General features: G+C 32.7%; 6 protein-coding genes across 10 annotated transcripts; 4 read left to right on the top strand and 2 right to left on the bottom strand.

Moving 5' to 3' along the window:
- The first annotated feature begins 3,695 nt into the window (after positions 1-3,695).
- Positions 3,696-4,320, top strand: LOC108472375 (pollen-specific leucine-rich repeat extensin-like protein 4). The gene is made up of 2 exons (XM_017773858.1): positions 3,696-3,912; positions 3,980-4,320. The coding sequence occupies exons 1-2, from the start codon at positions 3,696-3,698 to the stop codon at positions 4,318-4,320; spliced, it is 558 nt and encodes a 185-aa protein (XP_017629347.1).
- Positions 4,321-13,612: 9,292 nt separating this feature from the next.
- Positions 13,613-15,497, top strand: LOC108472757 (uncharacterized). The gene is made up of 2 exons (XM_053021716.1): positions 13,613-14,992; positions 15,128-15,497. Exons 1-2 carry the CDS (start codon positions 14,215-14,217, stop codon positions 15,211-15,213), a joined length of 864 nt encoding a protein of 287 aa, XP_052877676.1. The 5' UTR covers positions 13,613-14,214; the 3' UTR covers positions 15,214-15,497.
- A 530-nt stretch (positions 15,498-16,027) lies between these two features.
- On the bottom strand, positions 16,028-21,280 carry LOC108470791 (pectin acetylesterase 6-like). Of its 3 annotated transcripts, XM_017772261.2 has the most exons (14): positions 20,906-21,280; positions 20,051-20,298; positions 19,815-19,897; positions 19,487-19,616; positions 19,317-19,390; positions 18,804-18,890; positions 18,598-18,722; positions 18,439-18,499; positions 18,091-18,144; positions 17,907-17,984; positions 17,569-17,674; positions 17,311-17,456; positions 17,073-17,176; positions 16,028-16,602 (listed from the first exon to the last, which is right to left on the bottom strand). In XM_017772261.2, the coding sequence occupies exons 2-14, from the start codon at positions 20,247-20,249 to the stop codon at positions 16,467-16,469; spliced, it is 1,383 nt and encodes a 460-aa protein (XP_017627750.1). In that variant the 5' UTR covers positions 20,250-20,298; positions 20,906-21,280; the 3' UTR covers positions 16,028-16,466. The 3 variants fall into 3 exon arrangements, with proteins under 3 accessions (XP_017627750.1, XP_052877674.1, XP_017627752.1); XM_053021714.1 differs by lacking the exons at positions 19,815-19,897; positions 20,906-21,280 and having other exon boundaries at positions 20,051-20,113; XM_017772263.2 differs by lacking the exon at positions 16,028-16,602 and having other exon boundaries at positions 16,859-17,176; positions 20,051-21,275.
- Positions 21,281-21,492: 212 nt separating this feature from the next.
- On the bottom strand, positions 21,493-26,981 carry LOC108474102 (protein ABC transporter 1, mitochondrial). 2 transcript variants are annotated; one of them, XM_017776008.2, is made up of 8 exons: positions 26,211-26,981; positions 25,871-26,096; positions 25,479-25,631; positions 24,170-24,328; positions 23,260-23,419; positions 22,888-22,997; positions 22,422-22,538; positions 21,493-22,106 (listed from the first exon to the last, which is right to left on the bottom strand). In XM_017776008.2, the coding sequence occupies exons 1-8, from the start codon at positions 26,747-26,749 to the stop codon at positions 21,714-21,716; spliced, it is 1,857 nt and encodes a 618-aa protein (XP_017631497.2). In that variant the 5' UTR covers positions 26,750-26,981; the 3' UTR covers positions 21,493-21,713. The 2 variants fall into 2 exon arrangements, with proteins under 2 accessions (XP_017631497.2, XP_017631498.1); XM_017776009.2 differs by lacking the exon at positions 24,170-24,328.
- A 12,270-nt stretch (positions 26,982-39,251) lies between these two features.
- LOC108473755 (protein phosphatase 2C 32-like) lies at positions 39,252-44,849 on the top strand. Of its 2 annotated transcripts, XM_017775494.2 has the most exons (4): positions 39,252-42,368; positions 42,965-43,078; positions 44,159-44,423; positions 44,607-44,849. In XM_017775494.2, exons 1-4 carry the CDS (start codon positions 40,164-40,166, stop codon positions 44,720-44,722), a joined length of 2,700 nt encoding a protein of 899 aa, XP_017630983.1. In that variant the 5' UTR covers positions 39,252-40,163; the 3' UTR covers positions 44,723-44,849. The 2 variants fall into 2 exon arrangements, with proteins under 2 accessions (XP_017630983.1, XP_052877730.1); XM_053021770.1 differs by lacking the exon at positions 44,607-44,849 and having other exon boundaries at positions 39,308-42,368; positions 44,163-44,366.
- Positions 44,850-45,610: 761 nt separating this feature from the next.
- LOC108472373 (germin-like protein subfamily 2 member 4) lies at positions 45,611-55,364 on the top strand. Its single transcript, XM_053021226.1, has 3 exons — positions 45,611-45,759; positions 54,311-54,573; positions 54,675-55,364. Exons 1-3 carry the CDS (start codon positions 45,611-45,613, stop codon positions 55,238-55,240), a joined length of 978 nt encoding a protein of 325 aa, XP_052877186.1. The 3' UTR covers positions 55,241-55,364.
- Positions 55,365-60,948: the final 5,584 nt, after the last annotated feature.

A 60,948-nucleotide genomic window follows, 5' to 3' on the forward strand; every position in this document is an offset into this window, starting at 1 on the left:
ACAATTATCACCCATAATATAAATATTATTTTATCAAATTTCCATAATTAAATGTTTAAATAAAATCACTATTTATTTATCATTAATTCATGCATCAAATATTACCCATACGCTCAACATTATAATAAGTTTTTATTGGAAATTAAAACAGCCTCCAAAAAAGGTGAATGGGGTTTGAGACATTTTCATATTAGTTTTTAACCTTTTGTTTTGGCATATAATTTAATTTTAATTTGTTTTAAATATTTTCAATTAAGTGTCTTCTTAATTTATCTTTTAATTATTGTAACCAATTTCAACTCATTACAAGGATTATAATTAGTATAAAAATGTACTTATAATATATTTTATTTTTCATTGGAATACATTTTAAGCTTATAATTGGTATCAAAATTTATTTATACTAATTTTTAAACTAATTAATCTAAAAACATATTAATAAAATTTTAAATTTTATATAGATTTTATAATAAATTATTTATACAATTATTCAAAATTTAAACAATATCTATACAATTTTAGAATTTTTATGGCGTACAATATAAGTATTTTTACGCTACTAAAATATAGTATTTAAAAGTTCATAATTGAAAATATTTTATACATTATTTAAAATATATTATTTGTAAAATGTATAATTTTTAAATTTATTTTACTAATAAATTTAATATTTTTAATTAATATATATAGTTGATCCGTATTGCATAGAATAAAAAAACTAGTTATATATATAAAATATCATTTAACAATAGACTAAACCTTAAGAATTAAAATTTTGAAGTTTGAGATTCACTCGAGATTAATTGCTTAAAATGTTTTGCTAACAAGTAATTAAAATCAGAAGACTAATTAAACAACAATAGTATATAATTTGGAACATGTTTTGTAATAAAAATAAGGGAAATATTGAAAATTGTTTCAATTAATATGACATAGCTCTAAGAGGAAGATGATTTACAAAATGAAAGCGTCACTAAAAGACATTGGAGCTTATGCCCCCAAACATTATCCAATGCTTGAGTGAAAAAAAGAAGGAATTGGAATAATTATGGTAGAATGAAAGCGAGGGTTGGCCCTCATCCTAGAGTGGATATCTTGAAGTTCTTGCGGGTGTCTTAATTACATGAGAGAGTGTGATGATGTGTAGGTGTAATTGTTTCCTATAGCTGATTGGTTGAGTTCGATGTCCTTGCTAAATAGAGGTTGTCCATTCGTAGTATTGATGGGATTTACTCAAATTGCTCTTTATGACACATGTTCCTCTTTTGCTTTAGGAAATCATTTATATGGTTTATCCTTTAGTTTTTTTGTTTTTTTTTTTTTGGTATGTTTCCCTAAATTTGAAAATAGTTATAAAGTTACTAGAAGGAGAATTGTTATGTCTCATCATACTCTACTTCATTAAAATGAGTAGCATGACAAATGTTCACCCTATCACGAGCTTTTACTTGTAAAGCCTATCAACTTGCCATCGTATAAATTAAAAGTTAAGTGAAGAGACACATTATATAAAAAAACATGTGCTAACATCTAAAAGTAAAACGCATATCCAAAAATACTTGTATATAATTCTCATTTACTAGAAAAGTGACTATCGACGCTACTAGTGTGAACTTCACCACCTCTCCCTCAAGCACACCAATACAACAGTTTATCAAAAGTAGATTCCAAGAATGGAATAAAAAAATAGAATTGTAGGATTCACATCCACTCACTCAAGGAGAAAAAGAGAGGAATTTCTTGGGCAAATTACCAATAAAAACTTCTTTTTTTTAATTTATCGAAATGGGCCAGGTCAGAAATTATTTATCGGAATGGGCCAGTTTTTACAAAACGCGTCCACGTCAGTGCGTTGTCAGGGGAAAAAGCAGGAAAACGCTTCCTTGAGGGCGCGCTTTCTGTCCACGTAGGCAAAGGGTTTCCTTGAGGAAGCGTTTTCCCCGTGTTTGAACAGTAGCAACTGCTACTTTTTCGACCATTGGTAACCCCCCCCCCCCCAACGGTCCAAAAAAAAAACTATAAAACCCCCCAACCCTTTCATTTTTTTCACACTTAAATCCTTTCAATCTTCAATCTTTCAATATTCTCTCAAATTTCTCTCAAATCTCTCAAATTTCTCTTAAATTCCTCTCAAAACTCTCGTTAATTTTTTCAAAAAATCTCTAATTTTATTTTTCTAAATTTATTTTTAAAATAAAAAAATTTGATTATGTTTGCAATGGTAGGAGAATTAATTCGCCGATGATAAACACATATCTGTCGAACAAATGTAAATGGTAAGTGTTAAATTTAATATTTAAATATTATTTAAGATTTCATCATTTATGCAAATTTAAATAATTTTATTTTATTATTTCTTATAAAAGTCGTAGATCGGATATTGCAATGCTATATCCGTAACATGACCTGGTCCTCCATCACCGTTGATAGAGGATTACCTACGGAAGCGGGTTTTGGCACGTGGCGATGATAGGTAGGGGTGCAAGTTGGACCCAAACTTATTAGTGCGTTGATAGAAAGGTGGAGACCCGAGACGCACACATTTCATCTTCCATGTGGAGAGTGCACTATCACTTTGGAAGATGTGCATTTGCAATTAGGACTGCTAGTGGATGGGGACGCAGTCACTGGGTCCATTCATTCTACTGATTGGGGAGCGGTATGCTACGAGCTTTTGGGTGCTATTCCAGATAATATTAACGGAGGTCGGATTGAGATGGGCTAGTTACGAGACATATTTTCGGAGTCGGATGATGATTCTACCGAACTAGAAAAAATTCGATATGCTCGAGCATACATTCTTCAGATAATTGGAGGTTATTTGATGCCAGAATTGTCACGAAACCTTGTACATTTGAGATGGCTGCTGAAACTCGTTGATTTTAGAGCAACTGGTGAATTTAGTTGGGGGTCTGCCGTGTTGGCAACACTGTACCGGGAGATGTGCGGGGCTACGCGATCGAATAAAGTGAAAATCGGAGGTTGCCTATCACTATTGCAATCATGGGCATGGTTTCGCTTTCCATTTTTACGCCCTCGAGTGGACCACCTATATACATTCGCACTCATAACGAGGTAAATTTTATATTAGATTTTACAATTATTACGTAGATTTAAAATATAATCGTATGCTAAAAATTTATTTAATTAGGTGAAACCATTCGGCAAGTTATGCTCGATTACCTACCTGTCTTGAAGATATACGGCTTCTATTAGAGCAACGGTCGGAAGCACAAGTAACTATTAAAAATATATATACATACATAATAAAATAGTGGATTCGTATTTAGTATTTAGTATTTTTTATTTAACTAATATTTCCATCATTTTTATATAGTTTCAATGGACACCATACGAGGATCTGGCAATTCGGGCAGTAATTCCAAATGAATACTTGCAAAATCCGAACGTTTGACACGTGAAAGTCCCATTGGTCAACTTTGCTATTGTAGAGATGCACCAACCAGGCAGAGTATTACGGCAATGTGGATTCCGACAACTGATTCCTGTAGCACCTGAGGTGTTGGATGATCATCACAAAATCGACTTACGGCAATTGCATACGGATTGACCGAGATTCTGGTCACACTATATCCAAATGTGGGAAGATCGGTATGATTATATACCTACTCGGGAATCGATCATCGTTCCAGAGTTGGCGTGCGTGCAGGAATACATGCCATGGTTTAGGATCCATGGCAAGCCATTTACTGTCAGAAGAGGAGAGGCAGCGACAATTGCGTGTCCAAAGGGAACGACGTGGCCCTTTAAATCCTAGAAGAAGGGACGACGACGCAGGCACATCAACAGCGCCCACACAATCACCCGGCCCAGGAACAGGACCTACACAGTCACTGGGCCCAACAGTTCAACCTTCGACACCCACAGCACAGCCTCTTCAGATGATGCCAGGTACGTATCCTAGCCCTTTTTATGTATCCTAGCCCTTATATGTTTCCTTTTTCTAGTCCTATGGCAGGTTGGAATGCATGGCCCGGTTCATCTCCATTTCCGATTACTTCGAGTGGACCGCTGATCTATAGGCAGCCGTCGCACGAGAGACCGCAGGAGAGGCCGTCGGGGAGCTCTTCTTTTTTCCAATCCCCATCACCTTATGGGTTTCAAACACCTCCGCCATTAATGATGCAAACACCTCCACAGCCACTATTCTATCAAGGCGGGTCATCCTCCCAACACCCACAACCAGAATCCTTGCTGGAGCAAGCACAACCCCCGCCGAAAGTTGGACAAAGGAGGAATCCAACGCGTAACCGTCGACGACCTTCATGTGGCACTGAATCCGACCAGCACGGACATTGATTTTTATTTTAATATATTTGTACAAACATTTTGAATCTTTTATATTATTTCTTGTAATTAGATAAAGGTTGTTTTAAATAAAGTAATTGTAATTTACTTTTATATTTTTAATAAAATGGAAATTATTTTAAATAAGGCAACATTTTGAATATTTTTATATTATTTCATGTAATTAGATAAAAGGTTGTTTTAAATAAAGTAATTATAATTTACTTTTATATTTTTAATAAAATGTAAATTATTTTAAATAAGGCAACATTTTGAATATTTTATATTATTTCATGTGATAATATAAAAGGTTGTTTTAAATAAAGTAATTATAATTTACTTTTATATTTTTAATAAAATGAAAATTATTTTAAATAAAGCAATATTTTGAATATTTTTATATTATTTCATGTAATAAAATAGAAATAATACAACATATTGACAATTACAACAACTATCAACTATTGCGATTTGGACATGATCTACTTGTATGGCCTGGGTTCCTACACCATCCACATAACTTCTGTTGATTGGTTGTTTCTCGGATATCCATATTGTTGCATATTCTAGTTGAGCAAGGTCGACCCTTTGGTTTACGCCGCAACTCTTTATCCGGTAACAGCTTAAACGGAGCAAGCGATACAGAAGCCACTTACGCTCATCTGGGACTGGTGGGAATATGTGTCTCTACAGGTTGTAAATGTATTCCAATTTGTACACGTCATCGACATAGCTCATGGGATCCAGACGAAGATTTTGACAAGCTGCAATTACATGAGCGCATGGATAACGAAGTGCGTCAAACCTCCCACAATCGCAAGTCTTATTTCTTAAGTGTACACGATATTGCCCGCCAGTAATACCTTGGTGCGATTTGTCAAACTCTGTCACACGAAACCATAAGTTGTCTCGATCATGACACACTGTGTGCATAGTATTCACCCGTACCTTTGCCTTATTAATTTCTTGCAATACCTTTGCGCACCATACATGGCCTCCCTGCATTTGGCCTGCATAACTCGCTTCTCGTTTCAAAAATAGTGCCGCTAAACGAAAATATGTCTCTCACACAACTGATGTTATCGGTAAATGACGTGTTCCTTTCAAAATAGAATTTATACATTCGGCCAGGTTTGATGTCATGTGACCATATCGTAAGCCGCCGTCGTATGCTTATGTCCATTGTTCGAAAGGTATATTACATAGGTAGTCACGGCCCTCTTCGTTAACTGAATGGAAAACTGCCAACATCTCATGAAAACAGTCCTTACTTATCTCATACCCTGCCAATATAAGTTGATAACGAAAATTACATACCACTTTTCCATTTAAAATAAATTCAATATTCCAAACGAAATTATATTAATAGAGATAAAGTTAAATACCCATGTTGTCCACTTGCCATCGTTCACCTTTAGATGGATATTGCCTGTAGTAGTTGGAAGCAATGTGCCTTAAGCAATACCGATGGTGTGTGCAATGCCATAGGCTTCCCTGTCGCTCAATTGCAGCTAGTATCTCGGTGCCTAAATCCGATATAACGCATATATCAGGTTAGGGGCAAACATGCATCCTTAACCTAGAAAGAAAGAAATTCAGTCATCAGCTGACTCCCCTGGTGTTATTGCAAAAGCAATTGGAAGGATTCTTCCACTACCATCCTGTGCAACTGCTAGCAATAGCCGATGGGTATATCTACCGTACATAAAGGTACCGTCAATTTGTACCAATGGCTTACAATATACAAATATGTCTCGGCATTGCTTAAAGCTCAATAAGAGACGCTTAAATATTTGGCATCCACGGAGCAATCAGTCGTTGTAGTATGCAGGTTCTGTTTGAAGGTCTGTTATGCAACCTGGGACGTATCTCCCTAGCACTTGACACCACTGCCATATTTCATTATATGAAGCGTCTCATCTACTATGCATCTTCTCTAAAGCCTTCTGCTTAGCTATCCAAGCCTTGCAGTAAGAGGGCGTGTACCCCATTTGGTTACGAATATTGGCAATCAAGACTGGCACTGAAGTCTTAAGATCTGCCTTCACCGTGGGTATTATTAAGCTAGCTAACATAGCTGAATCCATCTTGGGATGATCTTGTGAAATACCTGTCAACGAAGTACGTTAAATAATGTAACATTACATAATAACAGTATTATTCAAAAACCTTAAATACTGTACCTACAGCACATGTATATGGACCTTTATACTTTTTTATCTCTCACAACCCTGTCCTTTTCCTCAACGAAGCGTAGATTTTCCATGAACAACTTTCATCTTGCACTGCACACTTCACCTCAAACTTATCGGATTTAAATTTAACCACGTGGTAGTTAACACTGTTATTGATGCTATGTTGTTTCAATGCACCAAGAAAACTATCCTTATTGGAAAACTCCTTACCAACTTTAAATTCACTCGAATCCAATAACGAACTTGTATGATCACGCGTTCTGTGTAGTAGATCTGGAAACTCCAATGCATCATTTGCAGATAGATCAACATTATGCATGTGGGCTGGAGGCGAGTATGCCCTGAATCGTGGATCTTCTTCTTCATCTGAACCCCCTTCAACATCTTCAGGTTTAGTTAGAATAGGCTCCGGTTCAGAAAATAATCCAACTTTTGTATCATCGCGGTCGGGCTCTCGAGGTGGATCCACATCGGACTCATCATCTAACCCACCATCATCTGCGACGTATGAGGTCCCCTCACCGGTGGACGTCATGGGGAGTACATCATCCCTTCTTCTGGGCGTTTCATAACGTCCCTAATTGGATGTAGATTGCCAAGCACTATAAGTTGATGTCGTTCCCCAGTACCTATTTCCAGCATCAAATATCGACCCACCTAGGTGCATGTCCCATCCACTAACAGAGTGTCGTGCAGGGGTTGTGTATTCCATACCGCTACCAAAAACCGGCGGTTCCGTGTTATGTAACCCACTAACGGAGTGTCGGGCAGGGGTCGTGTATTCCTCTTGAACAGCAGCCGCAAATATATCATTTGGCGATGCAAATTGTACATATAACTCAATATATGGTGCTCCACTAGCAAGATGAGTCTGCACCATTGCCTCCAAGCTACGAGCACCTTTGATGTCGAACGAGTCATATGTTATTGGATCAATAGAAGCACAAAATCGATACCTAATAGACAACACTTTCATTGGCGTCGTTCCGAATATTTTACGCCTAATCCTTTTACGAAGTTCTGTCAAATCTATGTTCTGGTTAACAACCTGTAACGGCCTAATTTTCAGTGGTGTCGGAAATGGTGATTTGAGATCACTAAATTCGACAAATAAGATTGAACAAGATAGTAATTTAATATTTATGAGTCAAGTAAGAATTTAGAAGAATTTGTGAAATGGTGAAATTAGTGAATTAAAAGAATTTATTAGGTCAAACGGGTCAAAAATGAGGTATCGAGACCTCAAAGTTGAAAATCGAGCTATAAATATTTTTATAAATATTTATGGAGTGTCATTGAGTTAGTATTAAAGTTTAGTTAGAAAATTTTAACGTTTGGATGGCTAATTAATTAAAAAGGATTAAATTGAAAATAGCACAAAATTTGTTAAATTGTGAGTAAATAGCTTAAGTATTTAAAAGATGGATTTAAAGAGCAATTAGACCCAAAGGTTAATGGCTTGACGGTTTGGGTATGAAATAAGCAAGAAAACAATGTGAACAAGGGCAAAATTGGAAATAGATAAAAGTTAATAGTTAAATAATGATGTAATTGAAAAATCTAGACATTTCTTCATATTTTCTCAGCCAAAACGCCATAGAAGGTCTGGAGAAAGCTGGTTTTCATATTTTTACATCATGTGAGTCTAATTCTTGCTTTTTCTTGATAATTTTATGTTTTATGACTTTTACAATTAGGTCCACTTGTAGAATTCATTAGTTTTTGATTTTATGGGTGAAATTGGAAGTTACCCTGGATGGATAAGGAATTTTATGATGAATTATTATGAAATTTAAGTTCTAATTTCATATTAAGGTGGTTTTATTAAGTGATTTTGATAGGAAATGATATTTAGGACCTAATTGTGAAAAAGTTATGAATTGAAGGTTTCTGTTGAAATTCAGAATATAAAAGGTTTTGAAATAGTTTATAATGATAAAATAAAGTGTTAATTGAGAAAAATTAGTTCAATTGATGGGTGAATTGAGTAGGGACTAAATTGTGAAAATTGTAAATTTTGGGGTAAAAGTGCAATTTCGAAATTTGAACAGCATAAATTGTGAAGTGAAATAGAAATCAAATAAATGCTAATGAATAGAAATATTTTATATTATAGATCAAGAATCCAAAGAAGAACGAGGAAAAGAAAAAGTTGCGGAATAGTCCCTAAATTTCAATATCTTCTACAAATTAGCCGGGTAAGTTCATATGGTTGAATTTAGATGTTTTTTTGTGAATGATTGAAGTTTATAATGTGTTATTATATACGAATTTGTTGTGGGATTGTGTAGATTTTGTTAATGAAAGAATAAATGTGGAAATGCAAATTAGGAAAAACGCAGGATTGAGTACGTTCGTATCGTGACGTGTGATGAATTGACGGATAAGACCATGGTTGTTCCATGGCAAAGTGTGAAATGTAGGTATGGTATCATCCATACTGAGTTGTGAAATGTAGGTATGGTATTATCCATCTTGAAATGTGAAATGTAGGTATGGTATTATCAAATCCATCTTGAGTTAAGAAATGTAGGTATGGCATTTCCCATACCGAGTTGAAAAATGTAGGTATGGTATTTCAATGAGGAAAACCATACTGAGTTGTGAATCGTGGCATTGAGCAACGACGTACTCAATTTCGTAAGCCGTTTCCTAATTTGATTATAAGAAATAAAAGAGAAGTGATCCAAATGGAAGAGATTGAGTAGTTATTCTTGTTGAGCTCAACTATGTGAATTATTATAACAATGGTTGTGAATCGCAGGAAACTTTAGTAAGTGTTTTGGTATTGTTTGGAAATATTATGTTTGGTAAGCATTACTTTTAACCTATGAACTTACTAAGCTTCAATAAGCTTACTTGTGTGTGTTTAATATTTTTATGTAGATTGACTTGAAGTGAAGTGGGTAGATCGGATCAACACAATAAAGCACACTATCCAGATCAATTCGGTAGCTTTTGTTTTATGTTTGAAGATTTATATGGCATGTATAGAGTTTAAATGAAATGAAGTAAAGATGTTATAAACTAGTTAACAACATTTTGTACTAAAATAGTTTTGGTTAGTAGCAGTAGTATGAGTTTGAAAATTCACCATAAATCATAAAAATATAATTATAGGTTGAATAAAATATGAAATTAAATCTTATTGAATCTAGTTTCACATAGAAGAAACGGTGTAAGCAAAAGGCTTTCATATCAGGAGATATTTGAATTTTTGTGAGACAAGGTCAGAGTGATTTTGAACTCCCCTGTTCTGATTTGTAAAAATCATTAAAAATTATAAAAAATTAATTAGGAGTCATACTATATATGTATAGATTCCTTATTGAGTCTATTTTTAATAGAAATAAACGTCTTGGTTATTTGAATTCTGTACATGGAGAAATTTGGTTCGTAGTGAACAGGGGTCAGAGCAGCCGAACCCTGAAACAGGGAGACTTCAACTAATAAACTGTACTAATTGGCCCAACCAAAATTCTAGAAAAAATTAGTAAGTAGATATATGAGCCTAGATTTGGGGAAATTTTACGGATTTAGATTTCGAGTTTTGTAACTCGAGATATGATTTTTTTTGCATCTGTAACGCAGTTGGACAGCTTGTCTGGAAAGTGTGATATAAATTGTTTGAATTTGTTTAAGTGCTCAAATAAGTTTAGTAATGCCTCGTGCTCGACTCCGGCGACGGTCTCGGGTAAAGGGGGCGTTACACAACCAGTCGTATTGTATTCTCCGAAAAAAACAACACCGTTCTCGGTGTGACGAACCTCACCATCATAGTAAATAACAGCACTAATGCGTTCACTCATCTTTATTTTTTATCCTTCTTAGCCTCTCTATTTTTTTTTTTTTTGTTGTAAGTTATGCAACCTGAGAACAAAATTTGGCTCATTTATAGCCCAAGTTATTTCAGAAACCACTGTAGCAAAAGAGCGTCCACTTGGGAGCTTCTTTCAGTACTTTTGCTGAAAATGCATCCTGCTTGAAGTGTTTTTGACACTATTTATGCAGACACGTCTTTTCAAAATTATTTTTTTAGAGACCACTGTAGCAAAAGAGCATCCACGTGGGAACTTCTTCCAGTAATTTTGCTGAAAATGCATCCTGCTTGAAGCGTTTTTACCACTATTTGCGCAGACACGTCTTCTCAAAATTATTTTTTCAGAGACCACTGTAGCAAAAGAGCATCCACGTGGAAGCTTCTTTCAATATTTTTGCTGACAATGCATCCTGCTTGAAGCGTTTTTTACACTATTTGCATAGACACGTCTTCTCAAAATTATTTTTCCAGATACTACTGTAGCAAAAGAGCGTCCATGTGGGAACTTCTTTCAGTACTTTTGCTGACAATGCATCCTGCTTGAAGCATTTTTGACACTATTTGCGCAGACACGTCTTCTCAAATTTATTTTTTCAGAGACTACTGTAGCAAAAGAGCGTCCACGTAGAAACTTTTTTAGATTAACAAATAATTTAATTAAGTTACCCTAAACCCCAAACCCTAATTTTTTTTTCTTAAATATCCTAAAACCTTAAACCCTAAAATCCTAATCTAATTTTTTTAAAATTTATAACTAATTTACTCAAGTAACCCTAAACTCTAATTTATTTGATTTTTCCTTAAAAACTATAAACATTAAACCATAATCTAATTTTTAAAATTAGTAATTAATTTAATTAACAAACACTAAACCCTAATTTGTTTAATTTTTCCTTAAAACCTTAAAATTTAAAAATTTAAAATTCCTAAAACCCTAACCTTAATTGCAGAAAACCCTAATAAAAACACGGGAAAAACGCTTCCTCAAGGAAGCGCTTTTCACGTGATGACAGCGCCCTCAAAGAAGCGTTTTACGTCACGGTAAAGCGCCTTGAGGAAGCTTCTACTTTTTTCCCTGACAACGCGCTGACGTGGACCCATTTTGTAAAAACTGGCCCATTCCGATAAATAATTTCCGACCTGGCTCATTTCGATAAATTTAAAAAAAAGAGGCTTTTATTGATAATTTACCCAAATTCTTTGGTTAAATCGGGACCTAAATACAAAAAAACGGGGTCCACTCCAGCCTGAGGCTTGATCCTATCCACGCAAAATCTGACGACTGCTCCCTTCCCTTCATGTCTCTCAATCATCTGGTCAACCACGTCAACTCTATCTGCCTAAATAATAAAAATAATTTTCTACTTAACACGTGTAAGCATCACAGTCACTATTAGCCGGTCCTTTCACCCTTGCCATCATCAACTAAGCTGCCTTCAAATTTAAACTAAACCAAATAAAATATAAATAAAGAGACTCGTCAAAGGATCAACGGTCGGTGAGCCGCTGTGTTTACTAAACCTATGAAGTCCCTTCCACGAAACTAAAATGGTTGGCTAAAAGAAATAATTGAAAATAATGATGTGTAGGCGAGAGCACGTGTCAAGAACTGGAGCTGCATGGGAAGCCATTGGATGCTTGGAGCATGGCCCAATGGTATATTTGTCGTTTTGAAGATAGCAACGACATAAAACGCGGACAGCTGGCTCTTTAAACGTGGTTACACATATCGCCTTCAGTTCAAAACATCGTTGTATCAAAATCGAACACAAAACATCGTGGGCCTAATGCTGCCAAACCAGCTACCCCACAACTATGCTTGTCCATTACTCAAGTTACCCCTATCGTTTGTTCCTTGTTTACAAGCTGTCGCAGCCCATCTTTGAGGGCAATCTTGGTTTTTGCCTTTCTACTATACTAAAATCACTTTACAATTGTGAATCTGTTTGAATTAACCCAATTTTTTAAACATAAATTTTGACATAAAAAAATGTTAATCTCAGCTTACTGCTCGCGTTTGAACTATAAGACAAGGTTAGTAACGACTTTTGAAAATCACAAACGCGGAGAACACACGGTAAATTCAGTGTCAGCATCCATTTACCATTAAATTCGTAAATAATGTAATTTAAGTAAGTTTAACCCTGGCTGGCGTAATTCTATCCCCCAATTAGTATCGCAAGTTAGTTTGAAAAACTTGTCACTACTGCTTACAATTCAAAGAGGAGGAGAGGATCCCACCCATAGCCATATAGCCCCAACAGTCCTTTAATGTTGTGCTGTTTGTTTTTATTTTATTTTTAATTTAATTCTCTTTTCAAAAATTTATAAATGAAAAATAATTATATGAAATAATGACGTTATCACATTTTAATAATTTAATATTTCATCAGTAATTTTATTTTAAATTTTAAGATTTTTATTGAATTTAATTGTTTTTTCAAATTTTCATACATTATAAAATCATCATTTGTTCACGTTGGCATGATGTAATCATAATTTTGTTAACGAAGTTTTTCCTAAAAAAATAAACCTAGTTGACAAAAAAGGAAATTTTCTGAACCGAGAAAAAAGGGAAGTGAACTTGACCTATAAAGGAATGCATGTTGATTTTATTATCTTTTACGTGAAAAATCTCATATATATATATATATATATATATATATATCAGTTTTGATGGACAATGTTACATGATAAGATTAGGATAAGATTAGATACAAATATTATGGTTGTCAGACTGTTTGGAATACGATAACTGAAATATACGATAGAGATTGTAAGTGTGGATTAGATTACCTTCTGTTTTTTTTTTTTAAAAAGATTTTACATGATCGGTGATAAATATTGATTTGAATTTCATAAAATACAAATAAATTTAATCCTCGACATTAGGTTGGTTCTTAACATTTTAGGACTTTAGACTAAATAATAAAATGGATCTCTCTCAAAAATATATAAAATATAATACAATAAAAATAGAATTTTTTAGTCATAATAAATAAAGTATTTATGGTGAAAAATTAAAAATCTTAAGCATTTAATTAATTTATTTTAGTCTAATTTTTTCATATTAAAATTGAAAAATATTTTTTTATCTATTTAACCTTGAGCCTTGGATAGTTACATTCTCAAACGTTATTATATATATAAGTTGGTAAGATATTTTGTGATTAAAATATTTCAAGAAATAGCAGTAGCGAACAAGGGAGCTATGAATGGAGAGACATTACATATCTGTTTTTGGTACTTCATCTTCATAAATCAGAGAGCTACAGAGGTGATCTATAAATGTAAAAATAGATTTAGAAACTGGGTGGGAAATCGTGGGGGGTGGTCACAAACTCACAATCTTTGTTGACACCGGGAGTGGGTGTTGTGACCCAGCAACGGATTAATGAGAGTGGCCATGCTGTTGACTGAGGCGACGTGTCCTAAACTCAGTGGTGTGGGGTCCCTTCTCTTAAGTCATTTGTTCCAGTTTTGCCAAGTGGGTTATGTTAATCATTTTTTAATTATTCATAAAGATCACGCTGAAATCCGAAACTTCTTAAATGAAATCCCGATTTTGAATATCGAAATTACAACCTCACCCTTTCGTTTAGGTGAAAGGAAAGGAATGGGATGGAGGGGCGAGGACTGAAATGGAAACAGACAAAGATTAAAATGCCTGAAAGTATGCTATAAATATGGTATTAGGAGATTTGATTCGAGTTTACCCTTTTAGCTTATGAGGAATGATTGATTAACTAAATCTCAAACACCAAATAAGTTTGCAGTTGCCGCCGCTCTTCTGCTCTCACTTTTTATCTTTTATCACTCCACTCACTCTTTCTCTGTTTCTTTTTGTTCTTTGTGTTTTTGAGTTACGAAAAAAGCACAAGTAGAAAAAGGATGGCATCTGATGAAAGTATGACGGTTGTTTCCTCTATGCCGGAAGATGAGTTGGATGATATTGATGTTGGGTTTGATCATGATCATCACCCTCATCCACATAACTTGTCTAGGCTATCCATGTGCACTAGTTCCATGTACGAGGATGAGGATGATGATGACCGTATGGGGATGTATATGTCGAGATTGTCCATGGAAAGCTTTGATGCGGATATTGAGGAAGAGTTCTTCAGCAAAGAATTGCTTGAACTCTCGTCTGACTCTGACAAAGAACCTGGTTGTTATTCTCTTCCGGCCTCGCCACCCCGTCGGAATCCGACTAGGGGGCTGTCTCACCAGCTTATGGGAGTGGTCAAAGATTATGCCAGTGAAAATGAAGCTCTAAAGGGGGGTTATGGAAGGCCAAAAGGGAGCAAGAATTTGAGGAAGAGGAGGGTTATAAGAGAAAGATGGGCAGGCAAGGAGAGTAAAAATAGTGGCAAAAAGAAAGATATGGATTTCATGGTGGGTTATAGTTATTACAGTGGAAGTTTTAGCGGGGAGAGTGAAGCGGGTAGTGCGGGTGTGGTGGTGATTACTAGGCCAAAAGGAGGCAAGAGGTCGCTGTGTATGGACCTGGAGGAAGTGAAGGCGTGTAGGGACCTGGGTTTTGAGTTAGAACATGAGCTTATGTTGGAGATGCCCAGTGCCAGTCGTGTTTCACTCTCAGGTTCCACTCTTGATACTACCAGTAGCGGTGGCAATTCTCCCATAGCCAACTGGCGTATCTCTAGCCCTGGTTAGTCAAAACCATGCCCACTCTCTCCCAATTACCTTTAATTTAAACCCTTCTTGTCGGAGTTTGCTTAATTAGTATTAACCATCAGCATTTTCAATACATCTAATGGGATGTTTGCTTGCTCCGTAATTTTAGGTGACGACCCCAGGGATGTCAAGGCTCGGCTGAAGGTGTGGGCACAAGCAGTGGCGCTTGCATCCTCATCCAGGCATTGCGGTTGACAAACTATCATCCACTACTATTTTTGGTTCCCAGTTTTATTTCTTTTTCATTTCATCGAAATCCTTACGTCGGGAAGGATTTAGTACATTTTCTTCTTCAATTTGTTTCCTAGAAAAGAAGTTTTCCAGAGATTTATTCGAACTTTTATTTTTTTTTTTTTTTTATCTGTTGGGCATCTTTTTTAAATTACTAATGTACAGCTTTCCGCTTGTAAATATAACTCGGTCGAATATGGAGTCAAAATGCCAAATAGCAGGTTTAAACTACACTTTGGCTTGGTGAATGATCTCTTTGCTAATCTGTTTTCTTACTATTTGTCTTCAGTCTTTGATTTGAGTGGGAGAATTTTGGATGAAGATTTGTCTCACAGTTTGCTCCCAAAAAGTAGAACTTAGAATTTTGCTTTGCAGTAAAGAATTTGATCAATTACCCTCCGTTTAACAAAAAAATTCAACAATGTCCCCACTCAAGACCCTAAACATAGACAAATCGCCCAAAATGATGATTTGCTTAACCTTTTTACGTAATCAAAGCAATAAAGTAAGACCTTGGGTCTTAATAATCAGCCTCTTTTATAATTAAGAAAGCAAGTGCGCATAACTTTTTACTGCACAAAAATATTGCAGAAACTATCTTACAGCTTTTCATCAGCTTGGTTAAAATCAATGCTTTCCAAATTTCAACTACATCTCCTACACAATGCACATATGTTGATAACTCTTCTTCCAATATGCTTAAATAAAACCATCAAATTGGATCGGAGATAGTATATCAAAACAGAGTGACACTCACTGGAAAGAACTAATAACTTCCTTCATGGAAAAGTAACTACCATGAAATATCATTGATGACATCACCTACCAAACCTTTAACATGGATTAGGCAAATCTCACACTATATATTCAGGCAAGCTGTTTAAACATCCTGCCTACTTATATTCACTTATCCAAGTATCTCTAATGCTACAAATTTCAAAATAAAGCTAAAAGCACCTAGAAAAACAATGTGGAATTGATGTGAATCCAAAATTGTATAATACGACAGAATACAGCAAATAAAGAACCAGCACACCAAGAAACATCCCCCTCTTCACTTTCGTGCAAATCATTCCAGGGCATTAACTATGGCAATCACAGAAGGGTTGAAAAGAAAGGCAGTGGCTACTAAAGAAGCGCTTTAAGTGAATGATTTAAAATGCAAGAAAATGAACCCACCTTATCTGGCTAGGATTTGGACTTTAATGTTATAATTGTTAGTCTCTGTCCAAACTGAAACCCCATGATGCATTTGGAACACATATTAAGGTGATCAAGAAAGCATTAAGCAGATTTAGGGGAGTAAATGTCAATCTTGTCGACTCTGAGATTGTTATGGTTGAAGTAACATCACTGCATAGGAAGATATTAATTTCAGTCTCACAGTCGACGTGGAGTGATGAAATCCAGAAAGGGTGCATTAGGCATACTTAAAATGCCAAGAGACAATAAGAGATGACATATGCACTTGACCACAAGGGGGTGTAAGAGTTTGAACTACTATGATTCCTAGGGAAACAATTTCATCCTAGATTTATTTGAAAGGTTGTACAATATTATATTTTTCTGCTCAGTTTGAGTGCAAAGATATAAAGAGTCTTTGGAGACATTATATTGCTTAAAGGATAGATTTTGAAATAAAATAAATAAAAAGGAGAGGATATTGCTAATCATAGTGATATGCATACCCTAGAAATCTCATAGTTTATCAGTTTATTGTCAAAATGAATGAATGTTACAGTTTCCACAAATGGCTATTGGGAAAAGAATGAAGTGAGAGCCAATAGGCCTTTACATGCAATCAACGAGAAGTTCTCACTCACTTGAAGATAAGATTGTGACAAGTATTGTCACAGGGGTATGGACAGTCAATAGCTTTAGTAGCTGTTCGATCAAAGAACCAGTCTCCAACAGATGCTGCAATTGCCTGCATGTTGATAACAAAATAAAATTTGCAAATATAGTTTGACCCTTACATCCAGGCGGAGAATATATTTGCAACATTACGTTCAAGCATTTAAGAGAGTTCAAAATTAAGTTTTATGAAAAGATGAGATATACCTTGTTTCCAATACGAGGGGAATCATTTGCATACCATGTGTCCTGTCTCTCTGACTGGCAGTGAGCAAAACAAGAATTTATGAATAAACCATTTTGGTTGGACATTGAGAAACTATTTATGGCACTGAGCATTTGATTCCTGAAGTCTGCTTTCAATGGGAGAATGAAGAATAGAGCTGTTATGGGCAATTCATCTATATTTGACTTGTCACTAACACATTTGAGTCAAAGCATAACAGAAACAAACTTGAAAATCACCTTGCAGAAACAGCATTTGTGATGAGTTACAATGAGAATGATCCATTTTGCAGTCACGCCAGAAGCCGTGAGGATCAGCAGATGATGGAATTAAACTCTCTTGGACCTGAAAACAGAAATAAGAGAAAATTATTGTCATACATTAGTCAATGCAGGACACTAACCAGACAATCCCAAAGTTTTGTTTTTGACAACTGTGTTCAACAGGTCTTAAAGTTAGCATATGACTTCTTGCCTTCAATATGTTTCTGGATGAACATATGGATTCTCATTTGTGGAAAAACAAAAGAAGAGGAGAGAAAAGAAGAAACAGAAAGCTGCAAAAAAAGGAAAATTACCTGCCATGCATCATAGGCTGCATTGAGAAGGAACAGAGGGGTCTGGATATTTGCAATCAAGTTTTGAGGGAAGAAGCACTGCAAATGAAAGCTAGGATTTTGAGCTTTCTAATGATGAGTTGCATCTACTCAGTTAATCTGATCTAGTACATGAGCCCCAATAAAGAAAGCCGAGAAGTTTTACCGAAGTTGGATCCATTTGGCTGGTACAAGTATTTGGAAGATTCTTTTGCACACCCTAAAATTTCATGTAAATTTTTATTTTAGCCAGCAGAAAGCAATGAGAAAAAGTTTCATGACCAAGCGTTGATTACTCGTAAGTCATAACAGCACTAGCTATTTTTTTCTCGAGGACCAAATATATATCTCGAAAAAAAACTAGAACCACAAAATATCAGTAATAGCTCAGGAACCTCAGAATTATACTGAAGTTTGTTTGACCTTCTAAGATTTAGACATGAAACCTTATGTTCTCCTTATTAATTGAGTGTCAACCAAATACAGAAATCCAAGAGAGGTGAAAAAGTAGTACCTGTAAGGTAACCATACCCCTATACATATCCCTTAAGGTATGTCCACCAGCCATATTGGTTCTGCATAAATAATGAAAACCATGGATTAAGACGATTTTAATAAATAGGCAAAAGGCTACCATATCCAAAAAGGAGCAGAATGAAGTATAGTTCATTACGCATCAAGGAACAAGCCTGCATCACTTAGACATTTTACTTTTGTAGTGCTCAGAAACAAATCCTTAAATTCATCACAATGAAGAATGGAAGCTAGACCTCCAGCTGAGCATCCAGAAAGAAGAGCCTGAAACACAATCAAATCTAACCTATATTAGATATCCAAGCCAGATTGGGAACTGAATAAAAAGCATGCTAGATGCTCAACCTGCTCGGCATTCCGCATTCCCTTGGCCATTAATTCCTCCATAGCAGTAGACCAGATCCTTTGTCCTCTAAAATAAAGTTGGTTAGCCTGGATGCAAAATCACAGAATACCATGAATGCTTCACCAAATTAAGATAGTAACAACTAACAAGTTTTATAGAATATACCCTATAGAAGGAAAAACGATCTGTTCTTAAAATGAGAACTTAAAAAGAACTTAACATATTATTCTTACAACCAACCCCCAGCCCAAGAAAACATTCCCAGTTTGTCTATTTAGAGTTGGCTTGCAATAACCACATAAAACTTTCCTAACACTCAGAAATAGTTGAAGAGACGAAAGGGATAAGGGCAAAAACAATAGTAATTTTGGGGCTAAGAATATGAAATAAGCATTGAGTAAATCAAATTGATCACTAATTTTCACTGACTAGGGTATTTGTGTCACCGGCAACTTAATGATAGTTGAGGGAAATGCTGCAAGAGGTTAGTACATAATACTACTCTTGCTTACCTCATTCTGGCCCTCCCCAGAAAAAGATGCCCCATCACAGTAACGTAGCTTCACTCTGTTCCAGTTATAGAAATCTGCACAACGCGAGAGGCCCCATTCAAAATTTTTATGAAGAAATGCTGCATAAATACTTGTCCAAAAAGTAAAAATGGGCTATCAATTCTACAAACCAGGGTTTTCTTCAGCTTTATTGCTCAATATTCCAGTAAAATTTAGTCGCTTCTCCATAAATTTTGATGAACCACGTCGAGTAGTTTTGCGGAAGACACAACTTCGAATGGTATTACACCATCCACCTCCCTAAAACAAACATAAATTCCAGTTAAGTCACTAAAATTAGCTACAAAGGAAATCAAACTACTAAGAGTAGTCAATGAAACCACTAAAAGGTCCTTTCCAGACATAGGAAAGGTCAAATGACTTTAGAATCTAAGACCAAAAAAAGGATGAAAATCAATCTTTATTAGATAATGTGGTGTTGAAGTATGTTGGCCAAACCTCCAATTGGATGAGCCAGCTGTTTGAACCAGAGCCGAACCCACGATCCAGATGATAACCAGGAGGCGTCCCATCCAAACAAACTGTGAAACCCAAGGCATGAAAAGAAAGAAAATGAAAAAAAAAAAAAAAGAAGGGAAAAAGGAGTCTCATATCTCAACAGGAATCAAGAATCAGAATTTCAGGGCAGTCCTGGAATGCAAGAAGTAAATGATGCGTTGAAGTTTGAGAAGTACCAGCTCCTTTAGAAGCAGCTCCTTGAATGAGAGTAAGGGGAATCATGAGAGAGTTGGCACCAGGGGATACTGCATCTTTCTCTAAGAAGGAGAGTAATCTGTCTTTAGCTTTAAGTTCTTGCAACCCATCTTCAGATCGGCTCCAACCAATCCCAACTACACTCCACAAGCTCAAAACCCATATCAGAACTCGCTTCATTATTTCTCTCTTTTGTCTTTTTCACTCCTCTTCTAGATTACAGCTAACTCTAAAAACCAGGGAAAGAAAGAAAAATAAACAAACAATGTATTCAGTGTAGGAGTTCGAAAAGCTTTGCAAAGAAAGCTAAAACCTAAAAATGAGGATGAAGGTGGAACACTTTCAAGGGGAGTGATAATGGCTAGAGATTTCAGCTATGAATTTTGATAAACCCCATTTTTGAATGACAGCAGAAATGAAGGCAAGATGCTACAGTTGAGCGACATTCACTGCTTAGTCAGCCACAAGAGACCGTTGCCTGTCTTGTACCTTTTCCATATGTTTATTGTTTTTTTATCCGTAGACTCTCGTGCAATACTTTAGGCAGCCGCAATCCTTTCCAACTAGTGTAGTTATTTTTCTTGAATGCTCCTCCTAAAATTACATTTACCTTCTTTTAAAACTTCTTCATCTTCCCAACTTCAATCTTCTTTCATTTTATGTCCTTGGAGATGAATGGAAACATTTGGTTTTGGGGCAAAGCAAACAAAACAAGTAGAATTAGGGGGAAAAAAAAGAGAGTAGGTTGGGATCAACTATGAATATGAACACCGACATAGACAGATTCCTGTTCCAGTCCTGTAGTGGTACTAAAACTAAACTAATACTATGCTTACCGACTATGTATTATTGCATGGTCTATGAATGATCATATAAAAATGCTCCACATCCTTACGCTCTCTAAATCCGCCGATAATCTGCCTTCCGGTAATTGCGCTCTATTTTTTACTTTGAATATTTCCTGCATCATTTTCTGGTATTGGGCTAAGTAATAAATTACAAGCGAAAACAAAAAACACTGAATTTTGTTTTAGCTAAATATGCTGGAGGATAAGAAAAACATAATAATATCCTTCTTTATTTATTGCTTAAAGTGCATGTATATTGACGAGAAAGAAAAGAGCAAATTTTGAAGAACCCCATTCTTTTTTCTCGCATTCAAATACTAAAGGAGCATTGTCTTCATCCCTTTCTATTTTATAAGAAATTATCCTGCTTCTTTGATCTTTTTGAATTCATCAATTTTAATCACTATACTGTAAATTTCATCCGTATTTTGTAATTAGATCAACTCTAAGTCCATGCACTTTTTAATTTTTCATAAATTATAATTATTAATTTATTAACCAAAATTTTAAATAATATATGAAAACAATAAACTAACATGACATTATACATATAATAATATATTTGCAACATCAGATTTCAGAAAACTTAACATAGATAATTTATCAATTATCATTTGATAAGTACAAAAACTAATATCAAAATTTAAAACTTTTTTTTTCTCTTTAGCCAACAAAGTTAGAATATGTAAAATTCATATTATAATGGGATGTGCACTTGGCAAATTGAATCCCTAAATTTTTATTACAAAGGTAATAAAAAGAATCAAAATTTGTAAACTAAATAATCCCAACGTCGTCAAGATACTGAAGCAGTTGATAAGGACCACTCATCTTCGCCAAAATGGTAGTGCTCATAGACATCAAGCAACAATTCCCTGCATGGTACAACAGCCCCTAGCTTAATGCAAGCCAAGAAAGCACCTGACAATTTCCGATGAAGACTGTAGGCCTCGTCTGGGGGTGGTGTAAGGCGGTGCCTCAGCATTGTTGCCCCGAGGTTTGAAATGCTTTGAGTAATATTAGTTGAGCGGAAATCATAGCCACCAGACTTTGAGAATGGCAATCCCACAACAAAACCAGCTTGAACGTGAGCCTCCAACATTACCTCTGATTCCTTTCCTGTCAAGAATCCAAGTCTCTGTGACATCTCAATAACTGCTGCTCTGTCATTATTTGCGCAAGCCATAACCTGGTCGAATACATGCAAGGAAGTAATCCTTCAGTTCACAACTACGGACAATCAACTCTGAAAATGGCAAAAGTTAAACCGCAACACAAGGTTGAACACCTCATAGAATTAGTAAGCTTGAAGCAAAGCCACCCTAAAGATCAAACTATATAGAGGTCTAGTAAGCAAGAGTCTAAAAGTAGAAAAATCCATAAAGGCTGAAGACAAACATATGGCTGGTTTTCAACCTAAATGTCAAAAGCAGCTTGTGCTATTCGTGTGGGAAAAAGAAAAAGAAAAAATTTGATGCCACGAGCATTTTTGAAGGGAACAGACCATTCGCAAATAGTCATCAACAAATCGTTTAGGATAATCTCGAGCTGCTCCAAAGTCAATGAGATTGATTGTTTTGGTAGTCTCATCATATAGGAAATTACTCCAATTGGGGTCAGTCTGCATAAGAGCAAGAAAGGACGTCACTTCTTCAACAAGACTTATAAAATGGAACAAAGCAGCATTTTACGAGAATAATAAGAAGCAAACTTAGAGAAAGAGCTAATTCTAAAAAGTTTATAGAAAACCAAAGTCAAGTTTCTTCTTAAATTGATAGCTTTAGGCTTAGATATTTTTGAGAAATAAACAAACCAAAACTTTCATTATGTTTAAAAATAACCTGGCCCTCAGATGACAAAGCAAAAATAGCCTTCAGGGATTTAAATGCTTTGTACAGAAAAGTAGGCAAGAGAGAGAAACACACACAGAAACCTCCTAAGAAAGGAAAAAGACATAAGAGAAAGTATACCTGCATAAAGCGGAAAACAAATAGCTCCATTAATGTCAGTTCTAGCAACTTTCTCCCAACATAATTACGAGTTCCTTGGTCCAGTAATGCAACCTTGTCAATTGGAACTCCTGTAGCAAGTAAATAACATTTTCAAAGTAAACAAATACAATTCATGAGATTATTTTATCAACCTTGTAAAATTGAAACTGTTTTAGAGACCAAATAAGATTGATGCACTTTGATCTATCAGATTCTCCAGTTCACAGTTAAAATATGTTCTTTTAAACAGTTGCAAGAAAGTATCCTCTCAATACTTAGAGAACATAGCACAAACTATGCGAACCAGATGCTTTAAGCAAAATAGGAACCTAAAAGATGCAGCACAATTACCAGAAATAAGTTCCGTGGTTAAAACTCTTTTGCCTGAAATATCATCCACAACAAGTGGAACATAAAATCCCTCATGGCCAGATAGCATATCACGGAATCTTTTCTGATTGGATGCCTCCAACTGATAGTCACATTCTCGAGATAATTCTTCTTTAGCCACCTGCAAGAATTCAAGCAAGGACATAAACATCCAATTTTTTAACACAGAAACTTCAATTGTCAATATACCCAGATAACATCCTCCAATAACCACTACCATTAAATACAGGACTGAGCCCCCATTTTGCGGCATGTAACAGTATAGCCAGAACCAGTAAAAAGGTGCGGAAAAGATCAAACAATACCAGGGAAAGATACTCTTAACTCTATCAACATGCCTAGGGATTGCAATGGATAGTGTGGACTCAGATATTTTCGGATATCCAACTTGCTTTTTGTAGATTTGGATATTAGATCTACTAGTGGATTAAGAGAGGAAGCGGATATTAGCTCTCCAAAAACAGATATGGATTCAAACATCCGACTCCATCATTGGCTTTACTTTTTAAAACTTTTATTTAAAAATATTTTTATATTTAATATATGTGGACTTATTTTTATTTAAAAAATATTTTCATACTTACTAAATGCAGATATTTAGTGGATTCGCATATTTTAATTAATTTGGATTCAAATTTAAGTAGTAATACTTGAATTTAATGTGAATAATAAAGGTATTCAAATTTTAAAGAAATTGCATATATCCAATCTATACTGCCGTCCCTAAATATGCTGGGCTTGGCCAAATAGCTTTGTGAACTATATCTGCAAGTGTCCATCGTTAAACTGTATTGGAAGGCCAACCATTTATTTAACATAGTCAAAACTTAGAAACTCGATAATATAAGTTGACACATGCATAAGCGCATACCTTCATTGCTCTGTCAAGATACAGCCCTTTAGGAATTAGATTTGTATAATCTAATAGAAGTTTGACATTTTCAATGTCACTCTCAATGCTATCTGCCACACCAGGGTACTGAATTTTCATTGCCACATCCATACCATCCTTCATAACAGCTCTGTGAACCTAGAATTTCACAGAGAGAGAGAGAGAGAGAGAGAGAGAGAGAGAGAGGTTAGGTTTTTAGGCTAGTTTTAAAATTGATGAAAAACTAGGAATGGCAAAACCCAAACCATCCCACTCCAATTAGGGCTAGTTTTTTTTCTTTTTGAACAATGGAGGGTAGGTGCGGGTTATTTTGGAAGGCAAATATGGAGCGATTCTAGTAATTGCTTGCCCCATTCCAATATATGAAATTACCCTTATACATGGTAAAAGGGTAAAAATGTAAAATTGCATCACAGAATAAACCCTAAATTCCTTTTTAACTTTTATATCTATAACTATTAAAAGGATGAAATTACCACTTCCTTATATATAATGTATTTGTTGTATAGTAAAATTGTGTATGCTATATTTCTTTTAAAGAGAATCAAATTGGGGCAAAGCAACGCAAGGATGGATGTACCCAACATCCATGGAGGTGATAATGGTTTTTTCAAAATTACACATCCATAGAGGGCAGGGCGAATGGTGGAGCACAGCATGTCAACTATGGAGAGCTGGTGGATTTGGCAACACCGGCCCCACCATGCTCTGTTGCCATCCCTATGAAAAACAATCTAGACAAAAGTTGTTTCATCCAAATAATCTCATTGAGCAAAATATTCCATTTCAAATGATGAAACAAAGCAAGTTGATGGGAAAGCAAGAAAGAGTAAATGGACAAGCATGGTAAGTATTCCAAATGCTGATATTCATTAGCTAAGCAAAAATGTAAAATCTGAATTTCATATATATACAAGAATGGAAAGCCTTGGTAACTAGAAAGAAGCATCAACTTGTCAGGGAGCAGTTGGATTGCACAAGGCAGTTAAATTATCACATAAACACCAGTAAACTTATATAAAGGTTGAAAAGAATACAACTCCCAAAGCTTTGCACAATAACCCATTCCGACCAAATAACATCAATGCTAGAAATATTAATGAGTAACTAATATTAACATGTTCACATATAGATCAAAAGTTTTTTATAGGTAAGACTCCTTGTAGCCAGTAAAAAAGCAACATATAGACAAAGAGACATGCTGCCTTAAAAGGTTACAAAGACTAAACATATATGGAACATCCTAATCAGAATGGCAATACAATAAACACGCAACCATTTGGCTTACCTGGCCAATACTTGCAGCGGCCAAGGGTTCATAATCAAAGCTAGTCAACTTTGTCGACCAACCAGGACCAAGTTCAGCATCCAAAACTTGATTGAGCTGGCTCCTCGGCATCACATCTGCACCTTGACGCACAATATCCAGAGCAGCCAATATCTACATAAAATGAAAGAAGGCAAAAATATGATTGGGCCACCGTACAAAGTCAAGGCAAGTAATCTTAATGAGAAAATCAGAAAATATAGACCACAACCTCCTGCATCATATATTCTCATTTGATATTGAATAAAGACAGAACCACAAATATACCTTTCCCACAATGATTTCCACTATCAAATTACATTCACTAAACACCATCGTAACACATACAGAAGAAAAAAGATAAATCAGCATACCGGAGCTGGAACAAGGGATTCATCTTGTATGCTTAACATCTGTCCGAGTTTAAGAGCTGCGCCACGCATCCTACATAATGCAAGGGCCAATCTTTCGGCATTTTTTTCAGACAAGAATGGTGAAACCGCAGATTGCTTTTCATTTGAGATAGGAGAACCATAAACAAGCCTCTTGGCAGATTCCTGAACTGTTCCCCATGCTAGACCAGCTCCTAAAGCAGCAAAGCTTTTGATGTTATACAAAAAACTAGTCAGCAAAGTAGCACAAAAAAAAAAGAGCATATAATTTGGCAATAGCAATACAAGATAAAACATTAAAAGAAACACACACACAATTTACCCAAATGCTCTAGAAAATGTAGTAGCGGGAACCTTCCTTTCCCTTGGCCTCCGTCTCTTCACAGGTACTGTCGCCTCTGCCGCCGTTTTGACCACTTCGCCGCCGTCCACATACCTCTTATTATCCGAAGTGGACTCACATTCTGTCTCTAAACCATCATTAACAAGTCTCTCCTGGGGAATCGTTTGACCATTATTACTAACGCCTTTATCAGAATCAACCTTTTCATCGCTGGTAAGGCTCGCACGTGCGATGTCGTTTGAGGAATAATTCACAACGTCCTTCCCACCGCCGTCATTGGTGCTGTTGAAGTAGACAACGGAGTCTTTGGGCCTAGGCTTGGAAAATTCGCGTACCTTACCTTTAGTTAAGCCCGTCAGGTCCGTAGCCGAAAGTAAAGCGTTTTTGAGAGAAGAAGAGATTAGGGTTTCGAGATCGCCATTCTTGGCGTGCTCGATCGTTTGGGAGCGTTTAGCAACCTCTCTAGCGATTAAGGAGAGTCCATTGACCAGCCTCCCCAGCTGATTGAAAGAACTCATGCCGCGTTTAATTCAAAGCATCATCTATTTCCTCAAAGAGAAAAATTGTGACTCTGTGACTTGGTTCTCAAAATTATAATTTAGTAAGGGAAAGAGAATGCAAGATCGAAAGAGAAAATGTTGTCCTAAATCCAAGGTTTCGAGTTTCAACTTGCGACCGCTCTTAAGCCTTGAAGGCTACGTGGATTTTGTCGTGTCCATTGGAATCGGGATGTAAGCAAGGTGTGAGACGTGGAGACCTATGGCCCAATGAATCAGTATTTATTGCCACTCTTCTTGGGCTAGCCTTAGCCCAATGCCCGAAGAAATAGTATGTAAAAGAAGAGTTTAGACCTTATGTAATTATTATGTTTTAGGGTTTTCTTTTAAATTATAGTTTTAGTGTTGAAATTTAAATTTAATCCTACTATTATTTTTGTGAAAATATCTATATTTTAATTTGTTATGATTTAATAATTTATGTTGCTTTTTTTTTCCTCTTTTCAATATGTCTTATATGATTTTTGTTTAATTTTTTTTAAGTTAGAGTCAGAAATTCGGTAAAGTCCATTTAAGAACTTGTTTTGCATCCTTGAAAGAGCAAATAATTTCCCTTTTACCAATAGTTCAAACACATTAAAATTTTACTTTCTAACTCTTACACTTGAATCTATTTATGTTCTCCATGACCTTACCATCAATTCCCCAATTACTCTTTAAAAAATATGTGAACTCAATGTGTTCATTCCACACAGCCTATTTTCAGCTTTGTTATTACTCAATTCCGAGACAAGTGAAACAAGATGGTGGCTTGAGCCTATGCGTTCAATGTATGTCACAATCGTCCATCAAAAATGGCTCATCCAAACACTACTACATATAAAGCGGTCAAGCCGCTAGTAGAAGTTCCCTCGCGACCAAGTAAAAGCTGCTCCATGAAAACCTATATCATGCATGCCATGGTCATAAATAAAATCTCGCATCCCATTATCGATTCCCATTCTATTCAGGTTACCCCCATTTACGTTCCTCCATGCTAACAGTAGCGTTAAAATCTCCCCCCAACACTCAGTGCAGCTAGTTGGCCCCAAAGAGATCTCCTTTTGGATGCACAAGGACGATCATAAACTGCGGTCAACAACACCAAACCTAGAGCTCCTTGTTTCTTGCATTGACAATGAATAAATTGAGAAGATACTTTCAAGACTTCAACAACTGTATTACGGTTCCAAAGAAATCATAGACCTCTAGAGAACCATCGAGCTTCAACCCAAAATGAACTATCAAACTTCGTTCTTCTAACGACTTCAACTTTAGTCCCACTGATATGAGTTTCCATCAATACAACGACATCCAGTCCATGAATATTTAGAAAGTTCATCAAGATACAACCAAACTTAGAGCTAGCAACACCTTGTACATCCCAACAAAATAACTTCAACATCATAAGGAAAAAAAGATTGTTTATTGGGATTGTTTATTGGGATACCTCAACATCAATTGTGTTTTGATTTTATGGCATCAAGCGTAATCTCCATTCCCTCAAATGATCCATTGCCATCTCCCTCAACAGGGTTAGCCTGCTGAGCCCCGTGTCCCGGAACCGATCCCAACTTAACCGCATGGTTGTTGGTTGAGGGCATCCACCCATTCAGCTAAATATGGCTTCGATGGATTCCCTTTTTCTTATTTTGAAGACTTAATTCACAATTTGACCATGCAAATATACTTTTTTTTTCATTTTGGTACCTAATTTTTTTTACCCAATTAGGTACCTAAAGTATTCTTCTGTTATGCTTTTCTCAGTCCAATTCTTAAACGGACGTTAAAAAAAAATTCCGCATATCACAGAACTACAATCCAATATATATACAATAAAATAGTCGTGAGGTGAAGAAGGGAAAAGAAAGCCAGAAACCAATCGGTCTGGGTTTTGTCAGTCTCTATTATTGATTTCATATTCATAAAGTACCACTCAAAATGGTTTTGTTGGGTTATGGTATGATCTCTTCAATATTCCAAATTTATTCTTAATTTCAATTCTCAATAATTTTTTTATTTGTGAGAGAAGATGAAATGAGTGGTTGATTTTTAGAATGACAAATAAACAATAGTAAAAAATTAATTTTAATTGAAATATAACTTTTAAATTTCTTTTCATTTTTCATTAATTTATTTTTAATTTCGATTTTTTTATCTTACACAGTAAAACAAGTACCACTACTCCCGGATTGGTCGAACATTTTTTTCTAAACAGCGATTAAAATTGAGCGAAGAAACATAACAGATATTATCTTTTAAGTATTTAATTGGGATAAAAAATTTTAAATACTAAAATGAGAAAATAAATATACTTTAAGGATCAAATTGTAAATTAAACCTATTTTGAATGATTTTTTAGCATATCCTTCGTACTCACTGCCACTTTCTGATTGTATGTAATTTCTATATATATTTTTATTTTTAATTATCTACTAAATTAAATTTTTCAATTTTTGTATCAATGTTATTTTACAGGAATATGTGACTTATTAGAAAAATATCAATTTTGGTTGTATTTAATTTTTAATTAGATTAGATTATATATATTTAATTTTTGGTTATTTTACAGGAATATGTGACTGATAAACGAAGCTCTCATGTTCCCTGGAGATGAATATTTGACCCACATTAATTATACATACAAAATTTAAGTTGAAAGTTTATTTGAAAATTTGAAGTTAAAAATTTATTAATAATTTTGAAAAAAAAAAGTTACAATCTTTGAAATTTTCTTGAATGCAAAGAAAAATATCTTTTTATTCTTCTTTTAGGTTTGACTTTAATTCACAAATTGTTTGATTTGATCTTGAATGGATGTAAATTACTTCAAGCGTCGGCTTGATTTACTCTTGAAACAGATTTAGACCTCATTTCTTCAATTGAAACAAATTGAAAGGCAGCTTTCTTCATAAACAATTTTTGCCTATTTCTCCGCGGTTAAACTAGATTGGAAGGTGATTTTTTTTCCCAATGTGTATGATGTTCTTCAAATTATTGGGCTTCTTCATAAAATTTTCTAGCTTCTTGAACTTATTAATTTCTAGAATGGCTAAGAATGATCCTTTTAATTATAGAATTTGACCCAATCACATAAATAAAAGAATTACTCCATTTAATTATTCTACAATAATTTAAACACTTTTATTTATCATGTATCTCGTATTAATTGAATTAATTAGAGATGAAAATTATTTGATATTATCATTTAATTAATTTTTTTCATCATGGTAATTTTAACTTCACATTGGTTCTAATCTATCCAGTTTTTTACGTAAGATGAAATTTGGAAACTTACTGGTTTGAATCTTGGCTTTTTTTTAAAGCTTATGGGTGGATGAATATATAGTTAGCACTGGAGTGAATACGTTAAAGGCATTCTAACGTCGACATTAAAAGCGGTGTGGAACTATCCTCGATTACTATACTAAGATTAGTAAAAGGTATGCAGTTTTATAAAGAAAACCCTTTCGTATTATTTAATTAGTTGATGTAAAAATCGAAGATGTGGTGAGCCTTCTACCCATTGTTGAAGACAATTTGAACATTATTTGGATGGGCAGATAACGCTGCCTTGCACGCTACTCTTTTAAGTGTAATCCACTGATGTTCCATTATGGAAGGATGATATATATTCATGCTTTGCATGTTCACAGTTCACAACAACTAATGATGATCACACTGTTTTCCAAAATTAATTGGATGCCATCGAAATTTATTAACCTGAACCAATGAAAATTGAATTAGGCTCAACCCGGGAGGCGATGAAATTCTAGGGAAACATCAAAGTGGGCCAAAACTTTAGAAAAAGCTAATCTCACGAAGTCCGATATTGTGGGGTTCCGCAATCTGTGGTTGATTGATCTAACAACACCACCCAAATCAGGTGAAATTTTAAAAAGAAATGAAATTCTACAAATACCTCTGCAAATTCTTTGTAGAAATACTACAGTAGGGTTGGTCGGATGGGTAGGAAATTGAATGTCTGAATTCAAGAAATAACGACATGAAACAACTCGAATAGTGGGTCCTAAATGTTTTAGTTTGACCCATTTTTTACAATGCATGCACTGTAATTCGTACAACCACAGCCCCTTTGTATTTTTGCCTGTTTCGCTCTCATTTTATCATCCTCTACACTTCCCACTTTCACTTTCTTTTTTATTCAGCAAACCAAATATCATTTCTACAATAAAACCTTTGAAGTTTTGTAAATAAAATTAAAAAAAAAAAGAGTATTATTTTCTTGTTTGAAGATCCAATCCAAATTTAGATACTTAAATATATGGGACATAAAAAACAAATCTGTTGTTGTCTTTATTTTTTTTTTCAATTTCCTATTTCTTTGGTTAATTTTATTGAAAATTAATCCTAGTCAAAAATTCCCACTCAAGATTTTCAATTGGAGACAAAACACAAATCTAGTCCCCAGCAAACAAGTGTATGAAATTGTCAAGAGACAAATTGAGAGTGAAAGTGACATTTTTGTTCACTATTTTTTCTGATAGAACCTTGACCTAACTTCAAGTTCAATCAGCTTGATTGAAATTAAAATTTGTAAGTGGGTTCTTTTTTTCATTTGTGAATTAAAATTAGTAAATATTGAAAATAGTGATAATACTGTAATGTTTTAGGGTAAGCTACATAGCAAGTCATAGCTGAGACATGATGCAAAACTAACTAATTTTCTTTTCTTTTTTTTTTTGTCTGTTTTTAACCTAAGACGTTGGTGGTGAAAAGTCAAGACAATGTTTGCATCAATCTTGATTTTCAAGAAATCTTCTCAAGTTCAATGCATACTAAGGGTGTGTAAAGTATTTATAACCATACTACCATTCTTTTTTATTTATAAAATTTTATTTAATAAAATAAAATTTATTTAATTTTTAAAAATTATAAAAATATATGCTATTAAAATAGTAAAATTATATTTTTATTATCATTAAATTATACAATTTAATTCCAACCCAAAAAAATTCTAACTTTGTCTCTATGTGATTGGCTAAAAGTGTAATTTCTGTGCAAATTTGCATAACCAACTTTGTGGATTACCGATACTAATTCTAATTTATTTTGTGATTTCCTCCAAACATTTTTTTTAACACGGATGCACAAATTATTCTTGTAATCTTTTGATTATAATAACTTTTATAAACTTAATTTGCATTTGACTTGTGCTATAGAAAATCATTTTATAACTTTTTTATAATATTTCGATTATTATTCCATATAAATTAGATAATAAATAATATAGAATTTATAATATAACCTTTATAAAATTTATAAAGAGTAATTAATATATTTTATAACACTTATGTTAGCATTAGACATGAATCTAGGGGCTGATAGGGCTTGGCCTTCTTAAAATAGAAAATTACTATTTAGGCTATTTAAATTTTTTAGTAAAAGTAAAATTACACTTTGGCCCTCTAAAATTATAAAAATTTGATCTAATCCTTTAAAAATTATAAAGATGTAAACTATTAAAATTAAAATTTCATTCGACCCTAAAAATTTTTTAGCTTCACCCTTAGTTAGCATGCTTAAATACACGTCAATATAAGAATAATATAAATTTTATAATATAGTCTTTATAGATTTAATTTGCTATTAGGACAAAAATTATGTCAAATATTTGGAATCGATGTGTCTAATAACAAAATATTTTTATCTAATAATAAATATATAATTATATATTTTTAAAAATATGTCTTAAAATTAAAATATTTTATTATTATTGTATAAAATAATTTCTTAAACTTAAATTATGTATATGTGTTTGGATAATCATATAGTAATTAGTAATTGCTTGTAATTACCCATGTAATTATCTTAATTCTTAGCTTCCACCCAAAAATATCGGAGTAAAATTAAACTCGGACTAGAGAGTGTTAAACCCAATACAATAGAACCTAAAAATTATTAAGTGAATTTCTAATCACTATTTAACTAATAATAATTTTATTTTCTTTTTTATTTTTCTCTCTATCTTTATTATATTGACGTGCTCGCAACTAACAAAACTAATACATAAACTGTAGTGAAGCCAACCAAACCCAATGTCAATGGTGTCTTATTATTGCCAAAAACAATAATGTAATCATACCATAATCCTGTTGTTTGCTTGTGAAGCTTTTTTGAGATAGAGACCTTTTTCATCAGAGCAAATCCACCATAAACATGAACCCCCCGCCCCCCAAAAAAAAAAAAAAAGTGTTTTTATTTTATAACATGATCACAACTTAATCATCATGATCCATAGCTACATATTTGTCAAAACCTATGACCTTTTGGCAAGTAATAATCAACTAACACAAACCATAATTGGATTGGGAAGAAGAAGAAAAAAAAAAGGTTTTATTTTACTTTTCAAAAATTATTTCTTTTTAATACCCCACTTTTCTTTTTTGGATAAATTTAATACCCACTTTGATCAGAATCTGAGCTCAAAGTTCTCAACTCATCTCTTGAATACAAATTAGACTTTTAACCAATTTATGTTGAATATTTATGTTATACAAAATGAGAGAGGCTTTAGTTTTTTTAGGTGTTAGTGGATTACAAATTTCCACTTTATTTTTTCATTTTCTTAAGGGAAATTGATGACTTAGGGTTTTTGTTTTGATACGAAGGATATATTTGTGGGTTTAGCTTAGACTTTGGTTTGGAGATACCCACTTCAACTACTTAATATATTTATGTATTTCTTAATGTCAAGTGCGTGTCATTATATGATTCAACATTATATTATATTGTATTAGTATATGATTTTTGAAGTAAACAAAAACAAATGATGCTGGCGTTACAAAGAGGACAACTCGAGGGGAGAGGGTTTGGGCATCATATTGTAGTGGATTTAGTTTAGTTTAGTTAGTCAACAATGCAAGGATACAAAGGGCATGAATTTGGCATCTTGGTGCTACTTACCCATTATTTATCATTTTCTTAACGTCACGAATAAAATTAGTTGGAAATTTTTAAAATAAATTATATCATTATCATTTTTTCTTTTTCATTTTAAATAGATTCAATAAAAACACGCATAGTGGGATATAATGCAACTTAAATTTATGATTTTTTTTAGATATTCAACTATATCATTTCAATCAAAATTTTATTTAGTTTTTATATACTTTTTATATTGTACCATAATCTGTTTTATTTATATTAATGTAAAATTAAATTCATTTGAAACGTTTGATGTAATTTTTTTATATTTAAAGCTTTTCAAAAGTGTAAAATAATTAAAAATAATGATGTTTTGTTGTTGACCGAAGATAATTTTTTGATTAATTTTCATAAAATAAATAATGAAAAATTATTATCCATGGAAAACAGTAGTGAATTTTGTAATTCATGAATAATTAAAATAAAATGACAAAGAATCCCAACATTTGATCTATTGGTTCACTATATTCTCAAGATTGTAGGATTGATCCATAAGTAGTGTTTGTGTGGATATGTGAGTTTATAAAAGTAATTCTATCGGAAGAAAATATACCATTACATATTTTGTCTTTATAAAATTTACAAATATACATAAACGAGGGATTAGAAAAGAATTAAATTAATACTGAGTATAAATGGACAAAAGCTCGAAATATAATCAGCCAAAATTTACCTATCACAATTATGCATAATGGGATTAAAGATTTATAAATGACAATTGTGTATGGTTTGACATGAGGTTAAACACTCACCAACTTAAGGCATTAACTTTTGTTAATAATACCAAAGTCTTATTAATTTAGGTATTTTCTGGTCAAAGTCTACCAATAGTCTCTACACTATTTTATAAATCTCTCTATTAAAATTTGTTTTAGATTAATCCTTGTATATTAAAGAATTATTTAAATCATAACGTCTTTAAAATTTGTTGTTAAGTTGATAATAATTTAGACAAAATATATCATATCTAAGTGATTTACTCATAACTCATTTCAGCCCATAAAAAACTCAATCGTCCTCAAAAAATTTCATGTATCTTTGAACTATCATGTGGTTGAAAAAATCTATCAAATTTGTATTTCTTTTTCAGCCACATGATAGTTCAAAATACATGAGAATTATTACTTTTTTTATTTTTATAAGTTGGGTCGGATCATAGGTAAATCAATTGAGTATGATATATATATATATATATATTATTTAAATTATCAGCAATTTAAAGATAAATTTTAACGGTATAGTAATTTGAAATTTTTTAATGTACAAAAATTAATTTAGAATAACTTTTAATAGAGAGAATAAAATGAAATTTACATAATAGTTTAAACAACTTTATAAACTTTGATCGGTGGTATAAAAATTGATTGAAATTAGTCATAAAATTGAAGTTACAAATATCATAACTTAGATTAAAATAATTAAGGATAAATATTAAAATTATACATGAATTATATTTTAATGTGCAGTTATATACATGAATTTTAATTTTTATAATTATATATATATATACACTTTTGATTTGATCTAATTTTTGTAAATTATTAACATAATTATTGATATTTATCCCATATAAAAATAAATTGATGTATTTATTTCTTTAAATCTATATAATTAAATCAAAATTAAAGTTTTAAGTATCAATTTGAACCACAAATAATATATCACATGTATAATCGCACCAAACTAAAAGTCATGTATAAAATTACACATTAAATTAAATTTAATATTGAATTAAAAATTAGAGTTAAAAATATAAACTAAAAATCCCAAAAGGTTAGGATTTACCCACACAACCAAAATTTGAATGAGGAATTGAAATTAAGTTGAACAAAAGTAAATATGGAAAGTTGAAGTATGTGAAAATATGGGGAGGGGTAAATCGATTATATTAAAATCTAGATGATTAATTAATTTTAATTCATAGGTTTTTAAATTTATTTATTATTTTGAGGGTCAAAGTCAAACCCTCAAAATTAGACCCGACGGGCATGAATGACGATGTGTATTATATTCTATAAAGTCGACATATTTCTAAAACAAATAAATTACAAAATTAAATAAGAATTTCGCTCTTTCAGTATCAATTTAAAGGTTACTAGTTTTAAATTAATTATAAAATTAATAACGTTTAAAAATAAGATATGTGGGTTAATTGGCAAATATTTTAATAACCCTCTTAGTTTCAGATTATTGGAAAATTAGGTTATAGCAATTTGAGTATTCGGTTTTTTTTCTTTTTGAAAATTTGTAGAATATTTCACTATAAAAAAATTAATTGAGATCTTTTTCTTAATTGATGAGAATACTCAAAATTTTTAAAGTGATTCTCTATATTTTTTCTAATAAAAAATAAATACCTAATACTCAAATTATTTAATCTTAATAACCCTAATTTATTATTTTCCATCATGTGGTAAGCTTACAATTTTTATTCAAATAAAATAAAATTTAAAAATAAGAGATAGTCCATTTTTTCACCCTAAAACTTGTATTACATTGTGAAAAAAAAAAAAAAAAAAGAAGATAGGGTGTTGTGCTCTTTAATTTAGTGAGGTGAATTAAATCTTAAATCTAAGATTTACATTAATTCATTTTAATCTAAGAGTTAAAAATATTTTGCTTTTCATTTTAAGACTTTCTTTTTTAGATAAACCACATGTGTTCTCGTCCATTTTACAATATTAGTATAATTTTGTTCGAGCCGAGGGTGTTATTCAGGTAAACCCTCCCAACAATGTCGACCCTAAAATTGAATTTAGTTAAAATATTTAGGGAATAAGTCTACTTCCACTTCTCCCAGCTACTTGTTGGTTTAAGACTTCTTTAATTGCCACTGTTAATAAGATATGTATATATATAACCTAAATGAACATTTATAGGAAGGGAAGTGATTCATTTACACCGATGAAAACTTAAGTAGTTTTACACAATTTTGTAATTTTTTATACAATTAATATTTTAACAATCCAACTGTCACATTTCATACTCAACTCATTATAGATCATGCATGTCAAGTTTGACATAAATAAAAATTTTCTAAGGCAAATATTTTAGATCAAAATAATAGAGATATCGGATCGTTTAAAATTTTACATACATAACAATTATAAATATCTTAATAAATTCAACGATTAAATAATTAAAATATTAATAATATAAAATATTATATAAAAATATAAAACTACTTAAAATTTAAATTAATGTAAATAGATCCATCCTTAAAATATCAAAATGAAAGTTATTGAGGTTGAAAATCTATTATTAATATGATTTCTTTCTTCAAGAAATATACCTTTTATTTTAAAAGATGAAAATTTTGTATTTAAAATCAATTTAATTTTTTTTATATTCTAAAACACCCTAAAAACTTTTCTCTTTTTTCTTCAAGCCATTTTGTTTCTTATTTTTGTTTTGCTTAATGGTGGTCCAGCCTCTGGCTGGTTATTGCCCGCTTTTTTTTTCCCTTCCCACCAACTCTTTCTTTCTTTTTCTCATTCACTCTACATGTCTTTTTTTTTTCATTTTGCAGATATATTTTGTAAGTATCTCTGTTGTCTTCGCAAGTTATGATGGATAGATGACAATGTCTGTCGTTCGCTAAAACTCTATCGGCGACCAGTATTTTTTTTGAAAAGTGGGTGGCTCTTCGTTAGTTTCTTAATTTGTTTATGTTTTGAGAATATTTCAGAATAATAAATTATTTCGCGAATTGATTTGGACTCGTGTTGTTTTAAGTTTTAAATTTTTTTTATTTATTTTTTCCATTATTTAATAAGTTTTCAGTTTTAGAATTTTTTGTCTACTCTTATAGCATGATTTTTAGTCTTACTTATGTATGTAATCCTAGTTTTACGAGTGATTTTAAGGATGATTTTGTTGTCGTCATTTATAATTTGGTGAATGCTCAATTCTTTTGTCAATTTTTACTCGCCGCTTTGGACCATCCGGGGCAGATTTTTCTTATCGTGTTAAGTGCTTGCAATCACTCCAGATATGTTGTGCTTGAGTTGTGACAAAACCAATTGTCAACGTGTCAGAATGTTTTATTGATGCTGAGGTTAAAGTTTTTATTGTGTTGATGGAGTTTGTCCTTCTCTCATCTACAACGAATGTTTATTTATTTTTTCCTTAAATTATATGGTTCCATTCATTGAATGAATTATTAATAAATTTAATTTTAAAAAAATTATTATATCCTTAATTGATAGAATAATTATTAAAATTAAAATTTGCTATTATTTTATATCATTTTGAAAACTAAGCAGTTCAATTACTCTTTATTATAAGTAATTAATATTCAACATACATTTTAAAGGAAATATTCAACATGCTTAATATATTAAAATAATTTAATTATTACAAATATTTTTATTGTTATATATATGGAGTAATTACAGTTGCACGTAATTACATTTTCATATTTTACCTTTCCTGGAATTGGTAAATTTTGAAATATAATTTTTGGATCATGAGCTTGATGATTTATCTATTCATACATATTTGAAAAAGGATCATTTTGAATAATAAATCATTGTTGATTGGATTAGATTATATTGAATAAATTTAATCTCTTAAATTTAATTACGGATCAATTGATAAAAATTAATTTTTCTTGGAAGTCATCCCTTCAGTTTCTTGTAACTTCACCTGATTTAATGGTTTTGGCTATTGAGCAAAACTAAGCTTTTAGAAATTTTTAGGAGGTTTTTATTTGCTTTTTGAGTTATTTTTAAAAAAAAAAAAAGGTTAGATTGACTAATTTGAAGATTTATCCTAAATATATTTGCAATGTCTTAGACTTTATTAGGATATCTTTAATGTTGTTAATTTGATGGTGAAGACTTGCATATGTAACATGGACTAAGAGTTCAACATTTTGTTCCTCTTATGAATTACTTTTATGAGTACATTTTTTTGAAAGTAAAATAAGTGAGTAACTTGGATTTATAGAACAAAGATTTAAAAGGAATTTTTTAAAATTTAAAATTTTAATCAAATGATATAAATTTAGAATACACTTAAAAATATTATTTAGGACATTTTTTTATAGGATTTGAGTTTAAATATAAACTAATTTTTACTATAAATTAATAGTAAAGTACGTAAAAGTATTTATTTAAGCATTTTCATAAAAGTTTAATTTTTATATAATGCTTAGCAGATTAACATTTAGGTTTAAAGATATTTTATATTATACCGGTTAAAAAAGCATTAAATATAATTTATAAAAATAAAAATTAATACAGTATTTATTTCGATAATAAAAGTAATAAACTGTTGTATAAAAAAAACTGTTTAGTTAATTAAATTAGTTAAAAATTACATTGAAATAAATTCAACTTATAATAAAAAATAAAAAATAAATTGTGTTTTATTTAATTTAAAAAAATAATGACTCAAAGAAAGCACCTATTACATTGAAACAGCCTTTTTCTTTTTAATAATACTCAACTAAGCCAAAAGACCATAGTTTTTCAAAGGAAATTTATAGTAAGTATAAATAAAATAAAATAAAAGGCATGTTATAGTAACAGTCACAACATTTTGACGTTGTTATTAAAATAATAAAAATAAAAATAAAAATCTCAGTATTTTCAATTTCATCTTCTCTTTAAAGTTTTTACCCTCCAAAGCATTTGAAAACCCCAAGAAAGAGACCCTCCTTGATGAACTAAACTTTGATTCTTCTTCATCAAAAACCAAATCCCGATTTCCTTTTTTTTTTTTCTCTTATTCTTTTAATATATCTCTCAAAACTAATGCCTGCATTTTCTCTCCCTCTTCTTTTTATTCTCACTTCGTTCTCCTTCTCCATTTCCATTTCCCCCCTCCTTTATTAAACTCAGTTAAAATATACACATATATATATTACTAAATTTGTTATTGTATAGACTTATGCTTGATTTTGAACGGTCGTTGTGCGGCTGCATGATTCAATCGTGGGAAGGGTGATGTCAATCTGGGTTTTGGTTTTAATTTGTAGTATGGGTACTTTGTCAGATACCAAAACAAAAGGAAATCTTAAATTTTGGTGTTTTTCTTTTTATCCGATGCGTTCCATTCACTGTCCATTTGCTCCCCCAGTAGATCTGTTTTGCTAGGTATGTTCGATCCACTGGTTTATTCATGCATCAACTCCCACTCTTTAAGGTCAGATCGTCACATTTTTCTCTCTTTTCTACTCTTTGCCTTTTATGCCAATAATTATACCTTTTTCAGTTCGGATTTTCTAGGAAAGGCTTGGGTTTCTGTTAATTTTGGCTGCCAAGTTTCTGATTTTTAGGATGCTAAGTTATCTGAATAGTGATAGGGTGGTTAAGGGGTTTATTGGGTTTTGGGGTTTTGGTTTGAGTTCTTTTGTTTTGCATTTGCTTTTGGTGCAAAGTCATAGAAATCCTCCCAATCAGAGGTTTGGTCTTTAGGGGGTTCCCCAATATAGAAGAGAGAAATGGGTAATGGGACTTCTCGTGTTGTTGGTTGCTTTGTGCCGTTTAATGGAAAAAGCGGAGTTGATTTAGATTTTCTAGAGCCCTTGGATGAAGGCTTAGGCCATTCATTTTGTTATGTTAGGCCTCCGATTTTTGACTCTCCTGCCATTACTCCATCAAACTCGGAGAGGTTTACCGTTGATTCAAGTACCCTTGATTCTGAGACGTTGAGTGGGTCATTTAGACATGAAACCATAGAGGATTCCTTAGGACTACAAAGACAGAGTAAGAGTTTTCCAGAAACTACATTTAAGACCATCTCTGGTGCATCTGTTAGCGCGAATGTTTCTACAGCTAGAACTGGTAACCAGATCGCAATGTTTGCTACTGATGTCCAAGAGCCTGCTGCATCATTTGAGAGCACCTCCTCTTTTGCTGCAATCCCTTTGCAGCCAGTTCCTCGTGGTTCTGGTCCTCTGAACAGCTTTATGTCTGGACCTCTTGAGAGAGGGTTTGCTTCAGGGCCTCTTGATAGGGGAGGTGGTTTTATGTCTGGACCAATTGAGAAGGGTGTGATGTCTGGCCCCCTTGATACTGCTGATAAATCCAATTTCTCTGCGCCACTTACACGTGGTTGTAGAAGACCCCATTTCCAGCGATTTATGAGAAGTGTTAGCGGACCAATGAAAAGGACCTTTTCAAAGCATTCTATGGGGTCTGGTTGGATGCAAAGATTCTTGCTGCACCCACTAACTCGATTGGCATGGCATGCTAAGGAGCCCAAGCTTCGATCAGAACCCTCTCGGAATTGTCTTGAAGGGGGGCCATCTGAAGGGGAATACGGGAGCAGTCGAAACTTGCAATGGGCTCATGGAAAGGCTGGTGAAGATAGGGTTCATGTTGTGCTTTCAGAAGAGCAAGGATGGCTGTTTATTGGGATATATGATGGTTTTAGTGGTCCTGATGCTCCGGATTTTCTGATGAGCCATCTTTATAAAGCCATAGACAAGGAATTGGAAGGGCTGCTCTGGGATTATGAAGATAAATCTAGATTTGATCCATTAAAACCTGAAATATCTACGAGTAGAAACCCTCATGCCAGTTTTGAGTGCAGCAAAGAAAATCAGTCAAATTCTTGTTCAGATCAAGAAATATTGTCTAGCATAGGAGAATTGCTTAATCAAGAAAATACTAAGGGTCAGTCTTCTAATAATGAGATAGTTGAGGAAAATGATGATGTGAGGGACAAGAAGGAACAGGATTTATCTAAGTGTAGAAAGTCCACTTTAGGGGCTGAATGTGAATGTGACTCTTTTCCACATGCAAACTTAGCTGGTCAAGGCAGGAAAAGCATGCGGCTGTATGAGTTACTTCAGATGGAGCCATGGGATGGTCAAGGTTCTTTGTCAATCTCACAAATGGATAGACAAGGAAAAAGTTCTTGCAATTTTCAACCGCTTTCAGATAATTTAGAATGCATCAACCCATCAAATTTCAAAGATGATAGGTCTAACATACAAGGTGAAGATCCTACTACTTCAGGAGAAGATATTGGGGTTGGGCTTGATTTTGATAATCAAGGTGCTGCAACTGCTGCTACCATGTCAGGGCAAAGGCATAATACACGAAAATCCTTGATTGGTTCAAAGATACGGAAAGTATATCGGAAGCAGAAGTCATTACGGAAGAAGCTTTTTCCTTGGAGCTATGATTGGCACAGAGAAGAGATTTGTGTGGATGAGAGAATAGTTGAATCTTCAGGACCTATTAGGAGGCGCAAGTCTGGAGTTGTTGACCATGATGCTGTGTTGAGAGCAATGGCTCGGGCGCTCGAAAGTACTGAAGAAGCTTATATGGAAATGGTGGAAAAGGCTCTTGACATAAATCCAGAGCTTGCTTTGATGGGATCATGTGTTCTAGTGATGTTAATGAAGGACCAGGATGTATATGTCATGAACCTTGGGGATAGCCGTGTGATTTTGGCACAGGAAAGACCAAATGATCGCCATCCAAATCCAAATTCTGTGAAGGATGATTTAAAGTATAGAAACAGATCTAGAGAGTTGCTAGCGCGTATGGAACTGGACAGAATATCAGAGGAGTCTCCTATGCATAACCAACACGGTCAAGTTAGCATACTGAATAAGAACAGAGACATCTCTATCTGCAGATTGAAGATGAAGGCGCTCCAACTTTCCACTGACCACAGCACAAGTATTGAAGAGGTCCGCTATTATTTTATTCACAAGCTCAGCTTCAATTATACATATAATAAATTTTTATGTGTTGGACTTCTGTTGATATCCATCATTGTTATGCCCTTTGTAAAATGTGATTTTTTATTTTTAGGTGACAGGAATTAGGGTACATTTATGTGAGGGAGTTGCGCTTGAATTTAGAGTGATATAAATATAGCAAAATGTTTTAAGCATTACTATATCTAATTTTGACAATTTGCATTTTAATATCAGATCAGTCAAAGACCTTTGTTTTTGTGCTACTTGTTGGATATTTTGATCTTAACTTGGATAGATTCCATTTTAAAGGGCACTGCTGCTAGGCATTATAAGTTGATGAACTGAAAAACGGTGGGTCATTTTCTCACATGGTGAGCTTACCCTCCTTAATTTGCCTTGGCCTGGTTGTGAATGTCCTAATCTGTGGATATGTACTTAATCTGAATGTCAAAGATAAATATTCACTATATTATTTGCCAGGATGATATCTATAGGTAAAACACATCAAGTTCATATATATGAAAAAGAAATAAATTCTGTTGTTGTTTAGGGAATAACCACCTATTCTTGATTGTCTATGACAGGAAATCTTAAGAATACAGGCGGAACACCCTGATGATGACAAAGCCATTTCAAATGATAGGGTGAAGGGGCAATTGAAAGTCACTAGGGCATTTGGTGCTGGTTTCCTGAAGAAGGTTGGTTGAGCTCGGATCTTTAACTTTTATCTTCATTGTTTTTCCTTTTGGCTTTTTCTTTCTCGCATTTGAGATTTAGTAACAAGTAGAAAACGTATGATGCTTTTGTGTAAAAAAAACTACAACCTCACAGAATTTCTTTAGTGTTCTTTTGCTTGTTGCTCTCTTCTTGATCTATTCTGTAAGCAAGGCAATCCATTGTACAATTTATTATTTGATTACAACTAGAATTTTAACAATTAGCAAGCTCAATGAAGTTGATAATTATTTGTGTAAAATCTTATTTGGATGCATAAAATTGATTGTCATTTTATCTGTGGCGCTGAAGATATGAGATGATTTTGGGCCTTTCATGGCAATTAAGAGAGTAGGTAACTGATTGGCAACAGTTGATATGCTAAGTGGTGCAAAATATGTATTTTAATATAGGACTTTCTTTTCAGACATGCACCATGAGGCAGGTTTATTGGTTAGGAAATTTTGTTTGTGCATCTGTCGGCAAATTGATGGTTTAGGGTATCCACTAGAAATCTTATACAGTGTTTCCGCTTCATTTAAGATATTTATATATGTTGACACATGCCTGCGATTGTGCACGTTTCCACAGAACTATTGCATGCCTACTGCTTAAACTATTGGTGACAGTATAGGCAAGTTCTGTGTGCACTTTTGTGTTAAATTAAATTTAAGTTCTCACTGAGAGGTCATTACATCAATGGTTTCTACCTACCTCTCCTCCTAAAATAACCTCTGGTGATCTCATCAATCCTCTTCCGGCAGTTAGATATTTGAATCACTAGCCTGTTACCGAGTTTCAGTTACCGTATTGTATCTTAAAAAAGAAGATGCTTAAGCTGTGTGCTTTGAAAATTTGGCCAAAGGTTTTTTAATGCAAGTTAATAATGGTCACTCAATTATAGTAGTTTCCTTCATTGCGATTGGAGACTACACAACTCTATAGTGAATTAAAACATGGATCGAGTTGGGGAGTGCAAACCTAAATGCTTTATTTGTTGTCTGTCTATCTATTTCATTGGTTTTGAAATGATTTGTTCTTTTGTGGATTTCACTTGTCTTCAGCCAGCTTGTAATGAAGCTCTGCTAGAGATGTTTCAAATTGATTATGTGGGAAATGCTCCTTATGTTAGCTGCATCCCGTCTGTTGTTCACCATCGGCTCTCCCCTAGTGACCGATTCTTGGTACTATCATCTGATGGACTTTACCAGTATTTCAGCAATGAAGAGGTTGTTGCCCATGTCACATGGTTCATGGAAAATGTTCCTGAAGGTGATCCTGCACAATACCTTGTTGCAGAGCTTCTGTTCCGTGCTGCAAAAAAGAATGGTATGGTTATCGAATTTACTGTCTATTCTTGTGGTTTGCTGTAGGTGCTTAATCAAAAAGGGGATGGATTTAATTTCATCTGGCGTTCTGAATCATATGAATGCAGTGTACAGAAAACCATGATTTGATTTGAACATCTGTTTTGCTTATATTTTGCTGATGGGAATTTGTTGATTTATGCAGGAATGGATTTTCATGAATTGCTCGACATACCTCATGGAGATCGGCGTAAATATCATGATGATGTTTCTGTTATGGTTGTTTCTTTGGAGGGAAGAATTTGGAGGTCTTCTGGATGATTTTTTTTCTTCTTTTCTATCCCTTTTTATTTTGGATCACCGTTTGACTACTTTTTTCAAGCAAGGGTTGAAATCAATGATGCATTACAGAAATGAATGAGAATCCTAGTCTCACCATTTTCAGAAATGTTTAGTTGCTAACCCTTTTACGTGTTTGGATAAATTGCTATTCAAATATGCAAGAACTGATCAATTGCACATTGACATCAGTTTTCTGCCATTAATATTCCACAAAAGAAGCATTTTTTTTTTCTCATCTTTAATGTCTACTTTCATTAAAGCCAATATGTAGCTAATTAATTACTCTTGATGATCTTGTAAAGCTACTGAAGACAATTCAACTACCGCTACAAGCAGAAATCGATTTTATTCCTCTAAAAAAAAAAAAGGAAAAAAAAGAAGAAGAAAGTTTAAATAATGTGGTTAGTTTAATCCTTTGGATAACTAAATTCAAAATGATTGATTAATGATACAGTTTTCCAAGTGCCATTGCTTCTACATTTAGACCAACAGCCATTGGTCTGTTTTTAAGTTAAAAAAAGGGGTTTTGCCTTCAATTTGTGACCATTGTTTCTATAAAAGAGAAGGCAACCCCCTTTTCTCTTGTCAATAATTATCTGTATTTATAACTTGTCTCTTTCGTGATCGTGACTAAAAAAATTATCTTCCATGTTCGTTATGGTTTTTGCTTATCTTATCATTTTTATTACTTTTGTTCGACCAACTTCAAGATTTCCGCGTTGCTCACCAATTTTAAGTTCTAAAACACTTTCATTTAATTTAACAAATATATTTATTTGGTTTTTCATACACGTGAACAAAAATGTCCATGCAAGAACGCGGTCAATCTTTAGTGGTTTAGCCAATTCAGCAGTGACCAATAACTTAATGGGATCTGTGATTACAGCTGCCAATGTTGAGCAAATTGCAGGGCTTAACACCCTTGCTCGTATTCACTATCAACCCGGTGGTCTTAACCCAGTCATCTTTGTTCTTGATGGCAAACTCGATGTGGGATTCATCACTACAACAAACAAGTTGATTCCAAATCCTTTTAAAAAAAAAAAAAAAAACCGTTTGGTTCATTACTAGAAGAACAATGGTGTGATTGCAGAATTTAGTAGTCAATTCCCTGGAACTCCGCAACATTGTTTACTTCAACAGCAGTGACAGACCATGGCCTTCCAAATTGGAACCAAAGGAGTCAAGAAAATGAGAAACAAGCTTCCCCCCAACCAAATTTAAACCAAACTATTGCTTTGTATGAATTCTATACTCATTTTTCTATGGGCAGAAAGGAATTTGAAGTAACATGTAATAATAATGAGGGTTGGGTCAAGCATGACACTGACCCGACGGATTGATATGTAATTAAATTTATCTTTATTTTCTCCAATAATCGAAACAATGAATTTAGGAGCAAAATTGTTGAAATAACTTTTTCTAAATAATTGAGGATCTCATTACATTAAAAAAGTAATAATTTTAAATTTGTTCAATGCACAAACAATGTATTTTTGAAATATAAATAAATTTCTACATATATTTATTACATCAAACTTTATCGTAATTTTCTTCTAAGGATATTTTATTTCTGTAGGGGTTACATGAACATTTATGTGTTAAAGGGTATGAATTATAAGCTTGAGTAACAGTGACTATCAAATTATCTTAAAGCTCAAAATAATTTATTATAACTCCTTTCTAGAATGCCTTGTGCTGATAGGAGTTGAGCTTTAATGGATTCAATCCAAGAAAAAGGTGGTGTTGAAACACTTGGAGGGTTTAAACTAAACATGAATAAACCATTTGATGAAATGAGCTGCCTTCTTATTAAACGTTTACCAGTGACACCGGGTTTTTCAAGATGATTTCTCTTGTACTTCCATTCCCAATTTCCAGGTTTTGGTGGAAATCAATCTATCTTCACCCAACCTCTCTCTTGGGGTTTAAGACAAAAACATCCTTTTATCTCCTTAATTTTTCAGCACATGCCGTTGCTCTGGAGTTGAAGAAAAGCAACTCAATTGTGGAATAAAGCCAAGTAGGGAATGTATTATTGTATACATGACGGTTATCAAATCTATTCTCGAACAATATAATAAGATTTTAGGAAAATACTCCTTAATTGGTGAAAACATTTGAATATATTTTGATTTTAATCTGTAATATCTCTTTAAGAAAATACATTTTTTCAATCTATTCTGGGTAGAGTTTAGGATAAATTTCGGAATTGGAGAACACGGCTACTTTCCAATCCCTTTTATCTTCTAGGTGTCTCATTTTAAAGCCACACAAAAGTCATGTAACTCATTGGATAAAATTATAAGAAAGTTATGGTAGAGTATATGAAGGGCAAAAAGAAGATTCATTTTATCGGCTGGGATAATTTGTGTAAGCCTAAATCCCTTGGAGGGTTGAGCATTCAGAAAAGAAAAGAATTCAACCAAGCCTTACTAGCTAGACAAGCAGGGAGAATTCTTAAGATTAAAAGCCTTCTTCTTAAAACCGTCATACTGCAAACACTCAAATTTCCTACAGCTACCAGTAAAATATTTGATATATGGACATGGAATAGTATTGTTATACTCAAGTAAGTTAGACTCTCCTCATATCATCAAAAACTTGAAGATGTATAGGGAAAAGCACATGTAATCTCTAGAAGATATATAGGGAAAAGCACCTCTTAGCACTTGTCGATCCATCACCTCTCTAGATTTGACGAAGCTCTACTTGGTCACTTCACATCGAACATTGTTCCTCGCTGACAACCCACCATTCTACCATTTGTACTTATGAAGTCGAGTTCTTGATGACTAGAAACTATGCCTCTTGGGTGGAAGCAAGAAGAACATCAACTTCTCTTCCTAACTCTTCCATCCCTCATGGAGGTTATGTAACCACCTGAATTTTAATAATGTTAAGAAATTCAGTTTTAAGATCAAATTTATTAAATTGAATTAGTCAAAAATTAGAATCGAACAATTAAGTATTAAGTAGGAAATTGAAGGGTTGGAGTATTAATTGGAATTAAACTAGAATCGATTAGTAATTAAAGTACATAGACTAAATTACAAGTATCTTCATTAATAAGCTTTGATTAAAGAAATGTTGGTGACCTTATGTGACAAAAAAGCCAAGGACTAGATGGCTATTTAGCCATCTTTAAATTTTTATTAGCGGATTAAAATGATCATAACCGTCCACTTCCACTCATCTTATTTTGGTGAGCTAATAACCATTGATTTATAATTTTTTGTTTTGATTAAGATGGTAATGGGAGAAAGAGAGAGGAAAAAAATTATTATCATCATTCTCATCTCTTTCACCGTCCAAGGAAGGAAAGAAACAAGAAAAACAATTTTAAGTTCTCTCCTCCATTGCCGTTTCACATTAGCTAGGGTAAGTGAGTTTCAACACTTACTATTTGGTGAAATTTTAGCATATGACACTAGATTAAACAAACTCAATTGTTAGAATTGGAGATTAACAAGTTTTGAATTAATTTTCCATTGTTGGAAAACTTGAGAAAATTGATGTTAAGAGATTAAGTTCATGCATGAAGGAGGCTAATTAAATTAGGTAATAGCGAATCAAGCTTAGATTATTGATAAATTATGTTTTATTAAGGACTTAATTGTAAAGTGTGAAAACTTTAGGGGTTTATTAATAAAAATAGGAGGTCCCCGTACTATATGTATTAAGTCAGATTTAATTTCTGGCTGGATAAATCGTGAGTTATGGGTGTTTCGGACATTAGGAATTTGAGGGGCCAATTTGTAATAAATGCATTAATTCATGTGTGATTAACGGGTTTTGTTATTCGTATTTAATTTCGTACCTAAAGATGACTTAGGACCTTTACAGGAAAAAGTGAAATCTAAAGCCATCAACAAATAATCGAAACTGATTTGTGCTCGCATAATTTGATTTCAATTATGCTTTATTAGGTAGTTAGATATAATAAGAAAAATGGAATGGAACATGATAAAGTTGACTACTTGATCTCGGCTGAGATATGTTGAACGTGAATATATTTTGATTGTGGAATTGTTTGTAATAATGTTAGGCTATCTTAATTATAATGTGTTTTAATGATTGATATAAGGTGGAATGTACTTAATTAAATACAAATGGTGAGTTGCCAGGGATGCGTTCTGGTGATTTAGATATGTATATAAATATCTTTGTAATCTAAGCTCTATGTTTTGGTATGAATTATATGGCGATAAATGCGCATGAAATGTATGTATAGGTTTTGATAATTAGAAAGATGAGATACGCCCTAAGTTTATATGGTTAAATATGATTAGTATAAGTTAACTAAGTAATTATGCTATTATGATGAGTTATAAGATTCATATGATATTAAGGTAAAAATGGGTAATTTTGACGAGTATATGTGATGAAAAATTAGAAACAATACATGCTATGATGGTATTCAATTTTGATTGTTACCACACATTAATAACTAAAATACAATTGTTGATATGTTTGAATTATATTAATTGAATATGTATATGTTTACTCTGTGTTATTTGGTGTCTATATTATTGAAAATATGTTTGGTGATAATGGATAATGGAAAATGGAAAATGCCCTGTTAACGTTGTCGGATAGAGTTACGAGTATAGTTGGCATGCCATAAGGTCCGTTTTAATAGGTGGGAGATTCAACACTATGCATGTATATATATTGTGATAGTTCTCTAATTCCTAAGGGTCGAAAACATATCACCAGTTCAAATTCTATAAGGGTACGAGCATATTTTGGTGTGGTTGGTGAGATTGGTGCATTTATGCCTGGTCAACTATTCAGTGCGTATATTACTGTGTTGGTGGAATGATCTAAGTGTCCATTCTTGAGTTTGATTATGTTAATAGGGGTTTGAAATAAGAATTTAACTGCTAAGCATCGATATGATTAAACATATGCAAATACCTTAAGGATGCATCGGAACTCTGATATGAGTAAGTTGTATTTCATTGACTTGGATTCGGTTATGTGACATATGGCTATGAGATACCCTGAGGGTTAAATGGTTCTCGTAAATGTTGTTTATATGGTTATTGATGATAAAATGAATCTTAATCGTAAACATATTTATGTGTTTAGTTTGTTTATTTGATTATTAATGTATTTATCATTAATTTTGAATTATGTTAGCACCATTGAGTATTTTATAGTCAGCGTACGATTTTTTTATTTTCGTGCTCAGGTCTCAATCTAGTGTTAAAGTAGATCAAAGGTTTGGAAGACTCCAACTTAGCAACTCAGCTTGAAAGGCAAGTTGGTACCTATCTTGTATGTATATATTTGGTAAATGACATCTACCTAGGATGAGTTCTAAGTTGGAGTATGTATTGTCTCCTTTGGTTTCAAGGACCTATAATATTTTTTGAGATGAATTTTCACTCTTGATGAGTAGACATTCATGCATGATTATATATGTTTCATTATGCAATTTGTTTTTTGTGGTAATGATGCATTGGATGCTAAGTTGGGATGGTGTTTGATTGCGTTTTTATATGATAAATTGATGTGGTTGAGTTTGGAGTAAAGAATAGGTAAGTTTAGGTGGGTTTTGATTAAGTTTTGAAGGTATTAAAATTTGTATTTTAGGAAATTTTAGAGTAGAGTCTCAAGATCATAAGAACAAGTCACAAGAGCACAATTTACCTTTTTGTGCTAAGTGCAAAATATTTCGTAAAGTCTTGAGACTTGCTAACAAGTCTCGAGACAATGCCATTAGATTTCGAGGTAGAGTGAATTTTGTTTTCAGACAACCAAACATCGAAGCTAAATTAAAAAAAGACAGAGGAGGTCTGTCTTGAAATTAGCTTTAAGACTTGAAGGGTCTTGTAGCAAGATATGTCTACATCGAAACAAAAATACCAAAAAATAAGAAGAGACATGTCTTGAGACATGGGGTATAACACCTCTAACCCATATCCGTCACCGAAACAGGGTTACAAGATGTTACCGAAGCTTACGGAATAATTACACAAAAATTCCATTATTTACTTATATTCACATCAAAGCTGTCCACTCGAGTCATAGCCACTAAATTATTTATATCTTAAGCTACAGAATTCTAAATTAAGATCCGTAAAAATAATTTGAATCTAGAATCATTTATATTTCTACCATAAAATTTTCAAAATTTATGGATTAACCAAAAAGTACAGTTTATTCTTCAAAGTTACCTTTGTTCTGTTGTTTGACAGTTTCAACATTTCTTTACTAAAAATTAATTATCTCATAGTACGGAATTCGGGTGATGTTCCTGTTTTTTTCTTTTGAAACTAGACTCATTAAGGATTTTAAGTATATAAATTATAAACCATAATTAGTTTTTTTACAATTTTTAATGATTTTAAAAAGTCAGAATTGGGGAGCTCAAAATCACTTTGACCTTGTCTCACAAAAATTCAAATATCTCCTAATGTGAAAGTCTTTTGCTTACACCGTTTCTTCTATGTGAAACCAGATTCAATAGGATTTAATTTCATATCTTATTCAACCTCTAATTCGATTTCCATAATTTATGGTGAATTTTAAAAGTCAAACTATTACTACTAACCAAAAACTGTTTTAGCACAAAATATTGTTAACTAGTTTATAACATATTTACTTCATTTCATTTAAACCCTATACATGCCATATAAATCTTTAAACATAAAACAAAAGCTATCGAAAAGCTATCAAAATTGATTTGGATAGTGAGCTTTGTTGTGATGATCCGATCTACCAACTTCCCTTTAATTCAATCTACATAAAAATATCAAACACACACAAGTAAGTTTATTGAAGCTTAGTAAGTTCATAGGTTTAAAAGTAATGCTTACTAATCATAATATTTCCAAACAATAACAAAACATTTACTAAAGTTCCCTTCCATCCACAACTATTGTTATAATACTTCACATAGTTGAGCTCAACATTAGCAACTACATGGTCCCTTTTCATTTTAGTTCACACCTCATACCTACGTTTCTTAACTCAGTATGGATAATACCATACCTATGTTTCACAACTCATTATGGTTAATACCATACCTACTTATCACAACTCAATATGGATGATACCATATCTGCGTTTCACTACTTTGCCATGGATCAACCATGGTCTTATTCGTCAATTCATCACATGTCACGATACGAACATACTCAATCCTGCGTTTTTCCTAATTTGAATTTCCACCTTTATTCTTTCATTTTAACATAATTTTCACAATCCCACAGCAAATTCATATATATATAATAACACATTATATCATTCAATCATTCACAAATAAACATATAAATTCAACCATATGAACTTACCCGACTGACTTGTAGAAGCTATTGAAATTTAGGGACTATTCTGTAACTTTTTCTTTTCCTCTTTCTTCTTTGGATTCTTGATCTATAATGTAAAATATTTTCACTCATTAGCATTTATTTCATTTCTATTTCATTTCATAATTTATACTCTTCAATTTTCAAAATTTCACTTTTACCCCAAAATTTACAATTTTTACAATTTAGTCCCTGCTCAATTCACCCATCAATTGAACTAATTTTTCTCAATTAACATTTTATTTTATCATTATAAAATATTTAACAACATTTTATATTCTGAATTTCAACACCAACCTCTAATTCACAACTTTTTCATGATGAGGTCCTAAATACCATTTTCTATCAAAATCACTTAATAAAACCACCTTAATATGAAATTAGAACTTAAATTTCATAATAATTCATCATAAAATTCCTTTACTCAGCCAGGGTAACTTCCAATTTCACCCACCAAATCAAAAACTAATGAAGTCTATAAGTGGACCTAATTGTAAAGGTCATAAAAAAACATAAAAATTATCAAGAAAAAGCAAGAATTAAACTCAAATGATGTGAAATATGAAAAAATATCTGTCTCCAAACTTCCTATGGCGTTTTGGCTGAGAAAATATGAAGAGATCTCTAGATTTTTCAATTTTGTCCTTATTTTATATGTTAAAGTTGTAAAATTTGCAATTTTGCCCTTATTTCCCTTATTTCTCTGCTGATTTTCTTGCCCTTTCCATCGATCCTATTCAATTTTAGGCTTAATTTCCCTTTAAATCCTCTTTATTTTAACACTTGAGCTATTTAATCCTTCTAGCAAATTTTGCTTTTGTTACAATTTAGTCCTTTTTATTTAATTGACTACCCAAACGTTAAAATTTCTCAACCAAAATTTAATACTAACTTAATGATAGTCCATAAATATTTTTAAAAATATTTATGGCTTGGTTTTCAAATTCGAGGTCTCGATACCTTGTTTTTGACCGTTTAACCTAATAAATTGTTTTAATTCACCAAATTCACCAATTCACCAATTCTTCTAAATTCTTACTTGACTCATAAATATTAAATTACTATCTTGTTCAATCTTACTTGTTGGATTTAGTGATCTCAAATCACGATTTCCGATACCACTGAAAATTAGGCCGTTACATGAGGTTCCCTATCCATGTCTTGAGACATAATGCTGAATTTTGTCAATAAAGATTTGGGTTTGAATCCTAACTACATCTGTAATCTCGTATAACCCTTAAATGTTTAGAATATGTATTCATTTGAATTATTTAGATGATCTTTTGAGAATGTATGGAAAATATAATTGCTTGAATGTCTCATTACATGTTACTCGTGGTGATTTAGTTTGAGTTGATTCGACAATGTAATGTGATATCACACATTTGGATCCGAACACCGTGTCAAGTGTGAGTTGTTAAAACTTACCTGCGTAGCCATCGAACGAATGTCTCATTCTTGAAAGAGCTACTAAGGCAAGTAAAGAAATTTTAGAACATTGGTGCACACCCGATACCTTTCTTCACAAGTCATAAGTAAATGTAAAGGAAGGAAAGAGATTCCTTAGAAGTAATTGTGGGGAGTGGGGGACCACTCCACCCCCTCGGCAAGTCTAAGCAAGCTAGAAAGAGGTTGACGAGAAGAAAACGGGGAGTAAAAGTTTATGCATGGGCTAAAAAACAACTATTTAAAGCTCGTAGCTTTATCCTTAATGTTCGACAAAGGAAGGACACTTCGCCAAACCAGTAGTAGAGGATGCAAGTATCAACACAGAAGGTCCCTTATCCTTAAGAGATAAACATACAAAAAAAAAAAAAACCTAAAATGAACCCAACAATGAAGATGGTTATCTTCATTAATAAACCTCTTTTTTGGTCTCCTTATTGGAATAGGCATAAGTCTTCATTATTCTAAATATCAAAGTAAAGTCTTTTCTAAAATAATGTTTTTGTGCCAAGCATCAACATCTATGTCTGTTTTATCATGTTATACAAGGATGTTGGAGCCATGGAAAAAATGGAAAGCGAAAGTGTTAGCCACCCAAATCCTACCTTGAAACTTTGATTGTTATTATTTCCGCTTCAACTTCTAACAATGTAAGGTTTGTTTTTGGTCTTCTCCCTAATTTCAGGGTTTCACCATTTGGTTTTAATAGGACTAATAGATTTTTTTGGTTAATTAGTTAATAAGAAAATATAATATTCTTCATTTAGATAAATAGGCGTTGTTTTGTTACAAGTTAAAGTAGGTTTGTTTCCCAAACTATAGCTTTTCGCACATACATATACCATCAGTCTAACAAATTTTTTTTCTATATAAATGAAGGTAACTCCTTTCACTTACATAAAAAAATTATTGGTATCTATATTTTGTCCCGTTGGTTTTTTTGCTTGCAACTAATAATTTCTTCCGTGGTTTTTGTTGATCTTTTCATATTTGTTGCCTTTTGGGGCTTGGTTGCATCTGATCCTGATCATCTCCAAGATTTTTGCGTTGCTGATAAAACCTCAAGTATGCCAACTAAGTTTTAAAACACATTCATTTTCTTTGCTTTTCTTGAATTAATTTAATCTATTAGATATAATTATCTATTTTTTTTTATTTACTTGCAGGAATAAACGTGAATGGATACCCATGCAAGAACGCGGTCAATGTTACGGAAGTTGATTTTTTCTTCGGTGGTTTAGCCAATTCAGCAGTGATCAACAACTTAGTGGGATCTGTGATTACAACAGCCAATGTTGAGAAAATTCTAGGGCTTAACACCCTCGGTGTCTCACTTGCTCGTATTGACTATCAACCCGACGGCCTTAACCCACCCCACACTCACCCACGCGCCTCCGAAATCATCTTTGTTCTTGACGGCGAACTCGATGTGGGATTTATCACTACAGCAAACAAGTTGATCTCCAAATCCATAAAAATAGGCGACATTTTTGTGTTCCCCGAGGGTTTGGTTCATTACCAAAAGAACAATGGTGTAAAACCAGCTTCCGTGATTGCAGGATTTAATAGTCAATTCCCCGGAACTCAATCCATTGCCACAACATTGTTTACTTCAACACCACTAGTGCCAGACCATGTGTTGACCAAGGGCTTCCAAATTGGAACCAAAGGAGTCAAGAAAATGAGAAGCAAGCTTGCCCCTAAGAAAAATGAGACTATTGGTCTGTATTAATTCTATATTTGTTTTCCAATGCCAAAGAAACTTTATGGTATACACTAGAAATGAAGTTGGATAACAAATGATATATTAAGTTTTTATTTAAATATTTAAATGTATCTTTTTAGAGATTTTATTTATTTAAAAAAGTTAAAATTGTCCATTACGTTTTAGCTTGATTGGCATAGTTGTTATTGTAATAACTTAATGAACATGGGTTCAAACGCGCTTAAATACATAATATTCCCCATTTTAAAGATCAGGGGTTATGAGTAATTTAAACATTATATAAAAAAGTAAAAATCAGAGGTGAAACTAGAAAATTTTTTGAGGGGTTAAAATTAAGTTGTATATTTTACGATAGCAAAAAGTGAAATTTTACCATTTTAATAGCTTATATCTTTATAATTTTAAAGGGTTAAATCAATTTTTCTCACTTTTGAGGAGTTAAAGTGTAATTTTATTATATATTAATTTAAAATTTTAAAAATTATACAAATATTAGAAATGAAAATTTTCATTTTAGGGACTAGGCAGAGTTTGCCCTTGGTCAAAATTAAAATTGACTAAACAATAGAACAAGTTAACTTCAAAATATATATTTTAATTAGTATGTTGAATTTGATTTGATATATTTCAATTAATTGTTTTTGTAAGAGCTAACAAATATAGTGTAAATTAAATAATACGTGTCCAATTAATTAGAATCAAAATAAACTTAATACAAAGCACAATGAATTGGACATTAGAATATATCGAACATGGACAAAAATAAATTTGAATAGAACCCATACATGGTCAGACTTAAACCCAAAATAAATTGATAAAAAATTCATATGTGACATTTATGTTTAGTGAGACTTGAATATGGGCTATAAAAAACGTATGGACTCAATCTTATTTTAATTAATTATTTAAAGTTAGAAATTTTTTCATAATATTACATTTAAATAAAATTTAAAATATAGCTCTAAATTGTTTTCCGAGACAAATGAAAGAACACTTGTGTTACAAGTAATAAGGTGAAGGGAGTTATAGATAAGACTTGAGACGTGAAAAAAAACACTATCTTTAAGGCCTTTAAGTGTGCCTCTAGGATAAAAAAAAAAAAAAAGCTGCGAAAATATCATATTTAAGTATTATATGGGCATTGCTTGTTTCTTTTCATCAAAGAATATGTCAGTTAGTACATACATAACATGTGGAACAAGTTATATATTTTTTCATAGCATAATATCATTAGATAAAACCGTGTTTTTCCTTTTGAAACTTTTCAAGAAAATTATATTATTTCAATAAATAAGTTCCGATGCAAATAATAATAATAATAATAATCATATTTGAAAATAAAAATTATAATGATCATATCAAGTAAGCCCACCTATCTAATGGGTTAGGCATCCAACTTAATTTCTCAAATTATAAAGAATTGATTATTTACTTTTACTATATATTTATTAGTAAGGTGAGATTACTAACATTGCAAACTATTAACAGTAAATTTATCTCTTACTTAATATCATCATGTCATTTGATTTTTTTTATCTATTAGATGCAATTTAAATTTTAGAATATAATTTACTATGATTATGTTGATTTTATTTGTTATAATTAAAATAATTTTATTCCACATAAATTATTAAATTTAATTATTATTTTTATACAGTGCAAGGAACGAGGGTCACATAGTTTGAATTCGTGTCAAACGTTTGTTTAATAAGAGTTTTAACCATCACTCGTTACTAGTGAAAAGATATTCTCTTATTATTATTATTATTATTATTATTATTATTATTATTTACTTTAAATCACTCTTATTTATTCAAATCTAAATTGAAGAATATATTTTGATGTGCATCTAGTGAGAAATGTTAGTACAAATCTCCGGTGAGGAAAATCTCGAACACACGAACAAAACTCGAACAGAAGAAGAAATAAGACAAGGCTCCAAGGCGTGTATCAAGCCACTATCTTTAAGGTTATATTCGCCCCTACCTATCTTTGGTGTGCAAACGAGTTCCAAGCAAATTAACCTCGAGGATACAATGAAGCCAATGACTATTTGCGTTTTGCACTTACGAGAATGGCCCATTACATACTGAGCAATATATGACAAGAAACTCAATTTCTATAAAAGATTTCTCCAATAATACTTTATAGAATAATCTAATAATATTAGAAAACGAAGGAAGGAAAGAAACAATAAAGAATATTAGAATTTGTTGGTATGATTTCCAAATGAAATCTCATTCCTATTTATATATAGGAATTTTCATGTCTCTTCATAGAGACATCTTTCATCAATAGGTGTCTTTCGAATAATAATGTCTTTAAAATAAACATATAATTATTTATTTAATTATAACTATTCAAATAAAATTATTTAAATAGTTATAATTCTTTTCAAAAATCAAACAATATAATCTTTTGATTAATTACACCCATTCATTTATAGTTATTAGAACACTATAAATATTTGAAAATGTTCCAACAATCTCCCCCCATTTTCAAAATATTTTAGATTTTGATATTCTTGGAAATCAATTTGCATAAATGAAGGTATCTTACGATTGAACCTTCACTTAGTGAAAACATGTTAAAGTTAATCGAAATTGCATGGTAGACTAAGCTTTGAACCAACTATTTCATTTGATTAACCGAACACATCTCACACAATGATTTCAACATCGGTCAATGCATAGTATCTAGGGACACTATTATGGCCATGTGTCTGTGTCCTCTTTTCATGAGTGCTGTCAGAACCAAGCCCTTGAACTCTTAGAAGCGACCATACTTCCACTCACATAGGTAGATCCCATCAAGAGTGTTCCCGTAATTATAACACTCTAACATATTTATGTTATGAGTCCATTAAGAGTACATTACTCATCCTTCCCTTATCATTACGGGTACTTGGCACTTTAATCTTAGGATGAATTTATTTACAGTGCTAATAGTCACATACTAATGATGTACTTTGTCTCATTGAACTCAAGACTTGATGTTATACCAATCATTGAGTCGAGTTTCCATCATCGGTGACTCTAATTAATGGGATTGAGTCCCATCCATTTTGAAGTCCTTTTTACTGTATCTCTAGCAAGACTTTTTGTCAAAGGATCTGCCAAATTTTCACTTGACCTCATATAATTAATAGTGATCACTCCATCAGAAATTAATTTTCGGACATAACTATGTCTTACTCCAATGTGTCTAGACTTTCCATTAAATACTTGGCAATATGCCTTTGCTAGAGTAGCCTCACTATCACAACGGATAGGTAAAATTGGCTTAGGCCATAAAGGTACATCATAAAGCAAATTTCTTAATCGTTCTACTTCTTTAGATACAGCGGCTAATGCAATAAATTCTGCTGCCATGGTGGAATCAGTAATACATGTTTGTTTCTTGGAACCCCAAGAAATTGCTCATTCACCAAGAATAAAAATCCATCCACTAGTAGATGCATGATCTTCCAAACTTGTAATCCAACTAGCATCCGAATACCCTTCTAAAAATTGGAGGATATCCATTATAACACAATCCATATTTAATAGTTTTCTTTAAGTACCTAAGTACTCTATTCAAAGTTTGCCAATGCAAACTACTTGGATTACTTGTGTACCTACTCAATTTCCCAACAGCATATGCAATATCTGGTCTTATACAAGTCATTATGTACATAAGACAACCAATTAGACTTGCATATTTCAATCGATCAATTTTCCTACTAGCATTAGATACTAATTTTCTTTGAGGATCCATGGATGTAGATGCTGGTATACAGTTGAAAAGATTAAACTTTTTAAGCACCTTTTCAATGTAATATGATTGTGATAGAGCTATAGTGCTTTCATCTCGGGTTATTTTAATTCCAAGAATAACATCTGCTACATCCACATCCTTCATAGAAAAGTTGTTTGATAAGAATTTCTTTGAGTTTTCTATTTGTTCCAAATCCGTGCCAAAAATGAGCATGTCATCTACATATAAGCAAATTATGACACCTTTTCTATTTTCAAATTTGCTATATATACACTTATCGGATTCATTTATTTTATAGCCATTATTGTCAAACTTTTGGTGCCATTTTTTTGGTGCTTGTTTAAGTTCATATAAAGATTTAACAAGCTTACATACCTTATGCTCTTGTCCTGGAACAACAAATCCTTCCAGTTGTTCCATATACACTACCTCTTCCAATTCACCATTTAAAAATGAAGTTTTAACATCCATTTGGTGAACAACTAAATTATATATAGAGGTAAGTGATATTAAGAGTCTAATTGTAGCAATTCTTGCTACTGGAGCATAGGTATCAAAGTAATCAATACCTTGTTTTTGTGTAGAACCTTTGGCTACCAACCTTGCTTTAAAGTTATCAATACCGACCTTCATTTTCTTTTTGAAGATCCATTTACAACTTATTTATTTGGAACCCGATGGAAGATCAACTAAGATCCAAGTTTGATTTTCCATTATTGAATCCATCTAATCATTTATTGCTTCTTTCCAAAATGCAGAGCCTTGAGATTTCATTGCCTCTTCAAATGTAATATGATTAGATTCCGTACTATAACAATAAGGTATTTTATTGCATATACTTTCACCTTTTCCTTCTACAAGAAACATAATGAAATCTGGTCCAAAATCTTTGACCTTTTTAATCCTCTTACTTCTTATTAATCCTTGACAAGATTCATCATTATTATCAATTTGTTCCAATGGAATCTTATTCTCATTTGAAGAATAAATCAATTGTTGTGGCTGTAATTGTCTTGATATAGAATTAAATCTATTTTCATCAAAAATAGTATCTCTTATTCAATAACAGTATTAATTGAAATTGAATCATTTGGTTCAATTACCATAAACCTATATGCCTTGCTATTATGTGCATATCCTATAAATATGCATTCAATTCCTCTTTCACCTAACTTTTTATGTTTAGGTGTTGGAACTTTGACAATAGCCCTACAACCCCAAACCTTCAAATAATTAAGGATTGATTTCCTTTTCTTCCATTGTTCATAGGGGGTTATTTTAGTTTCCTTATTAGGAACTTTATTCAATATATGACAAGTTGTTAGAACAGCTTCTCCCCAAAAACCTTGTCCAAGACCTGAATATGATAACATTGAATTTACTATTTCAGTCAAGACTCTATTTTTCCTTTTAGCTACACCATTTTGTTGTGGTGTGTAAGGGGCTGAAACTTGATGGACAATCCCAGTGGATTCAAAATAACTTGAATTATAGTATTCTCCATCTCTATTCGATCTTAAGCACTTGATAAATGATTCACACTGAAGTTCAACTTCACATTTATAAACTTTAAATTTATCAAGCGCTTCATTTTTTGAATGCAATAAATATACATAACAATATCTAGAACAATCATCAATAAAAGTAACAATATATTTCTTTCCACCTAATGTAGGAGTATTATGCATGTCACATAAATCACTATGTATCAAATCAAGCAATTTTGTTTTTCTTTTAACCTTAGGGAAAGGGTTTCTTGTAATTTTAGTCAACATACATGTACTTGTATTTTTCAATATTATTATTAAAAACAGAATTAAATCTAACTTATACATGTCATTCAATTTCCTATAATTCAATTGACCTAATCTATAATGCCATAAACAAAAGATTTAACCATATAAAGCGAAATAGTATTTTTATTCTTATTAATAATATTTAATTTGAACATATTCTCA

The sequence above is a fragment of the Gossypium arboreum genome, chromosome 11, assembly GCF_025698485.1.
Source record: "Gossypium arboreum isolate Shixiya-1 chromosome 11, ASM2569848v2, whole genome shotgun sequence".
Lineage (NCBI taxonomy): Eukaryota > Viridiplantae > Streptophyta > Magnoliopsida > Malvales > Malvaceae > Gossypium > Gossypium arboreum.

Excerpts from the sequence above, each read along its gene's own strand:
- LOC108472375 (XM_017773858.1), top strand. The coding sequence starts at position 3,696 with ATGGCAAGCCATTTACTGTCAGAAGAGGAGAGGCAGCGACAATTGCGT. Across the intron at positions 3,913-3,979 it reads GCCTCTTCAGATGATGCCAG|GTTGGAATGCATGGCCCGGT; the intron begins GTACGTATCCTA and ends GTCCTATGGCAG.
- LOC108472757 (XM_053021716.1), top strand. The coding sequence starts at position 14,215 with ATGGCATCTGATGAAAGTATGACGGTTGTTTCCTCTATGCCGGAAGAT. Across the intron at positions 14,993-15,127 it reads CTGGCGTATCTCTAGCCCTG|GTGACGACCCCAGGGATGTC; the intron begins GTTAGTCAAAAC and ends CCGTAATTTTAG.
- LOC108470791 (XM_017772261.2), bottom strand. The coding sequence starts at position 20,249 with ATGAAGCGAGTTCTGATATGGGTTTTGAGCTTGTGGAGTGTAGTTGGG. Across the intron at positions 17,457-17,568 it reads ACAAATGCTGTTTCTGCAAG|ACTTCAGGAATCAAATGCTC; the intron begins GTGATTTTCAAG and ends CATTGAAAGCAG. Across the intron at positions 16,603-17,072 it reads TGTCACAATCTTATCTTCAA|TGATGTTACTTCAACCATAA; the intron begins GTGAGTGAGAAC and ends CTTCCTATGCAG.
- LOC108474102 (XM_017776008.2), bottom strand. The coding sequence starts at position 26,749 with ATGAGTTCTTTCAATCAGCTGGGGAGGCTGGTCAATGGACTCTCCTTA. Across the intron at positions 25,632-25,870 it reads AATCCCTTGTTCCAGCTCCG|ATATTGGCTGCTCTGGATAT; the intron begins GTATGCTGATTT and ends CATTTTATGTAG. Across the intron at positions 22,998-23,259 it reads AACCACGGAACTTATTTCTG|GAGTTCCAATTGACAAGGTT; the intron begins GTAATTGTGCTG and ends TACTTGCTACAG.
- LOC108473755 (XM_017775494.2), top strand. The coding sequence starts at position 40,164 with ATGGGTAATGGGACTTCTCGTGTTGTTGGTTGCTTTGTGCCGTTTAAT. Across the intron at positions 42,369-42,964 it reads ACAGCACAAGTATTGAAGAG|GAAATCTTAAGAATACAGGC; the intron begins GTCCGCTATTAT and ends TGTCTATGACAG. Across the intron at positions 43,079-44,158 it reads GTGCTGGTTTCCTGAAGAAG|CCAGCTTGTAATGAAGCTCT; the intron begins GTTGGTTGAGCT and ends ACTTGTCTTCAG.
- LOC108472373 (XM_053021226.1), top strand. The coding sequence starts at position 45,611 with ATGGGATCTGTGATTACAGCTGCCAATGTTGAGCAAATTGCAGGGCTT. Across the intron at positions 45,760-54,310 it reads TTCATCACTACAACAAACAA|GTTTGTTTCCCAAACTATAG; the intron begins GTTGATTCCAAA and ends AAGTTAAAGTAG. Across the intron at positions 54,574-54,674 it reads CGTTGCTGATAAAACCTCAA|GAATAAACGTGAATGGATAC; the intron begins GTATGCCAACTA and ends ATTTACTTGCAG.